At 42.1% G+C, this 72,089-nt stretch overlaps 2 protein-coding genes across 3 annotated transcripts; one reads left to right on the plus strand and one right to left on the minus strand.

Annotated features, from left to right (window-relative positions):
• The first annotated feature begins 2,056 nt into the window (after positions 1-2,056).
• On the plus strand, positions 2,057-24,880 carry gipc3 (GIPC PDZ domain containing family, member 3). Its single transcript, XM_046301051.1, has 6 exons — positions 2,057-2,496; positions 5,583-5,768; positions 6,746-6,926; positions 15,278-15,387; positions 19,955-20,036; positions 22,740-24,880. The coding sequence occupies exons 1-6, from the start codon at positions 2,206-2,208 to the stop codon at positions 22,889-22,891; spliced, it is 1,002 nt and encodes a 333-aa protein (XP_046157007.1). The 5' UTR covers positions 2,057-2,205; the 3' UTR covers positions 22,892-24,880.
• Positions 24,881-27,798: 2,918 nt separating this feature from the next.
• On the minus strand, positions 27,799-45,992 carry tbxa2r (thromboxane A2 receptor). Of its 2 annotated transcripts, none has more exons than XM_046292431.1 (3): positions 45,339-45,990; positions 37,803-38,679; positions 27,799-29,422 (listed from the first exon to the last, which is right to left on the minus strand). In XM_046292431.1, the coding sequence occupies exons 2-3, from the start codon at positions 38,586-38,588 to the stop codon at positions 29,102-29,104; spliced, it is 1,107 nt and encodes a 368-aa protein (XP_046148387.1). In that variant the 5' UTR covers positions 38,589-38,679; positions 45,339-45,990; the 3' UTR covers positions 27,799-29,101. The 2 variants fall into 2 exon arrangements, with proteins under 2 accessions (XP_046148387.1, XP_046148396.1); XM_046292440.1 differs by lacking the exon at positions 27,799-29,422 and adding an exon at positions 33,508-34,083 and having other exon boundaries at positions 45,339-45,992.
• Between the last annotated feature and the right edge of the window lie 26,097 nt (positions 45,993-72,089).

Here is a 72,089-nt window from a genome sequence, read left to right on the forward strand (position 1 = left end):
TAATAGCATTAACCTTGAGATAAGAGACACCTTGACTTTTAAAGACCCAGCGAAGCCACAGCAGCTGCAGAATCGCAGGTTCAGCATGACTGCAACAATGTACACACGCAGCCTGAGGGAAAAGAGACTGCAAGTAGTCGTTCACCAAGTTGATCTAAGCAGGAATATGCTTCAAGTTACGTACATCCCAGTATAAAGGTAACATTGTAATGTAAAAGAACAACTGGATGACATAAATAGGACATTGTTACAAGACAAGCAAAACACAGAAGTATAGTATACACTGTATATCATGGTTAAATAGTGCATTCTTCTTGACACACAATTGCTTTCCATATCAATGTTTTTGTCATCAGCGTGGGTCTCACAATTCAAGAGCATGCAGGTATGGTACAAGTACAGTATCATCAACAAGAGTGAGAGTCATTTGCTGGTATTTCCATATGCAAGAGGGAGATAAAATACCTTTGTGTCTTGGGAAAAGCCTAGACATGTCAGGCGCATATTCCTGCTCCTAAACCTACTTATATAAATGCTGGCCCATGTTGACTCTACAAGATGTTGAAAGCATTCCACCCGAATGCTGGCCCATGTTGACTCTACAAGATGTTGAAAGCATTCCACAGGGATGCTGGCCCATGTTGACTCTACAAGATGTTGAAAGCGTTCCACAGGGATGCTGGCCCATGTTGACTCTACAAGATGTTGAAAACGTTCCACAGGGATGCTGGCCCATGTTGACTCTACAAGATGTTGAAAGCGTTCCACAGGGATGCTGGCCCATGTTGACTCTACAAGATGTTGAAAGCGTTCCACAGGGATGCTGGCCCATGTTGACTCTACAAGATGTTGAAAGCGTTCCACAGGGATGCTGGCCCATGTTGACTCTACAAGATGTTGAAAGCGTTCCACAGGGATGCTGGCCCATGTTGACTCGATTGCTTCTCACAGTTGTATCAAGTTGTCTGGATGTCCTTTGGGTGGTGGACCATTCTTGATACACACAGGAAACTGTTGTGTGAGAAAAACAGCAGCGTGACAGTTCTTGACCAAATGTATTTATAAAGCCCTTCGTACATCAGCTGATATCTCAAAGTGCTGTACAGAAACCCAGCCTAAAACCCCAAACAGCAAGTAATGCAGGTGTAGAAGCATGGTGATTTTAAGTGGATTTAACAAGTGACATCAATAAGGGATCATAGCTTTCACCTGGATTCACCTAGACACTCTTAAGTCATGGAAAGAGCATGTGTTCTTAATGTTTTGTAAACTCAGTGTATTTCCAGTGTGCTGTAGTGGTAACATTCACCAATCACATGACCCCTGGCGAGGGGGGGGTTCGAGCTCCGCTTGGCCACTTCCTGTACACCTCTTCATATTTGCCTCTCTCCTACTTCACAACTATCCAGTGATGTTTTATTTCTAGTTTCCTAAACCTAGGGAATGTCTTGTGCTTTAGGTAGTCTACATCATTTTGCAGGATTGGTCTACGGTTAGGTAAATAAGATAATAAAACTGCAGACATACATATCAATGCTAGCTCTTACTATGATCTATCGTTACATCACAATATATTTGTTAACTTCTAAGAAGTTGTTGGCACACATTTCAGCATAGGGTCGAATTAAACAACCATTTATCAGGCTAAGTACTCTTCTTGTGTATCCGTGGGCTGGCTGTAGGGTTAAAAAGGCTGACAATTGAGGAAGATCCACCCTGACTTTACTAATTCTTCATTAATGAGGACTGGAGGGACTTTACTTTCAGTACAGAGTGTCTCCTTACGACTAACATCGGGACATTGTCTGTCTACCGACTCCAGGTGACACATGATATCATGGATATGGTCAGAGCTTTTAGCCCCTACCACAAACGTACCATCCTTTTGGGGTCATGTGTGAGTCCCTTTACCTGGTGCCCAGACAGACACTAATGGTGTTATATGAGGTCTTTATAAAGGCAGCTTAACTGGTGTGATATGTTTGTTGTTCTCCCTATCTGCTCTCGGTCTCCGGTGTCACACATACGATGCTCAGCATCTGGGTGTTGGGTTTCCACCTGGCCGAGCAGGCCTCCTTTGGCTGCCGTTACCTGACTACTCTCATCACTAATTCAGCAGCACCTAGGGTCCCAACTCTCTCTCTGGCCGGCTAGGGCAGCATACACCAGGACTCACGGAGGACCACCAACCCAGAGCTGGGGCCGATGCAGAACGGAGAAGAGATGAGCCCGCTAGCGCAGGACAGCAACAAGGCTGGAGGGCCGGCTTCAGAGGAAGAGGTGAAGAGTCAGACACATGGGGGTGTGGAGCCCTCCGCTCCGCCGCTGCCCCCCTCAGACCCACCTCTGTCTGGGCCGCCTGAGTACCCGAGGCCCAGGCTCGTCTTCCACACCCAGTTGGCACATGGCAGCCCTACAGGCCGCATCCATGGCTTCACCAATGTCAAGGAGTTGTATGCCAAGATCGCTGAGGTGTTTCATATCTCTCCCTCTGAGGTACGGTAGGCTTGGCTGTTCTTTGTTAATTTCTGCTGACTGGTTAGGCCATTACAGTACACGATCTGATCATTTGGATGTTCTGCTGTTAGGTCATGCTGACCGTTTTAATTATTATGTAATGTATAAATAGTCTCCTTGTTGGGTTAAGGTTGATTGACTATTTTTGTCTCAAATTAGACCTGTTTCCATGATGTACTACACAATCATTTGCTCAGGATTCATAGTTTGAAGGACTTTGATCATTTTGACTTTTGATTAACTGTCACAGATGAAATACAAATAGTCAGTTTTAAAATAATTGATTAAACATTTCCAGAACATTCCAGAGCCGAATTCTGAGTGACAGGTGCAAAGTTTGTAAAAAATAAAATAAAAAAGGAGTTACTGAGTTGTCTTTATGGTAACTAATGAATGCTTTTAACGTCTTTATGGTAACTAATGAATGCTTTTAACGTGGAACATCTCCAATGTGAGGATGACCTTCTAGTAATGTCGTAAAAACAGCTGGAAGGACATACAAAATGTCCTCGAGCGAAATCTACTGATCTGGTCTAATGAACAACCTTTTAGTGGGTCACGGCCATCCACACTGCAACCTGTTGCTGTCTCAATGCCATGACAGATGACAGAAAGATATGGATGATCGAAGGTAGGTCAAGATAATTATATAATGTAGTTTCAGGAACACATTTGATACTGTAAAACAGAAGGTTCCTTTTTTTACTGTGATACCGAAGGTTTATTAGTGGGAGTACACTGAAATGTTCATAAATGTCTTCATTTGTGCCCTTGTATTTTGCTCAGTGCTCTTGAATGTCAAACACATTCCAGCAAAAAGGACAAATAAAAGAAGTGAACAGTAGAAGAGCACAATCATATTCTGATTCTAATCATATTCTGATCATATTCTGATTCTAATCATATTCTGATCATATTCTGATTCTGATCATATTCTGATTCTAATCATATTCTGATTCTAATCATATTCTGATCATATTCTGATCATATTCTGATTCTAATCATATTCTGATCATATTCTGATCATATTCTGATTCTAATCATATTCTGATCATATTCTGATTCTAATCATATTCTGATCATATTCTGATTCTAATCATATTCTGATTCTGATCATATTCTGATCATATTCTGATTCTAATCATATTCTGATCATATTCTGATTCTAATTATATTCTGATTCTGATCATATTCTGATTCTAATCATATTCTGATCATATTCTGATTCCAATCATATTCTGATCATATTCCAATCATATACTGATGATATTCTAATCATATTCTGATCATATTCTGATTCTAATCATATTCTGATCATATTCTGATTCTAATCATATTCTGATCATATTCCAATCATATACTGATGATATTCTAATCATATTCTGATTCTATTCTAATCATATTACGATCATATTCTGATTCTATTGTAATCATATTGTGATTATATTCGGATCATTTACTGATGATATTTCTAGTCATATTCTATTCATATTCTGATTATATTCTAATCATATTCTTATTATATTTCTGATCATATTCCAATCATATTCTCGGCGTTTGGACAGGAAATCTATGTGCTCATAGGCATAAAAAAAATAAAGTGAGCAAGCTGGCAGCATTTCACATCACAACCTGCAATAAAGCTTTCCACACAGGATTATTTATGCCTGTCCTTGAACTAGTGTCAATGACACCGAGCAAGGCTGAGACAAGAGTTTATACCACAGGAGGTTGGCGGGGTCATAATTGGGGAGGACAAGCTCGTGGTAATGGCTGGAGCGGAATTAGTGGAACGGTATCAAATACATCAATCACATGGTCTGATGCCATTCCATTAGCTCCATTGCAGCCATTATTATGACCCGTCCTCCCCTCAGCAGCCTCCACTTTATAGGTAACACATTACCTACAGGTAACAAATGCAGAATTGAGAGGGAGTCAAAAAAAGCAGGAGTGGCAGATCCAGAAGTATCCAGGAAGTGAGTGCATGCTTATATTTCTGTCCCCAAAACAACCATTAAACTAACAAGATTGAAAACTATGATTAGTTGACCACTAGGTGAATCCAATGTGTTAGTGCTGGGCTGGAGAAAAGCCTGCATACACTGTGGCTCTCCAGGACCAGGATGGTCCTGTCCAGATAAGATCACAAAATGGCCACGTGAAGGGCAGTCTCTTTGGTGCATCTATGTTGGAACACTGCCCTCTGCTGTTGGGATTGAGTAGTATGACATGGGAGTCAGGAGAGGTTTGTGAGTCATGTTAAAGGTTGAATATAGTGTAGGGCACAATGTTACGGAAAAGTTTCAATATTACCAGAAGGGGATGAATGGGCCACCCCTCAGAGCAGGTTTCTTCCTTCTGGAAAGTTTTTGTGCCAAAGTTCTTCTACTTCTGCTTTTGCTTGCTATTTGGGGGTCGAGGCCAGGTCACTGTCAAAAACAACTTAGTGACAACCGCTGATGTAAAAAGGGGTTTATAAATACATGTGATTGATTGATTGTCCAGAAAAGGAAAATCTGTGTTCTGATTGGGCAAGTTCAGTTAATAACATTTCACTCTGTTTAAAACCTTTTCTCCCTACTGAACACGACCCTGTCATCTCCTTTGATCTTGACGAGCATTCTTAAATTCCATACAGATCTTTAGATGTTATTACATTTTGCGGAGCTACATCACTCTCCATTTAGAGGAATGTAGGCATATTTACTGAATTAAGATAAAAGCCACATCCATTATTTCACACCTGTTCAGGTTGTTGAATACTGCTGTGACTTAACAAGTTAAGGTGGATGAAAGATTAACATTTTAATGGTTCTTCTTTTGAATGGGATTTTGGCCTTTCTAGGGAGTTTTTCCGAGCCACCGTGCTTCTACACCTGCATTGCTTGCTGTTTGGGGTTTTAGGCTGGGTTTCTGTACAGCTCTTTGAGATATTAGCTCATGTAAGAAGGGCTTTATAAATACATTTGATTTGATTTGATGGGATGACAATCATTCATGTTCCAAACTACCCTCATGTATTTCCTGCTGACCATTGCTCCTCTCTCTTCTCTGTGGGCTAGATCCTTTTCTGCACTCTGAACTCCCACAAGGTGGATATGCAGAAGCTGTTAGGTGGTCAGATCGGCCTGGAGGACTTCATCTTCGCCCACATCAGGGGCGAGACCAAAGAGGTGGAGGTCACCAAGACGGAGGACGCCCTCGGGCTGACCATCACTGACAACGGAGCAGGGTACGCTTTCATTAAGGTAATAGCCAGACGTAAAGTAAGTAAGTAAACCTTATCCGAGTCAGAACGTTCCATAGACGTAAAAGCCAGAGGTTAAAGGTCAGAGTAAAAGGCCAGGTTTTAAGTGAAGAGAGAGGTCATGTTCCCCTGCTCAGACTTTGCATGTATCAACCAATGGTTGCGTGCCATGTCATCTTCTGTGCAGTCTGGCACCAGATTGCTATAACATGATGTGGTTAGCTGATATTTACCTATCCAGGTAGTTCTGACACGAGTCAGCAATGCCTGGGCAGAGAAACGCGCCCTGAAACATACTGTGAAACCGGATTAAAACATTTAAGGAGTGTGCCATATTTTAGGAGAAGGAAATACAATTGGATGTGGCTGTGCTTCCATGACACTCTGTTACCTTCCCCTATTACTATGTTACTATGGTAACATTTGTCACAAAGCAGACTCAAGGCTGATTTTGAGGTGAACTGTAGCCTACATGATAAAGGCCTATCTGTCCTACACAGTGTGTTTTTTGGAGAAAAAAACAATGCATTTTAACCACAAAATAACAGTCAAATATTTTTGCTTCCTACCTGACTGTAGCTTTGCTGTAGCATTTTCCCGACTTATGCCCAGGCAATAAAGCCCGAGCAGGTGTGGTATATGGCCAATATACCACAGCTATGGGTTGGTCTTATGCACGACGCAACGCAGAGTGCCTGTATACAGTCCTTAGCCGTGGTATATTGGCCATATACCACAAACCCCCCGAGGTGCCTTATTGAGTAATTAGAAGAGTAAAAATAAATATTTTGTCATACCCGTGGTATACGGTCTGATTTAACACGGCTTTCAGCCAATCAGCATTCAGGGTTTGAACCACTCAGGTTATAATGACGAAAATGTAGTAGTGTGGCCTAGATACTTAGCAAGATGTCAACAATTAATAGGATTAGGTAGATGGACTACATCCTACCCAAACCCGGTCTGTTTATTCTACAGAGGATAAAGGAAGAGAGCACCATTGACCAGCTCAAGACTGTATGCGTGGGCGATCACATTGAGGCCATCAATGACCAGAGCATTGTCGGGTGTCGGCACTATGAAGTAGCTAAGATGCTAAAGGAGCAACCAAGGGGAACACCCTTCACACTACGCTTGGTGGGGCCCAAGAAAGCCTTTGGTGAGTAACCAAATTCATTCATTCATAGGATGTTGTTGAGATAACAATTTCATCCGAGGCAATACTCATTTATTGACTATTTGAAGGATTTGTTTGGGGGGGAAGGGGTAGATCAGTTTTAATATTACGGATAGATTGCAGCTACCATTAATGTGCTTGTCTGCATCATTTCCAATACCCCATATATTGTTGGGGTAAATATATACTAGTCAAAAGTTGACACACCTACTCATTCATTGGTTTATTTTTTACTATTTTCTACATTGTAGAATAATAGAGACGACATCAAAACTATGAAATAACACATGGGATCATGTAGTAACCAAAATATTGTTAAACACATAATATATTTTATATTTGAGATTCTTTAAAGTAGCCACCTTGTTGACAGCTTTGCACACTCTTGGCATTCTCTCAACCAGCGTTACCTGGAATGCTTTTCAAACCGTCTTAAAGGAGTTCCTACACATTCTGAGCACTTGTTGGCTGCTTTTCCTTCACTCTGTGGTCCAACTCATCCCAAACCATCTCATTTGGGTTGAGGTCGGGTGATTGTGGAGGCCAGGTCATCTGATGTAGCACTCCATCTCTATCCTTCTTGGTCAAATAGCCCTTACACAGCCTGGAGGTGTATAGGGTCATTGTGCTGTTGAAAAACAAATGATAGTTCCACTAAGCTCAAACCAGATGTCAGGATGGGATGGCTTATCGTTGCAGAATGCTGTGGTTGCCATGCAGTTTAAGTGTGCCTTGAATTCTAAATAAATCACTGACAGTGTCACCAGCAAAGTACCCCCACACCTCCTCCTCCATGCTTCACGGTGGGGACCACACATGCAGAGATCATCCGTTCACCTACTCTGCTCCTCAAAGACACAGCGGTTGGAACCAAAAATCAGACTAAAGAACAGATTTCCACCAGTCTAATGTCCATTGCTCGTGTTTCATGGTCCAAGCAAGTCTCTTCTTCTTTTTGGTGTCCTTTAGTAGTGGTTTCTTTGCAGGAATTCGACCATGAATGCCTGAATCACAGTCTTCTCTGAACAGTTGATGTTGAGATGTGTCTGTAGCTGGTTGATAATATGCTAAATGGCATATTATTACTAGTAGTTCCGGTTTAATTTAGTTTTTAATGAACAGCTGCAGTACAGTTTATGCATTTTCTGAATATGGAGTGATAAGTACTGCAAAGACATCTTGACTCCACAGCATGTAGATAAAACGTTGTCTGACTCTGGAGCTGTAACCTCTAATTCAGGGCTCTCCAACTCTGTTCCTGGACAGCTGCCATCCTGTAGCGTTTCACTCCAACCCTGTTCCTGGACAGCTACCATCCCGTAGGGATTCTCTCCAACCCTGTTCCTGGACAGCTGCCATCCTGTAGGGTTTCTCTCCAACCCTGTTCCTGGACAGCTGCCATCCTGTAGGGATTCTCTCCAACCCTGTTCCTGGACAGCTACCATCCTGTAGCGTTTCACTCCAACCCTGTTCCTGGACAGCTACCATCCTGTAGCGATTCTCTCCAACCCTGTTCCTGGACAGCTACCATCCTGTAGGGTTCCACTCCAACCCTGTTCCTGGACAGCTACCATCCTGTAGTGATTCTCTCCAACCCTGTTCCTGGAGAGCTACTCTCCTGTAGCGTTTCTCTCCAACCCTGTTCCTGGAGAGCTACCATCCTGTAGGGTTTCTCTCCAACCCTGTTCCTGGAGAGCTACCATCCTGTAGCGTTTCTTTCCAACCCTGTTCCTGGACAGCTACCATCCTGTAGCGTTTCTCTCCAACCCTAATCTAGCACACCTGATTCTAATAATTAGCTGGTTGATAAACTGAATAAGGTTAGTTATAACTGGGGTTAGAGCGAAAACCCACAGAAGGGTAGTTTTCCAGGAACAGGGTTGGAGAGCCCTGCCAGCACCCTCCCCTGGTCAGAAAACAGATTTACAATCCCTCTGACAATCCCTCTGACATAGACCTGCTGTCAGGAGTTTATGAACACTGAACTAAAATGTACCCCTGGGAGCTTGAAAACACAACCTTCACTTTTGAACAAGATTTACTGGTAAATGAGTCAATGGGCAAATGGTTTCATACTAATTCACAGGGGAAATGCCTTGGGGTGGTCTGGAGCCAACTCTTGATTGCAGTAAATGACCATTCCTTATCAACATCTATCCAGAGAGGGAACAAAACCCTGAAGCCATGTTATGACTTCCTGTGAACAATCAGTAACACTCAATTACTCTGTCGGAGTAAACACACCACATATCAAAGAAAAAAATAGTTATGAAACATAATTACTGTGAGGTAAACTTGAACTTGTTGCAATGGGCAACTGTATTTATGTTTGTATGCCCATTGCTAAAATGCTGTGAGAAGTATGCCTAGTAATACTGTATTTAGTCCGGATATTAAAATGTTGGGATACATTTAGAGTGTTAGAGAGTGTACTGTGCATTCAGGAAGTATTCAGACCCCTTGACTTTAAAAAAAATAAAAATGACATTACAGCCTTATTTTTTAAAAATTGTACATTATATTTAACCTTTATTTAACTAGGCAAGTCAGTTAAGAACAAATTCTTATTTACAATGACGTCCTACCAAAAGGCCTCCAAAATACAATATCAATATAGGATGAAACACATCACAACAAGAGAGACAACACTACATAAAGAGAGACCTATGACAACATAGCAAGGCAGCAACACATGACAATAACATGGCAGCAGCACAACACGGTAGCAGCACAAAACATGGTACAAACATTATTGGGCACAGACAACAGCACAAAGGGCAAGAATGTAGAGACAACAATACATCACACGAAGCAGCCACAGCTGTCAGTAAGAGTGTCCATGATTGAGTCTTTGAATGAAGAGATGGAGATAAAACTGTACAGTTTGAGTGTCTTTTGCAGATCGTTCCAGTTGCTAGCTGCAGTGAACTGAAAAGAGGAGCGACCCAGGGATGTGTGTGCTTTGGGGACCTTTAACAGAATGTGACTGGCAGAACTGGTGTTGTATGTGGAGGATGAGGACTGCAGTAGATATCTCAGATAGGAGAGAGTGAGGCCTAAGAGGGTTTTATAAATAAGCATCAACCAGTGGGTCTTGCGACGGGTATACAGAGACCAGTTTACAGAGAAGTATAGAGTGCAGTGATGTGTCCTATAAGGAGCATTGGTGGCAAATCTGATGGCCAAATGGAAAAGACCATCTAGCCGCTGGAGAGAACTCTTACCTGCCCATCTATAAATGATGTCTCCGTAATCTAGCATGGGTAGGATGGTCATCTGAATCAGGGTTCGTTTGGCAGCTGGGGTGAAAGAGGAGCCATTACAATAGAGGAACCCAAGTCTAGATGTAAGGCTGCAGCTTTGATATGTGCTGAGAGAAGGACAGTCTAGCCATACTCCCAAATACTTGTATGAGGTGACTACCTCAAGCTCTAAACCCTCAGAGGTAGTAATCACACCGGTGGGGAGAGAGGCATTCTTCTTACCAAACCACATGACCTTTGTTTTGGAGGTGTCCAGAACAAGGTTAAGGGCTAAGGGCAAAGAAAGCTTGTTGGACACTAAGAAAGCTTAGTTGTAGAGCGTTTTACTCAAAATCCAGGGAAGGGCCCCCTGAGTATGAGACTGTGTCATCTACATATAAATGGATGAGAGAGTTTCTTACTGCCTGAGCTATGTTGTTGATGTAAATTGAGAAGAGTGTGGGGCCTAGGAGCAGATGGCTGAGCAGATGTTTTGACTTTATACTCTGCAATCTTTGAGAGAGGTAGTTAGCAAACCAGGCCAAAGGTCCCTCAGAAACACCAATACTCCTTAGCCGGCCCACAAGAATGGGATGGTCTACCGTATTCAAAAGCTTTGTCCAAGTCAATAAAAACAGCAGCACAACATTGCTTAGAATCAAGGGCAATGATGACATCATTTAGGACCTTTAAGTATTGCAGTGACACATACATAAACTGAGCTGAAACCAGCTTAGTATTCTCTCTGGAATGCATAGTCATCAAGAAAGCCAGTCAGTTGACAAGTTTTTCCAACAATTTTGATAAACAGGGCAAAATAGAAGTTGGCCTATGACAGTTATGATCAGCTTGATCTCTCCCTTTAAATAAAAGATGCACTGTGGCTGCATTCCAAGCAATGGGAACCTCCTCAGAGAGGATTAAAAAGCCCCTATCGTCGCCAAGCCAATGTAATGGATGTGAAACGCTAGCTTAGTTAGCGGTGGTGCGCGCTAAATAGTGGTTCAATCGGTGACGTTACTTGCTCTGAGACCTTGAAGTAGTAGTTCCCCTTGCCCTGCAAGGGCCGCGGCTTTTGTGGAGCGATGGGTAACGATGCTTCGTGGGTGACTGTTGTTGATGTGTGCAGAGGGTCCCTGGTTCGCGCCCGGGTATGGGCGAGGGGACGGTCTAAAGTTATACTGTTACACCAATCTCTGGTTAAGAAGTTTGGAGATAGGCTTGGCGTTGATAGGGGCAGCAACCTGAAAGAAGAAAGGTTCGACACCATCTGACCCAGATGTTTTTTGGTGGTCAAGTTTAATGAGCTCCTTTAGCACCTCGGACTCAGTGACCGCCTGCAGGGAGAAACTTTGTAGCGGGGCAGGGGAAGAAGAGGGAGGAGCATCGGGGATAGTCGCATTAGAAGGGTTGGGAGATGAAGAAATGTTGGACGGGCAATGAGGCATGGCTGAGTCAAAAAGGAATCCTCAAACTATGGTCCTAAAGGGTTTAACAAAGATAAACCAAAACATTTAATTTCTAGCTCGAACCTAAACATATCTTGATAGTGACACCCTAAAGACTCAGGTGCGCTAGTCCAGTGTCACTTGCCCTGACACTAAACCCGCCTGCCTGACCATTCAGCCTGCCCTGACCTCGAGCCTGCCTGCCACCCTGTACCTTTCGGACTCTGACCTGATTAATGAACTTCTGCCTGACCTCGACCTGCCTATTGCCTTTCCCTTGTATTTGAATAAATATCAGAGACTCTAACCATCTGCCTCCTGTGTCTGCATCTGGGTCTCGCCCTGTGTCGTTATAACCTAGTATCTAACAATATCATGTTCTGACAGATTGTAAACTCTCTGCATTCCCCTCTCTCCCCCAGTACCATGAGTAAGGATATTTCAAGTTTTCAAAACTAAGCAAACATGGATCCATGCACATCATAGGAGGCTGCCAGTTACATTTTTCCATTGTCTGTGGCAGTAAATGAGAGCTGTTAATAATTGAAGAGCCTTTGCTTACCATTATAACATCGGCTAAATGGATGGTTCACTATGATGGATTATGTTTCATGCTTTATTACACTGCTGAGTGCACTCAGAACACCTCAGAGGACACGTTCTCTTAATCTGGTCATTTGTTGATTGATATGGAAAACCGTGATGTGCGGTGAGGTCGGTAGGCCAGGGGTAAACTGTGACTGGAAAATATATAGAAATTCTTGTCAAAGATATGGTTATTCTTGTCAAATATATGGATAAACTCTCTTAGACTGATATAGCCCGTTAGCTAACTTGTGAACAGTATGCTACCAGGATAATTAAGTGTGGAATAGACTTTAAAGCTAACAATTTGTGGTCAGCTGACATGAGTCCGTGTCCACCTTTTCACTCCACCATGTTGTATATAGATCTGGACAAAAACAATTGTCTGCCTTGTTGTGCTGATCATAGTCACATTTAGTCACGGACTTATTTTGCTGACCGGAATCATAACAGACAGGATGTGTGCGCCTTGTTTTGATGACCAGAGTCATAACAGACAGGAAGGAGCAAAGCAGGAAACTCTGATTCATTTCATATTAACCCACAGCATTTCTCATAGAATCAGAGCAATCATTCACCGCCATCAACACATGGACATCCTCACAGGTTACGCTGATCAGGGCGTTGGCGTTGTCATGTCAACTGGATCTCAGCTGGGAGAGATTTGTGGGATATTTTTGTGCTCATGAGAACAGTTGAAGTCGGAAGTTTACATTCACTTAGGTTGGAGTGATTAAAACTAGTTTTTCAACCACTCCACAAATGTCTTGTTAACAAACTATAGTTTTGGTATGTCGGCTTGGACATCCACTTTGTGAATGACACAAGTCATTTTTCCAACAATTGTTTACAGACAGATTATTTCGCTTATAATTCACTGCATCACAATTCCAGAGGGTCAGAAGTTCACATGCACTAAGTTGACTGTGCCTTTAAACAGCTTGGAAAATTCCAGAAAAGTATGTAATTAAAAGCTAATTGACTTCATCTGAGTCAATAGGAGGTGTATTTCAAGGCTTGCCTTCAAGCTCATTGCCTCTTTGCTTGACATCATGGAAAAATCTAAAGAAATCAGCCTAGACCTCAGAAAAAAAATGGTAGACCAAACAATAGTACGCAAGTATAAACACCATGGGACCATACAGCCGTCATACCGCTCAGGAAGGCGTGTTCTGTCTCCTAGAGATGAACGCACTTTGGTGCGAAAAGTGCGAAACGATCCCAGAACAACAGCAAAGGACCTTGTGAAGATGCTGGAGGAAACAGGTACAAAAGTATCTATATCCACAGTAAAACGAGTACTATATCGACATAACCTGAAAGGCCGCTCAACAAGGAGGAAGCCACTGCTCCAAAACTGCCCCAACGAAAGCATGGGGACAAAGATTGTACTTTTCGGAGAAATGTCCTCTGGTCTGATGAAACAAAAATAGAACTGTTTGGCCATAATGACCATTGTTATGTTTGGACGAAAAACGCTTGCAAGCCGAAGAACACCATCCCAACAGTGAAGCATGGGGTGGCAGCATCATGTTGTGGGGCTGCTATGCTGCAGGAGGGGCTGGTGCACTTCACAAAATAGATGGCATCATGAGGAAGTAAAATTATGTGGAAATATTGAAGCAACATCAAGACATCAGTCAGGAAGTTAAAGCTTGGTTGTAAATGGGTCTTCCAAATGGACAATGACCCCAAGCATACTTCCACAGTTGTGGCAAAATGGCTTAAGGAAAACCAAGTCAAGGTATTGGAGTGGCCATCACAAAGCCCTGACCTCAATCCTGTAGAAAATTTGAGGGCAGAACTGAAAGAGCATGTGTGAGCAAGGAGGCCTACGAACCTGACTGAGTTACACCAGCTCTGTCAGGAGCAAAGGGCCAAAATCACCCAACTAATTGTGGGAAGCTTGCGGAAGGCTATCAGAAATGTTTGACCCAAGTTAAACAATTTCAAGTCAATGCAACCAAATACTAATTGAGTGTATGTAAACTTCTGACCCACTGGGAATGTGATGAAAGAAATCAAAGCTGAAATAAATCATTCACATTCTTATGGCCAAAACATCCTACCAATCCTCGACTTTGGCGATGTCATTTACAAAATAGCCTCCAATACCCTACTCAACAAATTGGATGCAGTCTATCACAGTGCAATCCGTTTTGTCACCAAAGCCCCATATACTACCCACCATTGCGACCTGTACGCTCTCGTTGGCTGGCCCTCGCTTCATACTCGTCGCCAAACCCACTGGCTCCATGTCATCTACAAGACCCTGCTAGGTAAAGTCCCCCCTTATCTCAGCTCGCTGGTCACCATAGCATCTCCCACCTGTAACACACGCTCCAGCAGGTATATCTCTCTGGTTACCCCCAAAACCAATTCTTTCTTTGGCCGCCTCTCCTTCCAGTTCTCTGCTGCCAGTGACTGGAACGAACTGCAAAAATCTCTGAAACTGGAAACACTTATCTCCCTCACTAGCTTTAAGCACCAACTGTCAGAGCATCTTACAGATTACTGCACCTGTACATAGCCCACCTATAATTTAGCCCAAACAACTACCTCTTTCCCAACTGTATTTAATTTATTTATTTATTTTGCTCCTTTGCACCCCATTATTTTTATGTCTACTTTGCACATTCTTCCATTGCAAAACTACCATTCCAGTGTTTTACTTGCTATATTGTATTTACTTTGCCACCATTGCCTTTTTTGCCTTTACCTCCCTTCTCACCTCATTTGCTCACATTGTATATAGACTTGTTTATACTGTATTATTGACTGTATGTTTGTTTTACTCCATGTGTAACTCTGTCGTTGTATCTGTCGAACTGCTTTGCTTTATCTTGGCCAGGTCGCAATTGTAAATGAGAACTTGTTCTCAACTTGCCTACCTGGTTAAATAAAGGTGAAAAAAATAAAAAAAATAAAAAAATAAAGTGGTGATCCTAACTGACCTAAGACAGGGAATTTTTTACTAGGATTAAATGTCAGGAATTGTGAAAAACTGAGTTTACTTCGACTAAAACTGTATGTGTGTGTGTGTGTGTGTGTGTGCCAGATATGATCGGCATGAGGACCAGGGCACCCAAGTCGAGCGAGGGTAAGATGGTGAATGGGAAGGAGACCCTGCGGCTGCGCTCCAAGGGGTCAGCTACAGTCCAGGAAGTGGTGAGTTTCAATTCACACGTTCCTCTGGCCAACGACCTTCTCTGTGTCCGACGGGCCACCCCAGAGCTTACACACGTACGCATGCAGACGTTCATGCAGACATTCACACACACACACGCACACACGCACACACGCACACACGCACACACACACACACACACACACACACACACACACACACACACACACACACACACACACACACACACACACACACACACACACACACACACACACACACACACACACACACACACACACACACACACACACACACACACTGTCAACTCCCACACCCTGGTGGTGATCTCACTATGTCGATGACCACCAGTGCTTCACAGGAATTCTGATTCTGAAATTCTGAATTCTGAAAAAAAAAAAGAGTTATTTATTTATTTAACTAGGCATGTCAGTTAAGAACAAATTCTTATTTACAATGACAGCCTACACTGGCCAAACCCAGGCGACGCTGGGCCAATTGTACACTGTCCTATGGCACTCCTAATCACAGCCGGTTCTCATCCCCTTCCATAGACTTACACAGTAGTTATGACAACTTCCAGAGGACGTCCTCCAACCTATCAAAGCATGAAGTGACATGTTGTCCACCCGGTCAAAGGATCAGAGAATGAATCTAGTACTGAAAGCACAAGCTACAGCTAGCTAGCACTGCAGTGCATAACATGATTAATCTAGTACTGTAAGCACAAGCTACAGCAAGCAAACACTGCAGTGCATAACATGATTAATCAAGTACTGAAAGCACAAGCTACAGCAAGCAAACACTGCAGTGCATAACATGATTAATCTAGTACTGAAAGCACAAGCTACAGCAAGCAAACACTGCAGTGCATAACATGATTAATCTAGTACTGAAAGCACAAGCTACAGCAAGCAAACACTGCAGTGCATAACATGATTAATCTAGTACTGAAAGCACAAGCTACAGCAAGCAAACACTGCAGTGCATAACATGATTAATCTAGTACTGAAAGCACAAGCTACAGCAAGCAAACACTGCAGTGCATAACATGATTAATCTAGTACTGAAAACACAAGCTACAGCAAGCAAACACTGCAGTGCATAACATGATTAATCTAGTACTGAAAGCACAAGCTACAGCAAGCAAACACTGCAGTGCATAACATGATTAATCTAGTACTGAAAACACAAGCTACAGCAAGCAAACACTGCAGTGCATAACATGATTAATCTAGTACTGAAAGCACAAGCTACAGCAAGCAAACACTGCAGTGCATAACATGATTAATCTAGTACTGAAAACACAAGCTACAGCAAGCAAACACTGCAGTGCATAACATGATTAATCTAGTACTGAAAGCACAAGCTACAGCAAGCAAACACTGCAGTGCATAACATGATTAATCTAGTACTGAAAGCACAAGCTACAGCAAGCAAACACTGCAGTGCATAACATGATTAATCTAGTACTGAAAGCACAAGCTACAGCAAGCAAACACTGCAGTGCATAACGTGATTAATCTAGTACTGAAAGCACAAGCTACAGCAAGCAAACACTGCAGTGCATAACATGATTAATCTAGTACTGAAAACACAAGCTACAGCAAGCAAACACTGCAGTGCATAACATGATTAATCTAGTACTGAAAGCACAAGCTACAGCAAGCAAACACTGCAGTGCATAACATGATTAATCTAGTACTGAAAACACAAGCTACAGCAAGCAAACACTGCAGTGCATAACATGATTAATCTAGTACTGAAAGCACAAGCTACAGCAAGCAAACACTGCAGTGCATAACATGATTAATCTAGTACTGAAAACACAAGCTACAGCAAGCAAACACTGCAGTGCATAACATGATTAATCTAGTACTGAAAGCACAAGCTACAGCAAGCAAACACTGCAGTGCATACAATGTGGTGAGTAGTTGACTCAAAGAGAAAGACAATAGTTTAACAATGTTGAACAAATGAATTTATTCCAAATTTAAGGTGAAGCAAGAGAGAGATTGAATTTGTTTCCACCGGGGCCCACCAGTGTAACTGCTAAACTGCTTGCTGCTGACTGTCTACTGTACTGCACAATTGTAATGGGTTTATTAACACGTCAGTTCTAGTAGCTATGTTAACTATGACTATGACAGCTAATGTGTTGTGCACTGAAATCCACAAGCGAAGGGAGAAGGAGAGAACGTATATAGATGCGAGAAGGATTTATATCCAGTGCTGTGAAAATGTATTTGCCCCCTTCCTGATTTCTTATTTTTTTGCACATTTGTCACACTAAAATGTTTCAGATCATCAAACAAATTGTAATATTACAAAAAGATAACAGAAGTAAACACAAAATTCCTTTTTAAGTGATCAATTTATTTATTAAGGGAAAAAAGCTATCCGAACCTTCATGGCCCTATGTTTCCAGGAAATTGCCCCCCCCCCTGTTAATTCATGAATTTACTGTGGTTAATCACATTTGGAAAGCTGAGTTCAATTTCACTAGCCACACCCAGGCCTGATTACTGCTAGACCTGTTGAATCATATTATTATTATATATTATTGAATCAAGAAATCACTTAAATAGAACCTGTCTGACAAAGTGACGTAGGCCAAAAGATCTCAAAAAGTAAGACATCATTCCGCGATCCAAAGAAATTCAGGAGCAGATGAGAAACAAAGTAATTGACATCTATCAGTCTGGAAAGGGTTACAAAGCCATTTCTAAAGCTTTGGGACTCCAGCGAACCATGGTGAGAGCCATTATCCACAAATGGAGAGAATTTGGAACAGTGGTGAAACTTCCCAGGAGAGACCGGCCTACCAAACCTACCCCAAGAGCGCAGTGACGACTCATCCAAGAGGTCACAAAAGAACCCACAACAACATCTAAAGAACTGCAGGCCTTTACTTGTCTCAGTTATGACCAGTGTTCATGACTCAACCATAAGAGACTGGGCAAAAATGGAATCCATGGCAGAGTTCCAAGGCGAAAACCCCTGCTGACCAAATAGAACATAAAGGCTCATCTCAGTTTTGGCAACAAAAAAAAACATCTTGATGATCCCCCAAGACTTTTGGGAAAATATTCTGTGGACTGACGAGACAAAAGTTGATATTTTTGGAAGGTGTGCGTCCCGCTACATCTGGCGTAAAAGTAACACAGCATTTCAGAAAAATAACATCATACCAACAGTCAAACATGGTGCTGGTAGTGTGATGTTCTGGGGCTGCTTTGCTGCTTCAGGACCTGGAAGACTTGCTGTTGATTGATGGAACCAGGAATTCTGCTCTCTACCAAATAATCCTGAAGTTTGTGACCTCAAGCTGAGGCGTACTTGGGTTCTGCAGCAGGACAATGATCCAAAACACACCAGCAAGTCCACCTTAGAATGGCAAAAAAAAAAAAATGTGGGTTTTGGACTGGCCTGGTCAAAGTCCGGAATTCGATTGAGATGCTGTGGCATGACCTTAAAAAGGTGGTTCATGCTCGAAAATGTGGCTGAATTAAAACAATTCTGCAAACAAGTGTGGGACAAAATTCCTCCACAACGATGTGAAAGACTCATTGGCAGTTATCGCAAACGCTTAATTGCAGTTGTTGCTGCTGAGGGTGGCACAACCAGTTATTAGGTTTAGGGGGCAATTACTTTTTCATATAGGGCCATGAAGGTTCGGATAGCTTTTTTCCCTTAATAAATCAAATCATCACTTAACTGCATTTTGTGTTTACTTGGGTTATTTTTGTGTAATATTAAAATGTGTTTGATGACCTGAAACATTTAAGTGTGACAAATGTGAAAAATAAATAAATAAATCAGGAAGGGTGCAAATACTTTTTCACAGCACTGTATATACAACAAGCTGTTTGTATGTGGCTGGTATGAAAGTGAACTGTTTTTGCATGTGATCAGGGGTGTATTCATTGTGACGATTCTGTTAAAAAATGTTTCTTAAACGGAAGCAAAATTAACAAACCGGGGTTAAACATACCTGAATTTGTCCGATAGAAACTTGTTTGCATCTGTTGGACTAATGATTGCAACCTTGATTAGCTAGATGCAAGCAAGCATGTGCAACGCTGTATTGACTGTGTCACCATCTGTCACCTTGATCACTCAAAATTCTCTCGACCTGTGTGCACCTACGTTGTAAACTTTCATTCATAGGCTAGGTTGTAGCATCATTATGGGTTACAGGAAACATTTGAGTATCATGTTGTAGCCTAAAATCTATCGATGTTACATTGAACTGGGTGAATGGAATATGAATGAGAGTCATCCAATATGCTGTAATAGAAAAAAGTAAATGTTCAAATGATAAAAAATTGAAAAATCATCCTCCCTCATCTTAAACGGCACCAACTGCCACTGTTCTGTAGTATACTTATGACAGTACATACATACCGAACACGTATTTACTGGTGGGCGACATACCTTTGACTTTTTTACAGGCAGAGGCCTGGCATGCGATTGTAGTGACTGTCTAGTGTCGGTATGCCAGTAATAATCTTGTAACTGTAGCATGATGTACTGCAGTACCCTTAAAATGCAGTTACCTAAACACAGTTGCCTTCTCCCCACCAGCCGAATGAGTTTGAGGAGAGAGCCACCAAGAAAGTGGATGATCTACTGGAGAGCTACATGGGTATTCGAGACCTCGACTTAGGTAAGATGGCTGCTCATCTGAGACCTCAACTTAGGTAAGATGCCTGCTCATCTGAGACCTCGACTTAGGTAAGATGGCTGCTCATCTGAGACCTCGACTTAGGTAAGATGGCTGCTCATCTGAGACCTCCAGTTAGGTAAGATGGCTACTCATCTGAGACCTCCCGTTAGGTAAGATGGCTGCTCATCTGAGACCTCGACTTAGGTAAGATGGCTGCTCATCTGAGACCTCCAGTTAGGTAAGATGGCTGCTCATCTGAGACCTCCAGTTAGGTAAGATGGCTGCTCATCTGAGACCTCCAGTTAGGTAAGATGGCTGCTCATCTGAGACCTCCAGTTAGGTAAGATGGCTGCTCATCTGAGACCTCCAGTTAGGTAAGATGGCTGCTCATCTGAGACCTCCAGTTAGGTAAGATGGCTGCTCATCTGAGACCTCCACTTAGGTAAGATGGCTGCTCATCTGAGACCTCCAGTTAGGTAAGATGGCTGCTCATCTGAGACCTCCAGTTAGGTAAGATGGCTGCTCATCTGAGACCTCCAGTTAGGTAAGATGGCTGCTCATCTGAGACCTCGACTTAGGTAAGATGGCTGCTCATCTGAGACCTCCAGTTAGGTAAGATGGCTGCTCATCTGAGACCTCGACTTAGGTAAGATGGCTGCTCATCTGAGACCTCCAGTTAGGTAAGATGGCTGCTCATCTGAGACCTCCAGTTAGGTAAGATGGCTGCTCATCTGAGACCTCCAGTTAGGTAAGATGGCTGCTCATCTGAGACCTCGACTTAGGTAAGATGGCTGCTCATCTGAGACCTCCAGTTAGGTAAGATGGCTGCTCATCTGAGACCTCGACTTAGGTAAGATGGCTGCTCATCTGAGACCTCCAGTTAGGTAAGATGGCTGCTCATCTGAGACCTCCAGTTAGGTAAGATGGCTGCTCATCTGAGACCTCCAGTTAGGTAAGATGGCTGCTCATCTGAGACCTCCAGTTAGGTAAGATGGCTGCTCATCTGAGACCTCCAGTTAGGTAAGATGGCGGCTCATCTGAGACCTCGACTTAGGTAAGATGGCTACTCACCTTTTTAAGAAAACAGAATTAGCTATAACCTTATAAGCCATTAAACCTCTGTATTCGGGTTAGGGTTGGTCAAAATGGCCAAAGCAAAGGTCTAGGGTCAGAATTGGGTTTTCGATTCTATTTGTGAACTATGCATATGTAGGATCTTAATTTGATCACTCTTTATTTTCGCTAAGAATTTTCCTGCAACGCAGGACATGCAGATGGGCTTTGTGATTTACATAAATTCACTGAAAACTCACACTAGCACACGATTAAATGAACAATATTGCACTTTTCATGTAGCCTACTTTAAATGTTCAAATCCTGTTTTTGATGTGACAATAGAAATAAAATTAAGATCCTACATCTGTACGATAAAGTCTACAATTGCAATGGGAAAAACTCACCACAGTTGAAAGGAGACAGTTTTAGTCACATCCAGCACAGATGCTGGAGAAAAATTTGAGCCGCTAAGCAACTAAAGGGACGATCTCCACTCACTATTTACTACTCCCACAAGATATTGTCATAAATACTGTAACAGCAGCAATAATAATAATACATTGAATTTATAACGCACTTTTCAATGAAAAACTATCTCAAAGTGCTTTAAAATAAATACAAACAAGAGTAGACAGAGGACACAACTAGACAGGGACACTGGCACAAAGAACACAGCTGACTCTACAACTAGACAGGGACACTGGCACAAGGAACAGCTGACTCAACAAATTAGACAGGGACACTGGCACAAAGAACACAGCTGACTCTACAACCAGACAGGGACACTGACATGAAGAACACAGCTGACTCTACAACTAGACAGGGACACTGACATGAAGAACACAGCTGACTCTACAACTAGACTGGGACACTGACATGAAGAACACAGCTGACTCTACAACCAGACATTGAAGAGCAGGTTATGTCAATCTTAGGTTGCAGATTGCTGATGAAAAGGTTGCTGATAAAAAAATCCTTCATACCAAAGACATCTGTTGGAGAGTCAGACACTATACAGAGTAACCCAACATCTTAAAGGTTGCATACCAGAGACATGAGTTAGCTGTTTTCCATGAGCGCCAAGTAAAAAATACCTATTACCTTTAGATCCTAATCTATATAGATGTTGCAGTGCTTTTTGGTGTTTTGAAACGTTTCCCTTGGAGCCTTTCTTCTTCTTGGCAGTAAGATATATCAGAGGGAATTGGAGGACTCTTAAGTCTGGAAAGAGAAGAGCTCGCCTCTAATAATAAACCAGTAAACATTTGCCAGGCTTTTATGAAACACTCAGTTGAATAATTTGTCATTAAATATAAACATATTTTTTTCTATTTGACTTCCAGTACAGTGGTACGGATGATAGTGGCTAGCGAGCGACGTAGACAGAACACTATTGGCAACTGACATAATAACATGACGTGCCGTGAAACATCAACAAATCCAAGGAAAAGCACCGTGTAAGATCAATCAACATAGTTAGGCCTATATATCGAACCTTGATTTCAGGCTTTCTCATGTTTGTTCAGAAATAGACTCATTTAAATAGATGAGTGAATAAGACTTGAAAGTGAAGCAACACAATAACTGTGTGAAACCAAAAAGAGATTCATGACTATTTTGCGTTTATGTGGGAACACTCTCTTGCAGCGACCACCATCGTGGAGGCCGGAAAAGACAAGATGAACCCAGATGATTTTGCTGAGGCTATGGATTCAGTGCTGGGGGACTTTGCCTTCCCAGATGTCTTCTTGTTTGATGTGTGGGGTGCCATTGGAGATGTGAAGGATGACAGAATGTAGAGGTGTCAGTCAGTTTTCATATCTTTCAAACATTTCTATTTTACAATTGTCATCTCAATGGCCGTATTAGATGGTTAACGCAGGCCTTACTCAGCCATTCTTCCCCAAACTATTTTCTATGTATTTATATTACTTTGGTAACAAGTTCCTCTCGAATACGTTAAGTTTAGAATGACATTTCATAAGTGGGTTACGTAATCTTTGCAGTGGGCATTGTGTTGATTGTGTTCTTAGATACTGCTCAGGGCTCACCATACTAGAGGGAAATATCCCTGTTTTTTTATTTTTTTATTTAAATTTTACCTTTATTTAACTAGGCAAGTCAGTTAAGAACACATTCTTATTTTCAATGACGGCCTGGGAACAGTGGGTTAACTGCCTGTTCAGGGGCAGAACAACAGATTTGTACCTTGTCAGCTCGGGGGTTTGAAATCGCAACCTTCCGGTTACTAGTCCAACGCTCTAACCACTACCCTGCCGCCCCTGTTATGTCATTAATGTGTAAAAAACCCAATCACTGTTGTCCATGGGCACATGCATGTGAACATACTGTATATTTATACAGACAATGTAAGAAGTTATCGGCCATCCATCTCTGAAACCAGGAAGTGAGTTAAGAGCTTGTTTGTTCCAGATGCAGAGAGACCAGGATAAGACCAGAGATCAAAGGGTTGACCCTTGGGCGGCACCATTAGTGCGGCGTATCGTCTTCCACCAGCATGGTTGAGAAACCACCATGGTGGCCATTTTGAATCAAAGAACTCCCCATACATTAGTTATGCAATAGTGAGCTGATTGATTTAGTCTTCTTAACAAAGGAGGCTGGAGTGTTAAATTGGGTATTTGGCCAAGACATCAAGGTGTGTCCTTATACAATATGTATTTGCATGGTCATTTCAAATACCCAGAGTGATGAAAGAGTTCAGTATAATGCCTCATTTTGAGAACAGCACCCTCATTACACAGTATCCCCACCAGTGTTGTCATTCATTTCATCCAAATGGATGAGTGCCCTGTACAGTGGCTGTTCCACTGGATGTCATAAGGTGAATGCACCAATTTGTAAGTCGCTCTGGATAAGAGCGTCTGCTAAATGACTTAAATGTAAATGTAAATGTACAGACTCACCCAGCAACAGGTAACTTAGAAGTCAGTAGAGTGATCTTCTTGACATCTGAGAAAGAACAGAGGTCAAGTGTACCTTTTTTTCAGAAATGACCCTTAGAAATATCTCCAAAATTGATACTGATATGCTAGAATTCCCTAAAGTTGTTCTATGACCATACCAAGCATTAAACTGTCCTCTTATAGGAAACACAACCCGTAAGTTTCCTACGGTGAAGGAACTTGAGTAAACATATTTCGAATACAAAGGCTACTCTGACTCTAACCAGGAAATGAGTTGAGTAGACTTTAGAATACAAGCATTTCGCTACATTCGCAATAACATCTGCTAACCATGTGTATGTGACCAAAAAAATGTGATTTATGATTTGATTTGAAATGGGAAAAACAACATGATTTCAAGATGAATGGTGAAGAAAAGTTGGAAAAAGATGTTTAAGACTTCCTGTTTAACTGCAGAGTATTGTTTGCCTGAAAAAGGAAAGTCTTCATGCTCTTTATTCGTTACCATGTGCTCACATGTTTTGTTCTCAAAGGCTTTTCATTTCAAGTATTCATAATGCAGGAATTTATTCATCAAATACAGACTTTTATATTATGATTCAGCGTTGTTTTAGAAACAGAATGTAAATAAGAGTTATTTGAATTGTCAAATATGTGTGAAAAGTTCAGAAATAAATACGTTTTGAATCATAAATGGATAAAAACAAATGACATGTAATCTTGACTTGACCAGAATATCAGCATAATGTTGTGTGGTAGACTTTATGTCTGATGTGTATTGATATATCACTCTATTGAGACCTGAAAATATAAGGCATATTTCATGTGTGTTACAATTAGTAATAAAAATGGTATAACTCATTCTCAAGTTCAAATGTTCTTGTGTGCTTCCTAGAGCAACTACAGTATCAATAACAGTTTATACTATGTTTTTTTGAAAGATAATTATTCTTAGGAAGTACTTTTTCCCAAAAACACCAACTTAAAAGTCAAATTTAGTCAAACTTCCAAGTGAAAAAAGAATAGATCAGTGCGGTGTTTGAATCAAAGGGTAATACAAACAAACCATAAACAAAGCGGACTCTTAGTTGAACCTTTCAGCTTTTATTTCCCCTGGGAGAAAATACAGACCAACTTCCACCGACTGTATACATGTTACATCTGCATTGTACATGCTCAGACACTTGTGTCATCATAGCATACATCAAACCCCACACAGCCAGACATTACATCGTTTCATAGGTTTTCCTTCAAAAAATAGAAGACACATTATACACATACATAGTGAACTAACATGCAACATGACATGCATTCTTCCTCACCATCATTTCACAGTCTTTAACACATTAAACAGTCTTCAACACTTTTCCTAGCTTTGGGTTGACTTTGAAACTTGATCACTTGAATTTGTAACACTGTTTAAAAAAGAAGAGTATACCGGTGTACATGCGTATGATTAACATATTGATGAATTCATGTCCATATCATCAGGGACCATCTCTCCTCATCTTTCATAGGAAGTGTATATGTAAAACGACATAGTAACACCTTTTCTTTGGCCCATCCATGCGTCACTGGTATAAAAGTTAACCATAGTTGAACATGAGGACAGAACAGAGGGTCACAGGATTCAAAAAGCAGACAGGGAGATAGGGCAGTCGGCCAACCAACGAAGGGCACTGTGCCACATAACTCAACAGAGCCGATGACAGTTGTCCTTTTGGTGATGAATACTGTGGTTGATTAATGTCAGGTGAAGCCGCTGCGTAGCAACAGGAGAAAGTTAGTACACACACACACATAAGCATTCAATTAACCACAGTGATACACCCACACGTTCACATGAACACATAAAAACTGAGTCACATAGTCACGTACACACCATGACCTGGTGGCCTTTGGCATGGAATCTGATAAGGAAGTGCATCCTTAAATACAAACTCTGGTGTAGGAAGGGACTTCATTTGTCCATTTCTATGTGTGACTGATGAGCACGGCGATACGTCACACAGTCTAAATCTAAACCAGATGCTGCTGTCAGGCTCTAATTACATTTCCTTGGTCTCTACTAAACAATGCTGAATACCACCACACAATATCACCCCACTGGCAACATCATGTGCTCAGGGCACAGGAACCAGCTCTCAGCTCCAATGCCATCCCACTGGGCACACCGTGCCATTTCAACTTGGACATTTTTGGTAATATTTGGTTGAGACAATGAGATTTCAACCTTTACGGACCCACTCTAAAAGACAGCCAGAAGTGTGTTTCATTCCCAATGTGTTTTTACTATGCTTTGAACCATCTAAAAGCACAACCAAATTCCATTGGAAAAACTCTGATTTCTGGTTTATCTGTCATCTAAATGTGTTTTCACAGCACTTTGAACCATTTAAAAGCACAACAAAGTTCAAATGAGGATACAATGTCAGACATTTAGTATTTATACAACTACTGAAATGTTTTATCAATGTGCTTTATCTAATAGCACAACCAAATGACCTGGATTGTAGTTGAGATTACATTAAAAGAGCATGGTGCAAGTGATCAATGCTGTTTGAGATTCTGCACAGATTAATATAGCAATTGGGCAGATTTCCACAGACTTGCGATATTTGAATGCTATGTCGAACATGCGCACTTTTTATGATTACGGATGTGTCTTAATCCAACGCATCCACCTCCTCATCCGTGTTGGAAAGTGGCCGAGCTACAGCTGTGTTTGTCAGAAAAGCGGTCTTCTCTCGAAAATGTCTGTAAGCGTCCGAACAGTTGGGCCTAGAAACTAAAGTGCAGCTGTAATCACTGCCAAATGTGCTTCTACAAAGTATTTTACAATGGGTGGGTCTAATCCTGAATGCTGATTGGTTAAAATCGCATTTCAGTCGGTGTCTATTCCACAATTGCCACCGGCTAAATCTATGACGTGAAAATGGCTGTTTACTTTGTTCCATCTGACTGTGCATTCCACTGTCTCATCAGCCCAGCCAGGCACTTTATACACTTGATCTCCACTATAAAAAGCATCTAGATATTATCTAATGTCTTTTAGACTAAAATTTAGTTTTCAACAGCGGAGAGTTGTATAAACATGGATGTCTGTCTCTCTGACATTTGCAACATTGTTTCAATATTCAAATTCGATCTCCAGCTGCCCCATAGTAATGAACATGTCATGGGTCTGGACGAGACAGAAAAGTAGGCAGCGTTTCCCAGTCAGTCTAAATCATAATTCAGATGGCATCATTTTTATGGATACAAAAGAAAATTCAATTGAAAAAAGGTCAAATGAAACACAGCTCATTTGCAGTCTTTCCAGCTTCAGTTTGAAGTGATTGTGTTACTGTAGCTGTGTTGTTGGCTAGCTCCTCTGAACAACAGTGTCCTGACGAGTGACCACATTTTCTATGCCAGGTGAAATCTCGCCTCACCAGCTTATTGTTATGGATGTATCCAAATAAATGTCACTAGAAAACAGCTTAAACAAACGCAAATAAAGCTACTTTGTTGTTATTCTGGCTGCACTTTTTGACGTAACTGTAAGTTAGACGTAGTTGGCTAGCTAGCGAGCCAGGGATAAGAACGTTGTCAGCCAGTATGGGTATAGAACAAATGACTGGGTCGCGTCCATAGATACAGAACAAAAAGACTGAATGACTGGGACGGGTCCATAGATACAGAACAAAAAGACTGAATGACTGGGACGGGTCCATAGATACAGAACAAAAAGACTGAATGACTGGGACGGGTCCATAGATACAGAACAAAAAGACTGAATGACTGGGACGGGTCCATAGATACAGAACAAAAAGACTGAATGACTGGGACGGGTCCATAGATACAGAACAAAAAGACTGAATGACTGGGACGGGTCCATAGATACAGAACAAAAAGACTGAACTACTGGGTCGCAACCCAAGATTTGTTTCAGGACTATATCTTCCAAACAGAATATCTATGGTGATATTTACCTGCGTAGACAGTCAAACCCAATTCAACACTCAGTTTGTCTACAAATTAATTGTTGGATTCACGTCTCCATCTCAAACAAAAATCTAACTTAAAGAATAGGACTAAATTAAATCAAATCAAACTTTAAATGCACATTAAATAAACTTTGATTTAAATTTAGTCCATATTCTTTAACTTACATTTTTGGTTGAGATGGAAACATGAATACAACATATTAATAATTACCTTGAAGAGTAAATTTGAAATGAACCAAAGCTTGAAACCCTAAGCCTATATGTATTGTCTATTTAAGCAATACAGCCCGAGGTCTATTCTTACACACCACGCAACGTGTGCCCGGACACAGCTCTAAGCCGTGGTATATTGGCCATATACCACAAACCCCTGAGGGTTATTGCGATTATAAACTGGTTGCCAATGTAATTTTTTTTACCATGGTTGAATTGAAACAATAGCTGTTGATGACTTTGCAAATACTATATAGGCCTAAATAGTATAATTGATGATACATGACTTATAAAGTATGGTTACATTTCATTTGCTCTGTTAAACCTACCCTTTGGAAGTACTTTGATAGCACCAGTGAATATATTTAGTTATTAAGAGATCTCTCAATAATCATTCTCACAATAGCACATTGGTAGTAGTCAGTGACATAGTACATAACAACTAAGTAGGGCTGAGCTTGGTGGAAACCCTGGATGGGAAACTACATTTATAGTTGTAGATAGATCATTTCTCCAGTAGGAGGTGCTGCTCAGCCTGTTGTTTTTTCTTCTTCTTCTGATAGTGGATATAACGTTGAGTTTCTGCCATTGTTTTAAAGATACAAATGCAGAATATTTCATACAAGGTTTGTCTATGTTGAAAATTGGTTACAATGACAACATAACCTTGTGGTTTAAAAAAACATTTGACATTTTTTCAATTCCAATGTACAGATTCCACGTCACAATACGTTTATTCAACCTGTTTGTGCCCAGTGGAATGCCACAGCTGTATCCATGTTCAGTCTCTTTTTAGAACTGTTTAAACAGCACCTAAAAAACATATAAATAAAAATGTCACTGACAAGGAGGAGTACCAAGGCACAACAACAGGAAACAGTCAAGGCGATGAAGGTGGAGCCTTCACGTTAAATGACTGGGTTTCAACTGACACACGCCTTTCGACACCCCCCAGGACATCACCGCCCAGGGAAGAACGGGTGAACCGGCGGATGGTGCCGACGAAGGAGGCCGGGTACAGGGTCCTTATGGAGCCCCGGGACCAGTCCCAGTTGGGGTAGAGGCGCTTAAGGACGGCGCGCCGAAACAGGATGTACACCCAGGGGTCCAGGATCTGGTTCCAGGTGGCGAAACGGATGAAGAGCAGCAGGTTGCGGACCTGAAGTGGGCTCTCTGACAACACAGTCTGCGCAATAAACACCTGTGGAATGTAGGGGGAGGGAGGGAGATGGAGAGACAAAGACAATTAGAAGAATAGGGAGGGAGATGGAGGGAATAACAGTTAGAGAGAGAGTGGGGAAGTGAGAGGGAGAATGATTTGTCATCAGTAGTTTGAACACGAGGGCAGCAGTTTGGGCCTTCTCACACACATTCACACACACACACACACACACACACACACACACACACACACACACACACACACACACACACACACACACACACACACACACACACACACACACACACACACACACACACACACACACACACACACACACACACACACACACACACACACACAAATAAGCTCTACTCCTCAGGAATGACATATGCGCTTGTGTTTAGCAAATAATTAGCATTTTCCAGATGCATCTAAAAAATGCTAACAGTCCCTTTTAGTGTCTCATGATCGCAGCTGGCAGTGAGTTGCTGTGGTCAAACACACACACACGCATGCATCATTAACAACGGAACACACACGCATGCATCATTAACAACGGAACACACACGCATGCATCATTAACAACGGAACACACACGCATGCATCATTAACAACGGAACACACACGCATGCATCATTAACAACGGAACACACACGCATGCATCATTAACAACGGAACACACACGCATGCATCATTAACAACGGAACACACACGCATGCATCATTAACAACGGAACACACACGCATGCATCATTAACAACGGAACACCCCGGCAGTCCTACAATCTAAGCTAGATGCCCTCAATCTCACTCAAATCATCAAGGAACCCACCAGGTACAACCCTAACTCTGTAAACAAGGGCACCCTCATAGATGTCATCCTGACCAACTGGCCCTCCAAATACACCTCCGATGTCTTCAACCAGGATCTCAGCGACCACTGCCACATTGCCTGTATCCGCCACGGAGCCGCAGTCAAACGACCACCCCTCATCACTGTCAAACGCTCCCTAAAACACTTCTGTGAGCAGGCCTTTCTAATCGACCTGGCCCGGGTATCCTGGAAGGACATTGACCTCATCCCGTCAGTTGAGGATGCCTGGTCATTCTTTAAAAGTAACTTCCTCACCATTTTAGATAAGCACGCTCCGTTCAAAAAATGCAGAACCAAGAACAGATATAGCCCTTGGTTCACTGCAGACCTGACTGCCCTCGACCAGCACAAAAACATCCTGTGGCGGACTGCAATAGCATCGAATAGCCCCCGTGATATGCAACTGTTCAGGGAAGTCAGGAACCAATACACACAGTCAGTCAGGAATGCTAAGGCCAGCTTCTTCAGGCAGAAGTTTGCATCCTGTAGCTCCAACTCCAAAAAGTTCTGGGACATTGTGAAGTCCATGGAGAACAAGAGCACCTCCTCCCAGCTGCCCACTCCACTGAGGCTAGGTAACACGGTCTCCACCGTTAAATCCATGATTATCGAAAACTTCAATAAGCACTTCTCAACGGCTGGCCATGCCTTCCGCCTGGCTACTCCAACCTCGGCCAACAGCTCTGCCCCCCCCGCAGCTCCTCGCCCAAGCCTCTCCAGGTTCTCCTTTACCCAAATCCAGATAGCAGATGTTCTGAAAGAGCTGCAAAACCTGGATCCATACAAATCAGCTGGGCTTGACAATCTGGACCCTCTATTTCTGAAACTATCTGCCGCCATTGTCGCAACCCCTATTACCAGCCTGTTCAACCTCTCTTTCATATCGTCTGAGATCCCCAAGGATTGGAAAGCTGCCGCAGTCATCCCCCTCTTCAAAGGGGGAGACACCCTGGACCCAAACTGTTATAAACCTATATCCATCCTGCCCTGCCTATCTAAGGTCTTCGAAAGCCAAGTCAACAAACAGGTCACTGACCATCTCGAATCCCGCCGTACCTTCTCCGCTGTGCAATCTGGTTTCCGAGCCGGTCACGGGTGCACCTCAGCTACACTCAAGGTACTAAACGATATCATAACTGCCATCGATAAAAGACAGTACTGTGCAGCCGTCTTCATCGACCTCGCCAAGGCTTTCGACTCTGTCAATCACCATATTCTTATCGGCAGACTCAATAGCCTCGGTTTTTCGGATGACTGCCTTGCCTGGTTCACCAATTACTTTGCAGACAGAGTTCAGTGTGTCAAATCGGAGGGCATGCTATCCGGTCCTCTGGCAGTCTCTATGGGGGTGCCACAGGGTTCAATTATCGGGCCGACTCTTTTCTCTGTATATATCAATGATGTTGCTCTTGCTGCGGGCGATTCCCTGATCCACCTCTACGCAGACGACACCATTCTATATACTTTTGGCCCGTCATTGGACACTGTGCTATCTAACCTCCAAACGAGCTTCAATGCCATACAGCACTCCTTCCGTGGCCTCCAACTGCTTTTAAACGCGAGTAAAACCAAATGCATGCTTTTCAACCGATCGCTGCCTGCACCCGCATGCCCGACTAGCATCACCACCCTGGATGGTTCCGACCTTGAATATGTGGACATCTATAAGTACCTAGGTGTCTGGCTAGACTGCAAACTCTCCTTCCAGACTCACATCAAACATCTCCAATCGAAAATCAAATCAAGAGTCGGCTTTCTATTCCGCAACAAAGCCTCCTTCACTCACGCCGCCAAACTTACCCTAGTAAAACTGACTATCCTACCGATCCTCGACTTCGGCAATGTCATCTACAAAATGGCTTCCAACACTCTACTCAGCAAACTGGATGCAGTCTATCACAGTGCCATCCGTTTTGTCACTAAAGCACCTTATACCACCCACCACTGCGACTTGTATGCTCTAGTCGGCTGGCCCTCACTACATATTCGTCGTCAGACCCACTGGCTCCAGGTCATCTACAAGTCCATGCTAGGTAAAGCTCCGCCTTATCTCAGTTCACTGGTCACGATGGCAACACCCATCCGTAGCACGCGCTCCAGCAGGTGTATCTCACTGATCATCCCTAAAGCCAACACCTCATTTGGCCGCCTTTCGTTCCAGTACTCTGCTGCCTGTGACTGGAACGAACTGCAAAAATCGCTGAAGTTGGAGACTTTTATCTCCCTCACCAACTTCAAACATCTGCTATCCGAGCAGCTAACCGATCGCTGCAGCTGTACATAGTCTATTGGTAAATAGCCCACCCATTTTCACCTACCTCATCCCCATACTGTTTTTATACTGTTTTTTATTTATTTACTTTTCTGCTCTTTTGCACACCAATATCTCTACCTGTACATGACCATCTGATCATTTATCACTCCAGTGTTAATCTGCAAAATTTTATTATTCGCCTACCTCCTCATGCCTTTTGCACACATTGTATATAGACTGCCCATTTTTTGTTCTACTGTGTTATTGACTTGTTAATTGTTTACTCCATGTGTAACTCTGTGTTGTCTGTTCACACTGCTATGCTTTATTTTGGCCAGGTCGCAGTTGCAAATGAGAACTTGTTCTCAACTAGCCTACCTGGTTAAATAAAGGTGAAAAAAATAAAATAAAAAAAATAAAACACACGCATGCATCATTAACAACGGAACACACACGCATGCATCATTAACAACGGAACACACACGCATGCATCATTAACAATGGAACACACACGCATGCTTCATTAACAACGGAACACACACGCATGCATCATTAACGACGGAACACACACGCATGCATCATTAACTACGGAACACACACGCATGCATCATTAACAACGGAACACACACGCATGCATCATTAACGACGGAACACACACGCATGCATCATTAACGACGGAACACACACGCATGCATCATTAACAACGGAACACACACGCATGCATCATTAACAACGGAACACACACGCATGCATCATTAACGACGGAACACACATGCATGCATCATTAACGACGGAACACACACGCATGCATCATTAACAACGGAACACACACGCATGCATCATTAACAACGGAACACACACGCATGCATCATTAACAACGGAACACACACGCATGCATCATTAACAACGGAACACACACGCATGCATCATTAACAACGGAACACACACGCATGCATCATTAACAACGGAATACACACGAATAGAGTACGCAGATACACAACGACCACAGGTCCAAAGCATTGCTTATGATTTGGATTGGAATGATCATTGTTTTTTAAAACAATTTTTAGATATCACCATCGTTGGTCCATGGGGAGGGGGGGGTGCACTGGCAAAAGCAGAGATTGCAAGTGAATGGCTCATTGCCTGCCTGATATGGAGTAGAACAGAAACGAATATCTCTCAAATAGTCTTTGGACTGAGCATGATCCAGTTGGGGGTTATGAATAATGTAGTTCAGAAGCTGTTAAGGAGAAGTGAAGCGGCTAAGATGGTGGTCCAAAGCAGATGAGTCCATAGTTGTGGCACGAATGATGCATTCATTTGGATGGTCTGGCTATGGATGAGGGTCCGGACAGTCCGGAGGAGCCACAGCACAAAGCAATATGTTGTGAGTAAAGATAGGGGGCGGTATAAACATTAGCTGTTTTTACTCGCCTTAGTCTGGACTCCTGACATAGGATGTATACCCAGGGGTCACATAGCTGATTGAAGGTGGCCATCCGCAGGCTGAGTAACATGAAGTCAGGCTCTACGGGTTTGGCGTACACAGCACATTTCAGACTATATATCTGTACAGGACAGTCAGGAGGTTAGACTGGATGAAGGGCTCCAGAAGTGCTGAAGAACATATGATAGCGGGGCGACAGGTAGCCTAGAGCGTTGGACTAGTAACCGAAAGGTTGCAATATCGAATCCCCGAGCTGACAAGGTAAAAAAAATCTGTTGTTCTACCCCTGAACAAGGCAGTTAACCAACTGGTCCTAGTCCGTCATTGAAAATAAGAATTTGTTCTTAGCTGACTTGCCTAGTTAAATAACGGTATGAAATAAAGTGTTACAGAACACACAAAGAGCAGTGGAATAGTAGCACATCATACACCCACATTGTGAGGCTGTGATGTGAGTTGATGTGGTTTTTGGCCTCCCAACTACCTAAGCCACAATGTTGATTACAAAGAGCCTTGAATGGCTATGGTCCAGAAGTATTACAGCACTTTGAGGTCAGATAATTTAGCCAGCATTGCTTAGGAGAAATGAGGCATTTAGAGACTGGTAGCTTAGACCAGACTAAGCCCCATATTTTGAGAGTGAGAAATAACGAAATGTGTATACAGTGCATTTGGAAAGTATTCAGACCCCTTGACTTTATCCACATTTTGTTACATTACAGCCCTGTTCTAAAGTATATTACATCACCCCCCCATCAAACTACACACAATACCCCATAATGACAAAGCAAAAACAGGTTTACATGTTTTTTTTTCAAATGTATGAAAAAAATATGACATTGACATAAGTAAACAGACCCTTTACTCAGTACTTTGTTGAAGCACCTTAGGCATCGATTGCAGCCTCGAATCTTCTTGGGTATGACGCTACAAGCTTGGCACACCTGTATTTGGGGAGTTTCTCCTCTCCAGATCCTCTCAAGCTGTATCAGGTTGGATGGGGAGCATGGCTGCACAGCTATTTTCAGGTCTCTCCAGAGATGTTCGATCGGGTTCAAGTCAGTGCTCTGGCTGGGCCACTCAAGGATATTGAAACTTGTCCCGAAGCCACTCCTGCATTGTCTTGGCTGTGTGCTTAGGGTCGTTGTCCTGTTGGAAGGTGAACCTTCGCCCCAGTCTGAGGTCCTGAGTGCTCTGAAGCAGGTTTTCATCAAATATCAGCATCATGCTGTTTTTCAGTAGCTGGGACTGGGAGACTAGTCAGGATCGAGGGAAAGATTAACAATTCTGACTAGTCTCCCAGTTCCAGACGTGGAAAAACATTCCTACAGCATGCCACAACCATAGGGATGGTGCCAGGTTTCCTCCAGACGTGAAGCTTGGCATTCAGGGCAAAGAGTTCAAACTTAGTTTCATCAGATCAGAGAATCTTGTTTCTCACGGTCTGAGAGTCTTTTGGTGTCTTTGACAAACTCCAAGTCGGCTGTCATGTGCCTTTTACTGAGGAGTGGATTGCATCTGGCCCCTCTAACATAAAGACCTGATTGGTGGAATGCTGAAGAGAACTGTATACTTTATCCATTTGATTTTTTTTAACCTTTATTTATCTAGGTAAGTCAGTTTAAGAACACATTCTTATTTTCAATAACGGGGTAGGAACGGTGGGTTAACTGCCTTGTTCAGGGGGCAGAACGACAGATTTTTACCTTGTCAGCCCTGGAATTCAATCTTGCAACTTTTCGGTTACTAGTCCAACGCTCTAACCACTAGGCTACCTTCTGTCCCAAGTAGCCTAATAAGGTATTTCTGTTTTTTTATTTTGAATACAATTTGCAATCATTTCTTAAAACCTTTTTTTCACTTCATCATTATTGGGTATTGTGTGTAGATTTGAGGGGGGGAAATGATTTAATCAATTTGAGAATAAAGACGTAACAACATGGAGAAAGGAGGGGCTCTGAATACTTTCCTGTACATTACATGTCAGAGACTGTTAGTTTATGTTTATGTACTATAACAGTTCTGTATTTGTTAGTACTTTTATCAACAGTCACTGTGCGATTGAAAACTTCGTATCAGTTTTGAATTGAATCGATTGAACACAGACACAGCAGGACAGAGGCAGATCTAGGAAAAAGACTCTGGCCCGGATATCCCCCTTTGTCTGCAGCCGGAGATTGCCCTCTCTTACAGGCCTTATCACCAGCCAGCATACAGCCCCATTCCCTAATACAGGGCCAGTTCCACTTCCTGAACTTGACATTAGCTGTAAACAATGCACATTGCTTACAAAGACACCCCACAGTTTATGCTGTTCAGCCAGTTATTCAGCCTTATTTTACCAGGTAAGTTGACTGAGAACATATTATTGCAACAACCTAGGTAAGAGTTACAGGGGGAGAAGAGGGGATAAAACCACCAATTGGAAGCTGGGGGATGATTAGGTGGCCATGATGGTCAGGTTGGTGATGTAGCCAAGACACTGGGGTTAACACCCCTACTCTTACGATAAGTGCCACGGGATCTTTAGTGACCACAGAGAGTCAGGACAACCGTTTAACATCCCATCCCGAAAGACGGCACCTTACACAGGACAATGTCCCCTTCGCTGCCCTGGGGCATTGGACTCTCCATAGACCAGACCCCTTCTGGACTTCCAACAGCACTTCCAGCAGCTGTTCTTCAATCCAGGGACCAACCTTGCTTAGCTTTAGAGGCAAGTCAGCAGTGGTACCAGAAAGTTAGCCAAAAAGAGTTCAGTTAGTGGAGGATCGAGAGAGCAACCTCAATTATCAGAGATTTTTGTGTGCACATATTGATACACATGTATTGGGGCCTGTATCAAGTGTGAGTTGATCATTATCTCTTGACTTAATTTGCCATACAAATGCAGTACGTATACAGTATGCAGCAGTGATGGTCTATTGCATTACATATGTTGGTTAAGTCAGATAAGAACAAATTCTTATTTACAATGACGGCCTACCAAAATGCAAAAGGATGGAATTAAAAATAAACATAAATTAAATAAAAATATAGGATAAAATACACATCACGAAAAGAGAGACAACACTACATAAAGAGAGAACTAAGACAACAACATAGCAAGGCAGCAACACATGCCAACACAGCATGGTAGCAACACAACATGGCAGCAACACAACATGGAGGCAGCACAACATGGTAGCAGCACAAAACAGGGTACACATATTATTGGGCACAGACAACAACACAAAGGGCAAAAGGTAGAGACAACAATACATCACGCGAAGCAGCCACAACTGTCAGTAAGAGTGTCCATGATTGAGTGTTTGAATGAAGAGATGGAGATAAAACTGTACAGTTTGAGTGTTTTTTTGCAGATTGTTCCAGTCGTTAGCTTTGAATGAAGAGATTGGGTGCTCGAGCCCTGAATGCTGATTGGCTGATAGCCGTGGTATATCAGACCGTGTACCACGGGTATAAAAAACATGTATTTTTAATGCTCGAATTACTTTGGTAACCAGTTTATAAGAGCAATAAGGCACCTCGGGGGTTGGTGATATGTGGTAAATATACCACGGCTAAGGGCTGTGTCCAGGTACTCCACATTGAATCGTGCATAAGAACAGCCCTTAGCCGTCGTATATTGGCCATATACCACACCCCCGTGGGCCTTGTTGCTTAAATATGTTACAAAGAACAAATGTTGGAATTTCTTACATATCAATACTGAGTGATGACTATAATGATGTGTTTCAGTGGATATTGTGTCCTCCCGGCATGTACTGTACGTGCTTGGTATAGTGTGTATGTATGTGCGTGTGTGCGTGCATGTTTTAATAGGCTGCCACTACTCACCAGCAGGGGGCACCAGCAGATGGTAGCGATCATCATGATCCAGATGAGCTGCACCATCATCTCCACCTCGTAGTCGCGGCGACGCTGCATGCCGTCCTGGCCGCAGCACACCTTGACCAGGGTCACCACGCTCACCGTGTTGAGCAGGAAGGACACGGCTATGGACAGCAGCCCGACCAGAGAGAAGAGTAGACAGAAGACCATGTCGCTAGCCTTAGAGCTAATGTTGAAGAAGCACCAGGAGCCTGGTATCTGCATGTGGTAGCTCCCCACACCCACCAGGGGCAGTAGTGAGATGCATCCCGCTACCGCCCACACCATCAGCACTATGCACACGGCCCGCGACTTGGTCATGCTGGTCGAGCGGGCGAACGGCCGGTTGATGCCCACGAAGCGCTCCACAGCCATGGTGGCGCCCAGCAGCAGTGGGCACAGGCCGTAGAAGACCATGGACATGCCCATGTAGTTGCAGAAGTGGCAGTGCGGGTCCAGGCGGCGCCAGTTGAACTGGGTGAAGTGGAAGGTGATCACGATAATGCCGGTGACCAGGAGGCCCATGAAGTCGGTGACCACCAGGCCGCAGAGGAAGACGAGGAAGGAGGAACGTGAGCGGCTGTGCGTGCGCTGGAAGGACTTGAGGAGGACCACAAAGGCGATGAGGTTGAAGGTGAGGCCCAGAGGGCTGAACACAGTGGAGAAGTAGATGGAAGCAATGGTGTGGGGGAAGTTGAAGGGGGGATTGTTGATGGAGAAGCACTGTGGAGTCGTCTCGTTGGAGAGGTTCATGGTGGCGGCTGCAGGAAGTTTGGCTATTCCCTACACTTCAGAAGGGGAGGAACTAGTTCATTTAAGATTTCCGTTGCCTTTATTCTTCCTCCTGACAAATGGGACAGAACTCTGCATTAGTAACAGAAGCGTTTCAACAAGACTTTTAACAACTTTTTTGGTTTAGCTCACAGGACAGTATAATAAACTTCCATTCAGCAGAGATTATATGATATGTTGAGGGAAGAATGTTTATTAGTTGACAGAACTGGAACGCTAACACTCGACTGACATCAAAAACTACACACAGCTTTTAAAAATGTTTACAGAAACCGACTGAAAACTTTTGTTTGCCATTGTGTCATTGTCTACATAGCCTCTTGGGACCAGTCTGATTGCTATGTTTACCATTCTATTGAACACAGTGATAAGGCTGGTTCCACCAGACTCATCCTAACATGTTGACAATGTTTAAACAGACTCAATCAAGCCTCTCTGGAGGACTAAAGACTCAATGGTGGATAGAGACTTTGACCCCATGAATTCCAAAGTGTGGGAGACAGTAAAAACACACAACTGTAGTTGCCCATCTCTTGGCAGGAAATGCAGTTACATCAACATTACGTCAACGTTAATATAATGATGTCTTTAACAGAGGTCAGAGGTCAGCTTACTAGTCATTCACTTCTGCCATCAAACTAAATGGAGATCACATAGTCTCTAATTTTTACCGGTAGGCTATCATGGGGACATCCTACCATGTTATCACCGAGGAACTTGTGCTGCATTGTAGGCATTGTAGGCATTGTAGGTATGAACCCAAATACAGAAAAACATATGCTCTCATTTCAATAAAATAAAATAATCAAAGAAGTTCACCAAGCTTAGTAGATAGTTGGGTTTGCTAGATATAGTTGCTAAGATGTAGTTGCTAAGATGTAGTTGCTAAAGTTGTAGTTGCTAAGATGTAGTTGCTAAGATGTAGTTGCTAAGATTGGAAATTATTCAGACCCCTTCACTTTTTCCTCATTTTCTTATGTTACAGCCTTATTCTAAAATTTATTTAAAAACATTTCCCTCATCAATCTACACACAAAACCCATAATGACAAAGTGAAAACAGGTTTTTAGATATGTTTGCTAATTTATAAAAATGAAAAACTGAGAGAACTGAGACAGGATTGTGTCGAGGTACAGATCTGGGGAAGAGTACCAAAACAATTCTGCAGCATAGAAGGTCCGCAAGAACATAATGGCCTCCCTCAATCTTAAATGGAAGAGGTTTGGAACCACCAAGACTCTTCTTAGAGCTGACCGCTCGGCCAAACTGAGCAATCGGGGGAGAAGGGCCTTGGTCAGGGAGGTGACCAAGAACCCGATGGTCACTCTGACTGAGCTCCAGAGTTCCTCTGTGGAGATGGGAGAACCTTCCAGAAGGACAACCATCTCTGCAGCACTCCACCAATCAGGCCTTTATTGTAAAGTGGCCAGATGGAAGCCACTCCTCAGTAAAAGGCACATGACAGCCCGCTTGGAGTTTGTCAAAAGGCACCTAAAGGACTCTCAGACCATGAGAAACAAGATTCTCTGGTCTGATGAAACCAAGATTGAACTCTTTGGCCTGAATGCCAAGTGTCACGTCTGGAAGAAGCCTGGCACCATCCCTACGGTGAAACATGGTGGTGGCAGCATCATGCTGTGGGGATGTTTTTCAGTGGCAGGGACTGAAAGACTAGCCAGGATTGAGGCGAAGATGAACAAAGCAATGTACAGAGAGATCCTTAATGAATACCTGCTCCAGAGCGCTCAGGACCACAGACTTGGCGAAGGTTCACCTTTAACAGGACAACGACCCTAAGCACACAGCCAAGACAACGCAGGAGTGGCTTCGGGACAAGTTTCTGAATGTCTTTGAGTGGCCCAGCCATAGTCCGGACTTGAACCTGATTCAACATCTCTGGAGAGATCTGAAAATAGTTGTGCAGCAATGCTCCCCATCCTACCTGACAGAGCTTGAGAGGATCTGCAGAGAAGAATGGGAGAAACTCCCCAAATACAGGTATGACATGTTTGTAGCGTCATACCCAAGAAGACTCAAGGCTGTAATCGCTGCCAAAGGTGCTTCAACAAAGTACTGAATAAAGGGTCTGAATACTAAAAGCCTGTTTTTGCTTTGTTATTATGGGGTATTGTGTGTAGATTGATGAGGAAAAAGTATATTTAATCAATGTTTGAATAAGGCTGTAACGTAACAAAATGTGGAAAATGTTTCGGGGTCTGAATACGAATGCACTTTAGTTACTGATTTTGTGTTTAGTGTTTGAGACCCTTCCATCCCCAGCTATAGCTAGACAGTCAGTCTTTCTGGGACCAGGCTGGGAATAGTTATCAGGTCAAATTTAACCTGTGTTCCTTGGAGGAATGGCATTATGTTGTTGCAATCAGGCACTAGTATTCCCTGTCTCCCTGCGTGTTTTGACTACAGAATCACGAGAAATTACACTGAAGCAATCAGCCAATATCCTAATTTCTATACTTATTCAATTTTGTTTTCCAACTAATGAGAGTGGATTACCACTGGATAAATGCATTGAAATCAGAGAGGACAAGAGAAATTAAACTTCTACAAATAACAAACAAGCTGGTGTTGATCCTTGAGCCTTTTTGCTTAAATACACCTGCAATCTCAAACTATCCATATTACAATTGAAATAGCCTACGTGCTCCAGTGTGGTTCATTTGGTAGGACCATGGTGGTAGCAACAGGGATCACATTTACAAAAAAAATTATGCATTTACTGTACTATAAGTAATTTTGGATCAAAGCTTCTGAAAAAGAACATATTATATCAAATGGATATCTTTATGTTGCTGAACACGATACCTAAACATGGAACCAATGCTGGGAACTGAAGGCAAAGGCCAGAAGTACCGTAGCTTATACAGTGGGGACAACAAGTATTTGACACACTGCCGGTTTTCCTACTTACAAAGCATGTAGAGGTCTGTAATTTTTATCATAAGTACACTTTAACCGTGAGAGACGGAATCTAAAACAAAAATATAGAAAATCACATTGTATGATTTTTAAGTAATAAATTAGCATTTTATTGATTGACATAAGTATTTGATACATCAGAAAAGCTGAACTTAATATTTGGTACATACAACCTTTGTTTGCAGTTACAGAGATCATACGTTTCATGTAGTTCTTGACCAGGTTTGCACACACTGCAGCAGGGATTTTGGCCCACTCCTCCATACAGACCTTCTACAGATCCTTCAGGTTTCGGGGCTGTCGCTGGGCAATACGGACTTTCAGCTCCCTCCAAAGATTTTCTATTGGGTTCAGGTCTGGAGACTAGTTAGGCCACTGCAGGACCTTGAGATGCTTCTCACGGAGCCACTCCTTAGTTGCCCTGGCTGTGTGTTTCGGGTCGCTGTCATGCTGGAAGACCCAGCCACGACCCATCTTCAATGCTCAAACTGAGGGAAGGAGGTTGTTGGCCAAGATCTCGCGATACATGGCCCCATCCATCCTCCCCTCAATACGGTGCAGTCGTCCTGTCCCCTTTGCAGAAAAGCATCCTGTCCCCTTTGCAGAAAACCACCTACATGCTTCACGGGTGGGATGGTGTTCTTGGGGTTGTACTCACCCTTCTTCTTCCTCCAAACACGGCGAGTGGAGTTTAGACCAAAAAGCTCTATTTTTTGTCTCATCAGACCACATGACCTTCTCCCATTCCTCCTCTGGATCATCCAGATGGTCATTAGCAAACTTCAGACGGTCCTGGGCATGCGCTGGCTTGAGCAGGGGGACCTTGCGTGCGCTGCAGGATTTTAATCCATGACGGCGTAGTTTGTTACTAATGGTTTTCTTTGAGACTGTGGTCCCAGCTCATTGACCAGGTCCTGCTGTGTAGTTCTGGGCTTATCCCTCACCTTCCTCATGATCATTGATGCCCCACGAGGTGGGATCTTGCATGGAGCCCCAGACCGAGGGTGATTGACCGTCATCTTGAACTTCTTCCATTTTCTAATAATTGTGCCAACAGCTGTTGCCTTCTCACCAAGCTGCTTGCCTATTGTACTGTAGCCCATCCCAGCCTTGTGCAGGTCTACAATTTTATCCCTGATGTCCTTACACAGCTCTCTGGTCTTGGCCATTGTGGAGAGGTTGGAGTCTGTTTGATTGAGTGTGTGGACAAGTGTTTTTTTATACAGGTAACAAGTTCAAACACGTGCAGTTAATACAGGTTTATGAGTGGAGAACAGGAGGGCTTAAAAATAAAAACTAACAGGTCTGTGAGAGCCGGAATTCTTACTGGTTGGTATGTGATGAAATACTTATGTCATGCAATAAAATGCAAATTAATTACTTAAAAATCATAAAATGTGATTTTCTGGATTTTTGTTTTAGATTCCGTCTCTCACAGTTGAAGTGTACCTATGATAAACATTACAGACCTCTACATGCTTTGTAAGTAGGAAAACCTGCAAAATCTGCAGTGTATCAAATACTTGTTCTCTCCACTGTATGTGAATTCATTCGGAGCATTTCGTGATCATGTCCCGAGTGTGGTGGAGACTGTTGGTTGAAATTCTTCCAGAGAATCTGATTGTCCCATCAAGTCGACCTCATTGGACACTAGCAAATCACCGCAGAACGCAGGGCGTTCCCAACGCATATTTTTGGTGCCCATGACAGAAAGAGCATGCAGTGCTGAATTAGATGAATGACAGGCGGTATCATTTGATTTCTCCGAAAACACTGTGGGAAACAGCACAACTCATTAGATTAGGGGAGACCGGGGCTGTGTGTCACTTTTCACATTTTTTTTAGACTTTTGTCAACAATTATTGTAAAGAACAAGGTCTTGGGTTGAAATGGGTTCCCATTTATTATTACAACACTGTCAATTAACAGTAATTAACAAATGACTCTAGCTTACAGTCTTAGAAATAGCTGGGCTATTGATTTTGATTGAACAATATTCAACAGCTTGTACTTTGTAAATACAACATTTTGTATATAACCATCCCCATCTGAGCATAAAGGCTAGTTCATTTCCATATTGCTTGACCTCGCAACTGTTGGCTCACTATTTTTTTTTTAATATGAAAAATAGCAGAGTTTTTGCACAGGTATAGCCGGTACAGTGCCAACTAACGCTACCTATAATATCTTACAACTCTACAATATCATACAATGCTACAATATCACTGTTACGTTCACCAACACCAATTGATGTGCGCTATGTGCTAACGAGCTAAAAGTCCTAAAGTCCAACCTCAAAACACTGTAACATCATACAACTCTACAATATCAAAAAACAATCAACAGTTTTACAGAATGGGCAGCCAGATAACTGAATCATTTTCAAGAGCAACAGGTGTGCTGTGTTCACGTGTTCACATACTGTATGCAAATTTAGATTTTTGTTTAATTTAGGTGATTTAGAACTTTCAAAATGTTTCAGTGAGACCAGATGACTAATGTATAGTTTTTGAAATCTGGCTGTGGTCAATGAATTTACTGTAGCCTAACCAGTTTTAAATAGCCTATAGGGCCTAGATGTATCGTTTGCACAGAGCCTGTTCTACCTTATGCTAAGCTTAGGATTGCTTGATAGTTTCAAACACTGAGAAATTCATTTAAAAAACAATTCCACCATGAGGCCGTAAAAACAGCAATAAGCAAATAAAACATATCAAAAGTCGAGTCAAATAAAAATGACACGATAAATGGTTTAAGAAACTGCTTAGAATACAGTGTAATGTAGGCATGCAAAACACAAAGTATTTTCTACACTCAAATAAGCTGTAGGAGAGCGACTCCTGGTAGGGAAGCATGGGGTAAGTTGAGACAAGGGGTAAGTTCAGCCTTCCTTGTTTCTAGGAAACCATACACAAAATATATTTTTGGACAAATATTTAGGAAGAGGTCATAATTTCATGGAGTCTGTAGGAAGAAATCACATGGAATAAGTGGTAAGTAAAATTTAAATAATACAAAATTCAAGTCAAATTATTTTGTTTTACAGGTTACATGATGCTTGTATCTAAACCAAAGTAGATAATTTAAAGATTGTTTTATACATCAGCTCCAATATGAGGTCATAAACCTAGCATGAAAGTGCATTCCTGTAGCTGTGTAGGATAATATAGTCAAAATGTTTGCTTTGGAGAAAGTTGAGCCAATGATTGAGCCAATGGCAAGTTGAGCAAATTGATAAGGGATTATTGGTGGGATATGAGGTAACAACAGGGCCCGGAGTATGTTAAAAGTGTTTAAATAAGTGTTGTTAAAATATGCTTAAAATGATTAAAATACAAAAAAAAGTGATTGTGATTGTGTTTAACTGTGTTTGGGAAATAAAGATTGACATGGTTTTAAAAAGGTAGAGGTAATATTTAATTCAGTACAGACATTTGTAGGTGGCTTAATTTACCCTGTACCGCGGCTCAATTGACCCCATACAAAAACAATGTTTTCAGAACTGTAATGTTTACATGAATTCTGATTATTTCCAGGGATACACAACATTGTGAAATATATGTAGATATCTTTGTTTGAATGAATTCTATTTGTGCCTTGAGGGAGTAATACTGAATGTGAAACCAGTGCTCAACTTACCCCTACCTATCCTCCTTGGATATGTTAGAGGCATAGAAACCTTGTAAAGAGTGAATATCTGGACATTATATAAATATAAAAGCCTAGAAGGACCTATCTATTTTTAGAGAAGATAATAAGAAACATGTAGCCTACCTTTTTACAGCAGTCACTCAGTCACTCAAACATCAGGGCGAAGTAGACTGCGTCTTCAGCCTGCTACTGTGCGCGCGCCTCGGTCGTGGTCCGTTTAGTAGACTCTAGTCCACCGTGTCCACACGAGACTATCTTAATGACGTTGTAACAGCTGTAGGCTTACGGTAATGGTCCTCACGAGTGACATCGGTATATGAAAATATACACAATTGATATAAGCCAATGCAAAAATAGTCTGAACTCCCTCTCTGCCGCAGTTAAAACGTTACTTTTTTTCGTCCCTGGAAGTAAACGGGATTGACAGTGGGGAGCATCCAAATGCAAATGTAGCTAATCAGCAGCATAATAGGCAGCGAGAGAATGCAACATCGATGATTCAATCATTGAAACTTATTGTAGATAGAAAAAAGTGTGAATATAATGATCATAATATGTTTACAGCTTTGAAATGTGTCTTTCATAAAAAAACGTGATTAGGGGCAATCTGCAGTTGCTACATGGATTTTTAAAAAACGTATACATTTATAATACGTACCCATTGCTTCTTGAAATGTTTAAGCTTGTTTTACTCCAATGTTTGTAAACAAAGTAAATGTAAACAAAGACTGTATAGCCTCAAAACATAGTTTAAACTATTATGTTGTTATGATGGATGGCCAATCCTTGCATCCAAAGCTCTGCCTATGAATTTGAGAGTGGTTACATTTCTCCAGACCCATCCCTCAGCTAGTTATTGAAACAGGGGTGGAAAGGACACTTTGTTATTGTTTCAACTGCTGATTACTGTAAATTAGATTTGGAAGTGTGACTAACAATGACCCACACTAGTTGATATATATTCTTTACTATTCTGTAAACATAGTTGCTTAATTGAATAGAACTCCAGTATTCAAATCAGAAGACCACCTCATCTGAACCAAAAATATGAACTTGTTAATTTCAATGTTTGTAAACAAAGTCTAACCAAACAACGTATAGCCTTAAATCATGGGTAAAACTATATTTTTGATATGGATGATGCTCAGTCAATGCATTCATAGTTCTGTCTTTGAATTTGAGAGTGGTTGCATTTCTCCAGCTTTTTTCCAGTAAAAGTGACAGGGATTTTTTTATTTTATTGTTTCAATTGCTGATTGCCCCTTTAAGTATTAACACTTTTGACATGTATATTTTCTAAATAATTTCCTATTAGACAAGCTCCATTAGAGGCCCCGCAAGTCCAATCAACTTTATACACGGGTTAATGATGACTATGTACATTACAATATCCTAAATGTGAAATATTTATGAGGGTGTAAACAGACAATTATGGTTATTAATGATCTCAGCAGTAGCCTACTTCACCGGTCAATGAGGGAGGCCCATTAGTCTGAAGGAAACACAGAGCCTGTAGAACAAAACCATATAGACAATCTTATGTCAATAATATGAGACATTTTAACGCTGGCAGTTATATCAATGCTCAGTAGCATTTAGCTACAACAGTGTACAGCTTCTCCAGTCCGGGAACAAGAGGATGTACACAAGGCAACATTTAATCTGTACACCATCTATGAGTAGCGACTGAGTGAATTTAAACACTCTCTCGTGATAAGAGGAGGGCGACGCCTTCGAACGAGACGGGGATGGCCTGAGGTACCAGACACTGACAGATGATTAATGGGCAGATGAACTATTGACTTTCCAGTTGAAGTGTTACAGCTGAAAGCTATTTCAAAGGCCATTATGTATCCACTGTATCCTCAGTCTTCATTTGAAGATCACATTGAACTGCCATTTTGAAAGGACACCATCCTCTTGGGTCAAACTTCTTCCCAATATGGGCTACCACTCTTAGAAAAAAAAGGGTTTGAAAGTGGTTCTTCGGCTGACCCATAGGATAACCTTTTATGGGTTCAGGTAAAACTATTTTGTGTTCCATGTAGAACCCTCTGTGAAAAGGATCCTACAGTTTGGCTTTCCTAAATCTCATCCAGATAATGTCCTCTTAAACAGCCATTATGCAATTTAGGCGCTACACCTGATATCTTCAAAGGGAGATACTCCTGTTGTCAGGCTCTATCGTCTTATCCTGTAAAGATGAACAGATGAACCTCATCAATGTTTTCTGCCTGTCTGCTTCTAACAGGCCCCGACTACAAGCAGTTGAACGTTGTGATGTTACATGCATCCTAATGACCTGCTGCATACTTTAGATAAGAGAAATAAGCATTACAGCAAGAAAACTAGACATTTTGTACAACTATAATGTCTGCGGATGTTACAATATATTAGATGTTTTATTTAAAACAGGGAGATCCCATTGAGACTCAGGCTTATTTTACAAGGGAGCCGCTGCATGTACACAATCATACAGATTCTCAACATTTATATTGGTGTCACATGTTGGTCTCACCAGGGTTAAATCTCCCTGGTACAGAGTGAGCACAGCACCCATCTTTTATCATATAAAGGATTTCCTGTTCCCACAATAGGAATGTACAATGTACAAAATGTTCTAGTGCATTACAGTGTAATTTGTAATTTGTCATAGATTACTCAGTGTTTCCAATGGTTCTAGATGAATCTTTCTTTTAGTGCATGACGACAGGCATAACATTATTATTTTTTTTTTAACCTTTATTTAACTAGACAAGTCAGTTAATAAGAACAAATTCTTATTTTCAATGATGGCCTAGGGAACAGTGGGTTCTGTTGAGGGGCAGACCGACAGATTTTTACCTTGTCAGCTCGGTGATTCGATCTTGTAACCTTTCAATAACATTTCTGTGAATCAATCCGAAAGTGGGATTGTAGAGAATTCTCAGTGGTGCTGCTCCTCTGTTATCACACTCCACCCCATCCCCTGCCCTGAAGATGCCAGAGAGACTGGCTCCCCAAATTCCCAGTGACCTCTGTGACCTGGCCATTAGGCCTTGCACGGCAGATTGACCAGGGAGGCATTTTCCGAGCTAAACTGGCCAAAATGCACATCCAACAACACAGAACACCTCAAATAATACTACCCAAAAACAATCACAATTTCTCTTACCCAGTGGCATATGGCCTTTTTTAGGTGAGAGCTGATTCCGCCCTGTGATATGCAGTGCCCACTTTGTCAAAGTTAGGGGCTCAAAGGATTTAGCTTGTCCATGCCCACTTTGTTATCTGACATTCAGAGCTTAAATAGCCAAAATGATCAGTCACAGAAATCAGGACTAATAAAGCCAATGGAACTGCCTGGTTTAAAAACGGTAGGCCTGTTACACGGATGGGCATTCATAACATTTCTCGCACTGCATTGTTGGTTAAGGGCTTGTAACTAAGCATTTCACGCTGAGGTTTACACCTGTTGTATTCGGCGGATGTGACAAATACAATTGGATTGCGGCCGACAGTGTTGGCTACACTATTCTAATATGGAGGGGTTAGGATGTGGGGCAGTTTGTTTGGCCTCCCCTATGGGTGGCAGAGCAGCCAGGACCGGGCCTGTGGCCACTGATAGGTTGCTAGGGCCAGGTGGTTGCACGGGGGCCGGACAACTGACAGTCCTCTTCCAGTGGGTAAAGCAATACGCCCGAGGAGGTGTGGTGTATATGGCAGCAGGGCATTTTGGACATATACCACAAACCCTCCGAGGTGCATTATTGCTATTATAGACTGGTTACCAACCATAATTACAACAGTTGTTACATACGCCTCTAGAAAGAGGGAACGCAACACCCTGCTACGTCGCACCTCCCCGTGGTGTGAAAGAGGTATGGGACTGTAGGTGTGGGTAAGGATGACAAAGGCAGAGAATTGACCGCATACTGGGAATGTATTTATTCCTTCACACGGTAAATTTGGGGAAAAGGGGCAAGACGGAACCAAAGCAAAGAAAGTAAATGTCAAAGCTACTACTTATCTAACTTAGCACCACCTGGTGCTCCAACCTAAATGCAGGGGGTGGTCCGCCCAGGACTTACCCAGTGTGCATAGACAGTAAATACTACAGGTTATGAGGCCCGCGCCTCTTGCCTAAGCACTCCCTAGGTGTCTTCCCCCCTGGGAACAAATGAAACAGAATTACACAAACGTAAGTGAACAATCATCAAAACCACCTATTGACACACACGTACCTCAGAAGCAGCGGCTGCACCACACTTAACAAAACCTGTCTCTGAGCAACAACCAAGACAGGACATCAAATCAGCTCTCTCTCTGAGCAACAACCAAGACAGGACATCAAATCAGCTCTCTCTCTCAGCAACAACCAAGACAGGACATCAAATCAGCTCTCTCTCTGAGCAACAACCAAGACAGGACATCAAATCAGCTCTCTCTCTCAGCAACAACCAAGACAGGACATCAAATCAGCTCTCTCTCTGAGCAACAACCAAGACAGGACATCAAATCAGCTCTCTCTCTGAGCAACAACCAAGACAGGACATCAAATCAGCTCTCTCTCTCAGCAACAACCAAGACAGGACATCAAATCAGCTCTCTCTCTCAGCAACAACCAAGACAGGACATCAAATCAGCTCTCTCTCTGAGCAACAACCAAGACAGGACATCAAATCAGCTCTCTCTCTCAGCAACAACCAAGACAGGACATCAAATCAGCTCTCTCTCTGAGCAACAACCAAGACAGGACATCAAATCAGCTCTCTCTCTGAGCAACAACCAAGACAGGACATCAAATCAGCTCTCTCTCTGAGCAACAACCAAGACAGGACATCAAATCAGCTCTCTCTCTCAGCAACAACCAAGACAGGACATCAAATCAGCTCTCTCTCTCAGCAACAACCAAGACAGGACATCAAATCAGCTCTCTCTCTCAGCAACAACCAAGACAGGACATCAAATCAGCTCTCTCTCTCAGCAACAACCAACATAGGACACACCAAATATCCCTCGCTAAGCAACAACTAACATAGAACATTACAATCAGCTCTCTCTATCTCAGCAACAACTAACATAGAACATAACAATCAGCTCTCTCTTTTTCAGCAACAACCAACATAGGACATACCAATTAGCTTTCTCTGACAAAGGAAAACTCGCTTTTCTAACTGGAGAAGGCGTCTGTAATGAGATACAGTTGTATCCTCTGACGAGAGGGCGGGGTCAGCTCCAATTAGCAATGGGACCGACCAATCACTGCTTGGGGGAATTTCAGGAAGCCATCCTGAAACACACACATACAAACAAAACCACAACACAGAAACTGGGGAATGTAACAACAGTAAACATGTATTTTTGCATTATACCCATGGTATATTGTCTGATGTACCATAGGTTTCAGCTAATCAGCATCTAGGACACAAGCTAACTGGTTTATAATTAAGCTAAATATACCACAGCTAAGGGTTGTTTTTAGCAGAGTATCTGGATACAGACCTTAGCCGTGGTATATTGGCTATATACCACCAACCCCCGAGGTGCCTTATTGCTATTATAAGCTGGTTACCAATGTAATTAGAGCAGTAAAATAAATGTTTTGTCATACCAGTGAAATACCATACCCGTGGTATATTTGATACACCACGGCTGTCAGCCAATCCGCATTCAGGGCTCAAACAACCAAGTTTATAATGTCTGATATATTATAGGTTTCAGCCAATCAGCATCCAGGACACAAGCTAACTGGTTTAAAATATTATTTATACCACAGCATTATTGAATACTCTGGCTTGAAGGGCATTCTAAAGTCTGCATTATGTCCCTATAATGCACAGCAGTATTCGACTGCTATGAAATTTATACTTAAATGTTCTATGCTTGTGCTGTTGTTGAAAGCTAAAGTCGAATGGAAAGCATTATTGGTGTAGTTGAATTAGACTTTTATAATAGCCAGCTACTGTAGGAGGACTGATGGTTTGTTAAGACACAGATGGAACAATTGAGACAGATATTTCACCGGATGTATAAATGTGAAGCATCCGCTTGGTGTTTCCCCTCACTACCAAATATGGTAGTGAGAGGAAGCCCACTGGCCAGCAGTGGGAGAAGATGGAATGAGATGGATTTTGGCCAATATTTTGCAAATTCCCAAAACTAAACTCAGTTATGAACAGGGTGGACTATATTCCACATGTTTTAATCTATTTGTGTTTTGCTTTCTGTCTCATGTTGTACAGATCGTCAGCAGGAAAAAGATTGAATTCTGTTGAATTGTCAAGTGGGCTAAACTCTCATTAAAAACGCATTGTACACTCTCGTTCAGATCTGCCAAACACACCTCTGCCTCTGACAGATTCTCCCTGTGCTGATAACAGGTGGCACTGTCAGTGATTTATTTAGAATTCAAGGCACACTTAACCAGCATGGCTACCAGCATGCTGCAGCTATACCCCATGCCATCTGGTTTGCGCTTAGTGGGACTATCATTTTTCATTTTTCAACAGGACAATGTTCCAACACACCTGTATGATGTGTAAGGGCTACTTGGCCAATAAGGTGCTGCGTCAGATGACCTGGCCTCCACAATCACCGACCTCAACCCAATTGAGATGGATTGGGATGAATAGGAGTGAAGGAAAAGCAGCCAACATGTGCTCAGCATATGTGGGAACTTCTTCAAGACTGTTCGAAAAGCATTCCAGGTGAAGCTGGCTGAGAGAATTCCAAGAGTGAGCAAAGCTGTCATCAAGACAAAGGGTGGCTACTATGAATGATCTAAAATCTAAAATATTTTTTGATTTGTTTAACACTTTTTTGGTTACTACATGATTCCATATGTGTTATTTAATAGTTTTGATGTCTTCACTATTATACTACAATGCAATTTCCATGTTGAAATGTTGTTGTGTGCCTAATGGTTTGGATTCTGGATAGATACCCTTATTAGGTTTCCTGGTACTGACCATACAGTTCTCGAGAAACTATCTGGAAAACACGAAGGCATGTGGATTATGATACATGATGAACTGATAGGAGAACTTTCTAATGATCCCTTAGACTCACATAAAACATTGGGATATTAGCTTAGTCACATCAAACTCATGCCAAAGTCGTGTCCCAATTGGACAGAAACAGCTTCAGCCAGGGTCGGACTGGCCATACTGCAATTCAGGCAATGCCAGGCAATGTCAGGTGGGCAGGTCCCTTTTCCCTTTTTTTTGAGTAGAAAAATTGGACAGTGTTATCAAATCAAATCAAATGTATTTATAAAGCACTTCTTACATCAGCTGATGTCACAAAGTGCCGTACAGAAACCCAGCCTAAAACCACAAACAGCAAGCAATGCAGGTGTAGAAGCACAGTGGCTAGGAAAAACTCACTAGAAAGGTCAGAACCGAGGAAGAAACCTAGAGAGAAACCAGGCTATGAGGAGTAGCCAGTCCTCTTCTGGCTGTGCCGGGTGGAGATTATAACAGAACATGGAGTAAATGTTAGTTGACTTTTCATAGCTGATCATTCAGTATCTCTCCTGCTCCTGCTGTCTCTAGATAGCAGGTCTGGGACAGGTAGCACGTCCGGTGAACAGGTCAGGGTTCCATAGCCGCAGGCAGAACAGCTGAAACTGGAGCAGCAACACGACCAGGTGGACTGGGGACAGCAAGGAGTCATCAGGCCAGGTAGTGCTGAGGCATGGTCCTAGGGCTCAGGTCCTCCGAGAGAAAGAAAGAGAGAAAGAGAGAATTAGAGAGAGCACACTTACATTCACACAGGACACCGGATAAGACAGGAGAAATACTCCAGATATAACAGACTGACCCTAGCCCCCAGACACATAAACTATTGCAGAATAAATACTGGAGGCTGAGATAGGAGGGGTCGGGAGACACTGTGTCCCCATCCGATGATACCCCTAGACTAGGCCAAACAGGCAGAATATAACCCCACCCACTTTGCCAAAGCACAGCCCCCACACTACTAGAGGGATATCTCCAACCACCAACTTACCACCCTGAGACAAGGCCGAGTATAGCCCATGAAGATCTCCCCCATGGCACAACCCAAGGGGGAGCGCCAATCCGGACAAGAAGATCCCGTAAGTGACTCAACCCACTCAAGTGACGCACCCCTCCTAGGGATGGCATGGAAGAGCACCAGTAAGCCAGTGACTCAGACCCTGTAATAGGGTTAGAGGAAGAGAATCCCAGGGGAGAGAGGGGAACCGGCCAGGCAGAGACAACATGGGCGGTTCGTTGTTCCAGTGCCTTTCCGTTCACGTTCACACTCCTGGGCCAGACTACACTCAATCATATGACCCACTGAAGAGATGAGTCTTCAGTAAAGACTTAAAGGTTGAGACCGAGTTTACGTCTCTGACATGGGTAGGCAGACCATTCCATAAAAATGGAACTCTATAGGAGAAAGCCCTGCCTCCAGCTGTTTGCTTAGAAATTCTAGGGACAATAAGGAGGCCTGCGTCTTGTGACCGTAGCGTAGTGTGTGTAGGTATGTACGGCAGGACCAAATCGTAAAGATAGATAGGAGCAAGCCCATGTAATGCTTTGTAGGTTAGCAGTAAAACCTTGAAATCAGCCCTTGCCTTAACAGGAAGCCAGTGTAGGGAGGCTAGCACTGGAGTAATATAATCACATCTTTTATAAATAACCGGGATGATTTCTGGTCCCATTCCATCCCTGGCTGCAGCAGCAAAACCATGATGAAAAGCAAGGAGTTCAAACAACTAAGAGGACAAATCTCTCCTCTTTCCCATTCTATTGGGGCGGCAGCATAGCCTAGTGTTTAGAGCTTTGGACTAGTAACGGACAGGTTGCAAGCTCAAATCCCCTAACTGACAAGGTACAAATCTGTCGTTCTGCCCCTGAACAAGGCAGGTAACCCACTGTTCCTAGGCCCTCATTGAAATTAAGAATTAGTTCTTAACTGACTTGCCTAGTTAAATAAAGATAAAATATAAAGTGCCTTCAGAAAGTGTTCATACCCCCTGACTTATTCTACATCTGGTTGTGTTACAGCCTGATTGATTAAATATACCTTTTCATTTCACCCATCTATACACAATACCCCATAATGACAAAGCAATAACATATTTTTTGACATTTCTGTAAAGTGTATTAAATTACAGTTTTTCTCAATTGCTAAAACACTAAAACCCATTGGCTGAACAAAGTTCTCATTTGCCTGGACCCATTTAGCTAATTATGCAGTCTGTTGTCAATACCTTGAACCATTTCACATGATAAAACACTATTTGCAGATCTCACTTAGACTTTTCAGCAAAACTCTAAACACATTCTCCTTCTCAAAACACATTCTGCACTCTAATGCACATGTCATCCATACTGGTAAACACAAGTGGCAACAATCAAATACAAATAGAGAAGACATGTCATTGATTGAACACAACCACTCAAAATTGATTTAACCTGTTTCAAATGATGCGACACAACCAATATAAGCCAGTTCAGAGAGCAAACAGGTTGTTGAAGGTGGGAAGGAGAAAGTCTGAGAATGGATACTGTAGTACAGTGCATTGTAGGCTGTATACTGTACAATGGACAAATTGTATGGCCCTGAACATTGTGCTTTCCATTTATTAACAGTACTGACTGCTCAATAGATTTCGACTGGTTGCAGGTTCATATCAACAAAGAACAAGAATTACAGTATCACAGAGACAAAGGACAAGTTTGTGAGATGCAGGGTACAGTACTGTAAAAATAGGGGTACAAGGAGGAGGAAGAACAAAAAACAAAATTGCAAAGAGCAAAGCAGAATAGTAATTTCTGATCAAATTTGAGCTACTATGATAGAACATGTTTTCGTTCATCAAAAGACAATGACGGAAAAATATGAATATCTTTTTAGATTAAAAATGTATTTCTCCTGAGAATTGTATGTTTTGAACAATGTTTTCTATTTTTCGGTGTATTGTTTACTGACTGCTTGAGAGTGTATATCATTTTGATCACTTTGTTTATGATTTGAGAGCAGTGTTTGATTTTGAACACAAGTAAAACTGTTTTGAGGCGAATGTTTCATTTTGCAAGAGGAGTCAGAAGTTATGTAAATAGTGCTTGAAGATGAGGTTTTGTGTTTAATGTTTTCAGGAAATGGAGCAAGATTTCAGAAATTCTGTTTTAGCAATTGAGAAAAACTGTAAATACAGAAATATCGAATTTACACAAGTATTTTCCCTCCTGAGTCAATACATGTTAAAATCACATTTGGTAGTAATTGCAGCTGTGAGTCAGGGGTGTGAATACTTGTGTAAACATTTTTTTTTCTGAAGGCACAGTATATGATGATTAGATGATTTGTCCTTTTAGTTGCTTTGAAAATCTATGTCAAGACCTGAAAATGTCAGTCTAGCAATGATCACCAACCAACTTGACAGAGCTTGAAGAATTAAAAAAATTATAATGTGTAATTATTTTACAACCCAGGGGTGCAAAAGCTCTCCTAATGACTCCTTGTGACAAGGCTGGGACCCTGCAAGCTGACACCGGTTGTCAGTCGAACAGTGTTTCCTATGACACATTGGTGCGGTTGACATCTGGGTTAAGAGAGCAGTGTGATAAGAAGAAGGCAGCCAGGCAGGTCACTTTTCTGAGGACGCATGACTCCACCTTTGCCTCTTCTGAGCCCAGAGATGAGTTACAGAGATGAGTTACAGAGATGAGTTACAGAGATGAGTTACAGAGATGAGCCAAGTGACCTTATTTGTTAAAGAAATACCCTTGTGGCCATAGCATCCTACTGGACTTCCCCCCGAACCACATGAAATGATGGCATGTTTGAAGGGAAAAGAAACGCAGTGCGATATATTTCTAACCAGCTCCATAGACACTGCTATTTACAATGTACTAAAGACATCAACATCTCCCTGTAGCATTTCCTAATCACACACTGCCTTTCACCACTGTACACTCACACTTTTCACAGACGTACACATGGATTTAGTACTGATGATATGTGGTAGTGGTGGATGGGGGGCCTGAGGGCACACAGTGTGTTGTGAAATCTGTGAAGGTATTGTAATTGTTTTTAAATTGAATAAACTGCCTTAATTTAGCCGGACCCCAGGAAGAGTAGCTGCTGCCTTGGCAGGAAGTAATGGGAATCGATAATGAATACAAATACTCTCCAGCATGGACATGACAGTTACACTATTGAGTGGCACCAGGAACTTCAGCCCGTCCGTCACTCAAGCAGGGCTGGCGGCCAGTACGAACAAACAGGCAGGTTCTGCTTGATTTCCCTAGTAATCTGCCAATTTGCCAGTTAATTACATTAAGGGCCGGCTGCCAAAGCCCACAAGCTGATATGCTAACCCTTTCACCCTTTTCACTGGGTGCCGGCTGGATTCCTTATTTATTTATATATATTTTTAAACCGAGTCCCATTGAGTCCACATGTCTCTTTCACAAGGCAGCCCTGCACATCCTTTACATAAAACAATACAAATACTTTGGAAAAATAATCACATTCGTCAGCAAAAAGAGGTCCCCAATCGACATGTTGAACTGCCCGAGAGGTTCCACAACATCCTGTTGTAGGGAACTCTAGATTGTTCCATACATGGACATCCTGTTATAGGGAACTCTGTAGATTGTTCCATACATGGACATCCTGTTGTAGGGAACTCTCTAGATTGTTCCATACATGGACATCCTGTTGTAGGGAACTCTGTAGATTGTTCCATACATGGACATCCTGTTGTAGGGAACTCTCTAGATTGTTCCATACATGGACATCCTGTTGTATGGAACTCTGTAGATTGTTCCATACATGGACATCCTTCTGTAGCTCAGTTGGTAGAGCATGGCGCTTGTAACGCCAGGGTAGTGGGTTCGATCCCCGGGACCACCCATACGTAGAATGTATGCACACATGACTGTAAGTTGCTTTGGATAAAAGTGTCTGCTAAATGGCATATATTATTATTATTATTACATCCTGTTGTAGGGAACTCTGTAGATTGTTCCATACATGGACATCCTGTTGTAGGGAACTCTGTAGATTGTTCCATACATGGGGTGCAAAGAAACAAAAAGCAGGTTTTTACCTAACTCTGAGAGGACTGAAGAGATTTTCAGAGTTGGCCATCCCTGAGACCTGGTATGGTAAGTCGTATGGCTAAAGGTTAGTAATGAAGTTGCGTGACAGGAAGAGTGACCAAACTTAAATAACCCAGCAGCATGATCAACCCAGCAGCATGTTGTTGTTGTTGTTAGCCATGAGGAGCTGTAGAATTGCAGAGCAGAAACAAACTCCCCTTGAACCTTACACATTAAGATCATACCAGCGGCAAGTCTCTCATCATTACAGACAAAACAAACTTGTTGATGTTATAAGACCGAGCCCCTTCAAGGTTGGGCGGACATACATTCCTCATCTCAATATGCACGTAAACAACCAGGAAACAATTGAAAAGGAGAGACTAATTACTCTTTGACTTCTTGAGACAGGAATGTGAAATATTCCTCTCTTTAAAAAAACGCATGAAAGAGGAGATACAGAAACGTCTGCAGGCTGATTTAATTTCAACCACATACAGGAGGCATGTTCAAACAGAACTGAAATAGCTAATTAAGAGGTATCATCAGAAGTCAGAATCTCTTTATTAGCAAGTGTCCGATTTAGACTTATGAAAAGTACGCCTTTCCTATGCATGCCTTTCCCAACGCAGTTCTCAGTAGTTGGTATTCAGACTTCCCTTATGCAGGTGCGTAAAGGGTTTGCATGCGTGGTTCCCTTGCTCACGCTGAATACATTTAATTAAACCGCTTCCACCTGCTGACCAACAGATTTTTTCCTGAGAATTTTCCTTCAATAGAGTTTCAGTACATACAGAACTAGTCAAAAGTTTGGACACACCTACTCATTCCAGGGTCTTTCTTTATGTTTACTGTTTTCTACATTGTAGAGTTATCAGGAATCAAGGTAAGACCCAAGTGCAGACTGTGTGAAGTAAATATGTTTATTGTAACAACAGGTGCAGGCAAACGACAGGTCAAGGCGGGCAGAGGTCGGTAATCCAGAGTAGAGACCAAGGCACAGGACGGCAGGCAGGGTCAGGGACACGCAGGGTGGTCAGGTGAGCGGGTACAAGGACCAGGAGGATGAGAAAAAGAGAGACTGGAGAAAAACAGGAGCAGAGACAAAATGCTGGTTGACTTGAATAAACAAGACGAACTGGCACAGACAGACCGAAAACACAGGTATAAAAACCCAGGGTATAAGTGGGGAAGATGGGCAACATCTGGAGGGGGTGGAGACAAGCACAAGGACAGGTGAAACTGATCAGGGCGTGACAAGAGTAATAGTGAAGACATCAAAACCATGAAATAACACATTTGGAATCATGTAGTAACCAAAACAGTGTTAAATAAATCACTTGAGATTCTTCAAAGTAGCCACCCTTTGCCTTGATGACAGCTTTGCACACTCTTGGCATTCTCTCAACCAGCTTCATGAGGTAGTCACATGGAATTCAATTAAATTAACAGGTGTGCCTTTGTAACGGATGTGAAACGGCTAGCTTAGTTAGCGGTGTGCGCTAAATAGCGTTTCAATCGGTTACGTCACTTGCTCTGAGACCTTGAAGTAGTGTTTCCCCTTGCTCTGCAAGGGCCGCGGCTCTTGTGGAGCGATGGGTAACGATGCTTCGAGGGTGACTGTTGTTTTTTTGTGCAGAAGGTCCCTGGTTTGCCCCCGGGTATGGGCGAGGGGACGGTTTAAAATTATACTGTTACACCTTGTTAAAAGTTAATTTGAGGAATTGATTTCCTTCTTAACGAGTTTGAGCCAATCAGTTGTGTTGTGACAAGGTAGGGGTAGTATACAGAAGATAGCCCTATTTGGGGCGACAGATAGCCTAGTGGTTAGAGCGTTGGGCCAGTAACCAAAAGGATGCTGGATTGAATCCCCAAGCTGACAAGGTAAACACCCACTGTTCCCCGGTAGGCCGTCATTGTAAATAAGAATTTGTTCTCAACAAACTTGCCTAGTTCAATTTAAATGTACACATTTTTGGGGTAAAAGAACAAGTCCATATTATGACAAGAACAGCTCAAATAAAGCATTACTTCAAGACATGAAGGTCAGTCAATACAGAACATTTTGAACTTTGAAAGTTTCTTCAAGTGCAGTCGCAAAAACCATCAAGAGCAATGATGAAACTGTCTCATGAGGACCGCCACAGGAAAGGAAGACCCAGAGTTACCTCTGCTGCAGAGGATAAGTTCATTAGAGTTACAAGCCTCAGAAATTGCAGCCCAATTATAAGCTTTACAGACACATCTCAAGTAACAGACACATCTCAACGTCAACTTTTCAGAGGAGACTGCTAGAATCTGGCCTTCGTGTGTGGGAACTCCTTCTGCCTTGGCAGCAGCTAATGGGGATCCATAGTAAATACAAATACAAACGTGTGTAAAGTAGAATGCCTTCAGCCTCTGCACAGAACTGTGCATCATAAGGAACAGGAATGACAACTTGCTGGAACAGAGTCCTGATGAGCACCTTACTTTCTCTCAATCCTGTGCAAAACATACTAATTTGTACCAGCATGTAGTAGCCATGTGGCCCATGTGGTTGTTGTTCTGTTGTGCCCTCCACCACCTTCACGTCACTGGCTTTCCCATTGAAGACATCATCCAGAGAATCACAGCCCTTCCCCATGACAGGACACTTGATCTCCAATAGCTCCTTGGAGTTCAGCACTCCATCAGGGCATGCTGATGGCCATGGTTCTTCAGCACTGACAACAGTGCCTCTGTGGTTCACAGAGTATCCACAGTTTTCCAGCCCCTGGGAGGCCATCTGCTCATTATCATTCCCGTAGCGTGAGTCTGCATTCCCTTGGAACCTGCCACAACTGTGATAGAATGTTTATTACAAAAAATACATTCTGAGAAAATCCCATTATTAACAATTGTGTGACTGTGTGATCAACTTAATCAAAACACATGTAAGTTTCATCATAAACGTACCTTGCTATTGTTCCCAATGAGATGAGACCACTTATACTTACCATACTTTAGGCATTACCCCCAACCACAAGGATATTTTACAAACCTTATTCACCCAGAAAAACGAGAACACTAACAAAATACTGATGATGCTGACATGTTTAAATACATTTGATACCCTACTCACCTGGACTCCATAAACCTATTTTGCTTCAACATCATGAGATTTTACAGGATACTTACAGATTCCCCACATTAATAAAGTAGTTATTTTGATCCACAAATACATGTTATTAACATAACGAAACAAATCATGACATTCTCAAGTCAGCTTTCATCCAACAAAACGTTTGGTATAACTGCTATGTTAAGCCTGACTATTTTAACATCCTGTGTCTAGATAAGGCAATATTGCACACTTACAACGAAAAAAAAGGAACAAAGGTTTTAAACATAAATTACAAGACCAAGTAATGCAGAAATTGATCATAGATATCATCTGAGAACCTGTATCATAACGTTAGCCTATGGGTTATAGTAAGTGTCGACACAACACATGTAGGTTGCTTGTATGCTGTCATCGCTTATGTTAAAGAATGTTACACATAGAAATACAAGTGACTTTGCTTATTAGCCGACCTTCCACAAAATTGAGGCTGCATGACTGCATGATTGTCCAAGGCCAGCGATGCAAGCGTATCCAGCCGTCTCTACTGATCCGTAAAAAAAAAAAAAACAGTAAAAGCCCATTGAGACCAAGAGTCTCTTTTTCAAATGGGACCTAGTCAAGAAGGCAGCAACAATCAATACATTACAGAATTAAAACATACAACACAATACAATACAACAACATGATCCAGCCTAAAAAAAACATATTTTAAATTCATTCAGTGGCACTAACATATCGAGATGATGCATTGCAGTACTTAATGCAGCTGGTGGCCACACCAGATACTGACTATTACTTTTGATTTTGACCCCCCCCCCTTTGTTCAGGGACACATTATTCCATTTCTGTTAGTCACAGGTCTGTGGAACTTGTTCAGTTTATGTCTCAGTTGTTGAATCTTATGCTCATACAAATATTTACACATTAAATTTGCAGAAAATAAACGCAGTTGACAGTGAGAGGACGCTCAGTTTAGATTATTCCATGCCTCTGGTGCACAAGAATAGAAGGCAGTCTTGCCTAATACTGTGAATGTCCTGGGGACTTTAAGTTGCAACCACCTAGCAGACCGGGTATGGTAACTGCTGGTGGTGAAGGAGACCAGACTACAGAGGTAAAGAGGGAGTTTACCCAAAAGGGCTTTGTAGATGAACACATACAAATGTATCTTTCTGCGCATATAAAGTTAGGTACAATCTACCATTTGGTACAATGTGCAATGGTGGGTGAGTGACTTGGCATTTGTAATAAAGCGCAAGGATAAATGATAAACAGATTCCAGTCTCTGTAAAACGTAGGAGGTTGCATGCATATACAACAAGCCACCATAATCAATTACAGAGAGAAAAGTTGCCTGAACAAGCTTATTTGGAGCCAGAAGTGGCAAGCAAGCCTTATTACAAAAATAAAAACCCAATTTCAATTTATGCTTCCTCACAAGATTATCCATAATTTTAAAGGACAACTTGTCATCCAACCATATACCTAGGTATTTGTAGGATGACACTTTTTCAATGGATAAGCCAACGGATGAGTCAATGCTAACTTTCTCTGGCAGCGTTCGAGCTCTGGTAAAGGTCAGGAATTTAGCTTTTTTTGTCACGCCCTGACCGTAGATTGCTTTGTATGATTCTATTTTTAGTTTGGTCAGGGTGTGATGTGGGTGGGTATTCTATGTTGTAGGTCTAGGTTTTCTTTTTCTATGTGTTTGGCCTGGTATGGTTCTCACTCAGAGGCAGCTGACTATCGTTGTCTCTGATTGAGAGCCATACTTAGGTATCCTGTTTTCCCATTTTGAGTTGTGGGTGATTCTTTTCTGGTTAGTGTTTGTTGCACCTGTCAGAACAGTTCGTTTATCATTTTGTTGGATTTGTTCGTGTATTCATTCTCGATTAACAGTATTATGGATACGTACCACGCTGCACTTTGGTCCTCTTCTACCGACGACATTTGTTACATTTTTGTACATTCAAGACCAGTTTGAGACCATAAAGGGAGGCCTGCAGTGACTGAAAAGTGGTCTGGAGCTCTTCTGCATATAACTTTGCTGGTAACTTTGCTGGTTGCATCCCATTTCCCAAATAATTCATACAAATTGAGAACAACACAGGAGCTAAAATGGAACCCTGAGGCACACCTCCATTAATCTCAAGAAAGCTAGACTTGTCAATATATACATATTGTGTTCTGTCAGAAAGATAGTTCCTAAACCAATTTACTGCCCCTTCACTGAGCAGAATGTTACTGAGTTTAGCTAGCAACAATGAATGGTCAACTGAATCAAATGCCTTTGATAAATCCACAAAGAGGGCAGCACAATGTTGCTTTTTATCAAGTGCATTTATGATGTCATTTGCCACTGCCATAGCTGCAATTGTGGTGATGTGCACCGATCTAAAGCCAGACTGAACCCCGCTTAGTACATTTTATTCAATTAAGACGTTTTTTAACTGTGAGTTCACTAGGGATTCATAGACTTTGGCCAGGATAGGGAGTTTAGAGATGCGACCATAGTTATTAGTATCTGAGGGATCTCCTCCCTTTAGCAGCGGGATGACATAAGCTGATTTCCAAATGCTGCGTATGGAATTGGTCAAGAGCCTGACTTGAAATTGTGAGCCGCAGTAATAATTCAGTAATACCAGCTGCTACCTTTAAGAGAAAACTACTATTTGAAAACTATGTTTATTAAGTTTTACAGACACAAGACCAAGACAACACAAAGCAATATAAATAATATACTCAACTAGAAAAAATACAAATAATACATAAAAAAAAAGAATTAGCTTTAAAGATACCAAACTTTAGACAAGTTAAACACACCAGGCAGAAGGCTACAAAGGTTAAAGGGCAATCTATAGTACAGGGACAGAGCAAACACCTCACCATTGTTCCTGTAAACAGACAAGGGATAGGGGTGGAGATATGCAACCACTCACAGACAGTCATGGCCACAGACCGACCATCCACTGGACCAAAAATAAAAAGTTTACAATGCTTTCAAATAACAAAAAAATAATAATAATCATTTTATGTAGGTGTGAACAAAATTTAAAAATAAAAATAAAAAACTGGGAAAAACAAGCTCACATTTTAGTCTCTGACCGGGCAAGATGAACAAGGCATCCGTTGGTCACAATCAATAAGCACATCAACCTTAATGCCACCCCAGAAAAAACACAAAGAAATGCTCTTCCAACCCTTAAGTCACAATGGGGTCAAATACAGACTTATTTTGGTTTCAATATGAATGCCATCAGAGGATGGACTGTTTAAAGTAAGACCGGAATGGAGCCCAAGCTTCATTAAACAGTAACCCTAACCCCACGTGTATTGAATGTCAGTTTTTCTAGTTTCAGAGAGCACAACACATCCCTCACCCAATGTTTATAAGATGGGGGAGCTGCCATCTTCCAGTTCTGTAGTATTAGCCGTCTAGCTAAAAGAGTTGTATAAGCAACAGTGTCCGACTGGATTCTTGACAGGGGGGTACCCATGGGCAGTACTCCAAAAAGGGCTAAAGGGGAGACGGATTTATAACAGTGTCATATATATCAGAGAAACATTTAAATATTAATTCCCAGAAACCTGACAGTTTATGACAGCCCCAAAATATATGCAACAGTGTGGCTGGTTCCACTTTACATCTGACACAGGTAGGATCAGAATCAGAGAATATTCTTACAAGTTTGGAGATAGCGGAAAATGTGGGATTGGGGGAGGTTGAATTTTTCATGTAGCTGAGCAAAAGAGGCAAATGTATCATCAAAGAATAATTGTGCTAGTGAGGAGAGGCCTAGTGAGTGCCAGATGGCAAAAGTCCCATCATTTAAAGATGGAGGAAATAAAATGTTCTGATTGATTGGGCCTGATAGAGAAAAGCCTCGAAGGCTAAAGGCTAAACAGAACTGATTCCAAATTTTAAGAGACTGCTTTACAATTGGGTTGACACACCTTTTGCCTGGGGACACTGGGAGAGACGAGAACAACACAGAGGAAAGTGCATCAGGTTTACATGATTCAGACTCCATCTGGACCCAGAGTGGTCCAGGGCCAGTAGGATCAGTCTGCAGCCAGTACAGTGGGGCTCTGAAACTGAAGCTCAATAGTATGTCTGAAAATTTGGTAGAGCTAAACCCGACAAATGCCTTAGGCTTCTGTAAATGTTTTCTACCAATCCGTGTTACCTTGCCATCCCAAATAAAATACATGAAAGGTTTGATCCAGTGAATAAAAAAAAGATTTTGGAATAAAAATGGGTAAACATTGAAATAAATCTAAAATTTGGGCAACACATTCATTTTAATGACATTAATCTTTCCAATAAGAGAAAGAGGTAGCGAATTCCAAAAAGTCAAGGGTTGTTTCAGACTCTCTGCTAGAGCAACAAAGTTTTCCTGAAACAAATTTGAATATTTCCTTGTCACTTTAACTCCCAAGTAGGTGAATTGATCCCGGACAATCCTAAACTGAGATTTTGATTGATCCAAACTTTTTAAGAACAGATAAGGCACATGGCAATGAGGTATCAGGGTTAGAGATAAACAAAAGGAGGTCGTCAGCATATAGCGAGACGCCTAATATTGAAAAACAAATGCCTATTTCTCACAAAGCCAGTCTGGTCAGAGTGTGTTACTTGGTGCAGCGAGCCTTCCATACGGATGGCTAAAAGCTTGGCTAGGATTTTGTAATCACAGTTTAAATGTGAGATTGGACGATAGGATCCACATTCCAGGGGGTCTTTGTTTTTCTTTAATAGTAATGAAATTGAAGCCTGATAAAGACTAGGCAATAGCTTTGAGGTATTAAGGCACTGCAAATAATTGAGACAAGAATGGGCAAAGCAGACCAGAAAACGTCCTGTAAAATTCGGTTGGAAAACCGTCCGGACCCGGTAATTTACCACTTTTTCACCCGGTAATTTACCATAAAACATTCTTTATGTTTTACTGTGGTGGCACCGGACGGGTCCTTATTTGTGGGATTAAACGTGAGGCCTCTGATTTTCGGACCTGATGTGCAAGGAGTTTACTGGCCTTGTCGCCTTGTTCATACACTCTATATCAAGCTCGCAAGAGTAACCGTTCAGCTTGCCTGGTGGAAAGCTCATCAAATTCAGATTGGAGAAGTTGGCGCTCTTTATGCAGATCAGAGGAAGGATCCGTAGCATACTTCTCCTCCCATGTGGCTATGAATTCGCTCAGGTCCCGAAGTCGCTGAGAGCGAACTCTGTTTTGGTTGGCTGTATAAGAAATCATTTGGCCACGTAGGTATGCTTTGAGAGACTCCCATATGGTAGAGCAGGACTTACCTGGTGTTGAATTAGTTTCTAGGAATAAGGTGATTTCAGAATAAATTAAATTGACAAACTCCTTATCTGAGAGTAAAATGGGGTTAAGACGCCATTGATAACACATAGGAGGTCGCTGGGGAAACTCTAGTTCAATAACTAATGGTGAATGGTCAGAGATAACAATACTCTCATAAGTACACCGCCGAAGGTTAGGCAGAAGTTTTTTTGTCCAAAAAGAAGTAATCAATCCGGGAATACGTTTGATAAACATGAGAATAAAAGGAATACTGTCTATCTGTATTGTGTAGGAAAAGCCAAGCCTCAAACATAGCATATTTCTGAAGAAAAGATTGAATAAGTAGGGCACATTTAGATGGGCCTGTAGTTCTTTGTGAGGACTTGTCAAGAACTGTGGACATTTTACAGTTGAAATCCCTCCCTAAAATCAACAAATGAGAATCTAAATTGGGTATAGCAGATAAAAAGGAAGAAATTAAACTTCTGTCATCCCAATTGGGAGCATAAACACTAGCCAAAACAAGAGGGGTAGAAAACAGTTTACCGGTTACTATGACGTATCGTCCCTTAGGATCAGCAATAACCTCAGAAGCTACAAAGGGAGTAGATTTATCAACCAAAATGGCAGCACCTCTTTATTTACTTTGAAAGTTAGAGTTGACCAACCCAGTCCCTACGCATCCTAAAATGCTCACCAGTCCTCAAGTGAGTCTTTTGTAGAAATGCAACATTTGCATTCAAACCCTTAATGTGTGTCAACACCCTCTTACGCTTCACAGGGTTGTTAACCCCTTTGATGTTCCATGAAATGTATTTGATCGCATTATTTCGGCCACCTTGGGGACTCCCGTTGTACAACCCTGTCAATAGAGTGTAAAAGCAATGAGTGCCCAAAAACCCCAGAATAACTTGTCTCAGAGTAATAATGTATGGTGCAAGATGTTTGGAAAAAGTACAGAACTAAAAGGACAGAATGAGAACATTAGAACTAAACAATTCAACCTTCCTCCACCCCACGCCCTCCCCCCATCCCAGACAGTACCTCCCCAAACGAGGTACAAGCCTAAATAGAACATGTTCTCTGAGCACAGTATGTCTGTGAGAGTGCGGTCTTAAACCCAAACCCACAGTCCCGCTCTTTAAAGTCGCGTTTTGTGTTAGTGGATCAAACAGCAAAAAAAGAGAGAAAAATAAAAAATAAAAGTGAATTCCTTGAGTAAACAAGATTACAAAAGCACCACTTGTAGATGTAAATAATTATATTCCCAGTCTTATAATAGGCATTGATGTAACGACCCTCGTCCTCCTCTTCTGAGGAGGAGAAGCGAGAAGGATCGGAGGACCAAAACGCAGCGTGGTAAGTGTCCATAATGTTAAAAACATAAACTGAACATTTTGAAATACAAAACAGTCCCGTGTGGTGACAAACACTGACACGGAAGACAAACGCCCACAACCCAACAGTGAAACCCAGGCTACCTAAGTATGATTCTCAATCAGGGACAACAATTGACAGCTGCCTCTGATTGAGAACCATACCAGGCCGAACTCAAAAACAAACATAGAAAAACAAACATAGACTGCCCACCCAACTCACGCCCTGACCATACTAAAACAAAGAATAAAATAACAGAACTATGGTCAGAACGTGACAATTGAGAGAGAAATTAAATTAAATGAATAAAGGCTCTCAGCCCAAAACCTAATTTGAAGTAAGGAAATCGTAGTAAGACAATCAAAACATTTTTTTGTCTATTTTGACGCTGAGACAACTTACAACCAAGAACAAAAAACTACGTGTGCGCAACGCTGAACGTTTGCTGGGCATAAATAACGCTCAAAACTTTAAAAATTGAAGTGAAGACCCCCAAAAACGTGTAGCCTCGGAACATTTACTGTTTACTGGGCTGGTGAAAACGGACGCAGTAAACAAATAACCAAAAATATTTTGAGTCACTGAGACACTATGAAAACAAACTGAATAGGTGGACGAGACAGCCTAGAAACACAGGAGTTGAGTAAAACCTCAATACAATGAAATTAAAATGACTGAATGCTTGTAAGGCAAGCACACTAGATGATCAAAACATTAGATCACATCAAATAAGCCTGAATGGCTTCGCCAACTCCCCAACTCCACAAACTAGTATGTTATAACTAAACATAATTGTACCACAGGTGGGATACTTACTATCAACAGGTCACAAGCAACAGTTGCTGATCTATGAGCAAGTTCAAGAAGTAAAACATTTTTTTACCCCTTTTTTCTCCATAATTTCATGGTATCCAATTGTTGTAGTAGCTACTATCTTGTCTCATCGCTACAACTCCCGTACGGGCTCGGGAGAGACAAAGGTTGAAAGTCATGCATCCTCCGATACACAACCCAACCAGCCGTACTGCTTCTTAACACAGCACGCATCCAACCCGGAAGCCAGCCGCACCAATGTGTCGGAGGGTACACCGTGCACCTGGCAACCTTGGTTAGCGCGTACTGCACCTGGCCCGCCACAGGAGTCGCTGGTGCGCAATGAGACAAGGACATCCCTACTGACCAAGCCCTCCCTAACCCAGACGACGCTAGGCCAATTGTGCGTCGCCCCACGGACCTCCCGGTTGTGGCCGGTTACGACAGAGCCTGGGCGCGAACCCAGGGACTCTGATGGCACAGCTGGCGCTGCAGTACAGTGCCCATAACCACTGCGCCACCCAGGAGGGTGACAAAAATATCTAAAGACACTGAAACAGCAAACTTTGTGAAAATTAATATTTGTGTAAATCTCAAACCTTTTGGCCACGAATGTAAATATGCCAACCAGAAGCCATGGATTACAGGCAACATCCGCATCGAGTTAAAGGCTAGATCTGCCGTTTTCAAGGAGCGGGACACTAATCCGGATGCTTATAAGAAATACCATTATGCCCTCAGACGAACCGTCACACAACCAAAGCGTCAATACGGAATTAAGATTGAATCCTACAACACCGGCTCTGACACTCGTCGGATGTGGCAGGGCTTGAAAACTATTACGGACTACAAAGGGAAGCCCAGATGCGAGCTGCCCAGTGACGCGAGCCTACCAGACGAGCTAAATACCCTTTATCCTCGCTTCAAGGCAAGCAACACTGAAGCATGCACGAGAGCACCAGCTGTTCTGGATGACTGTGTGATAACGCTCACGGTAGCCGATGTGAGCAAGACCTTTAAACAGGTGAACATTCACAAAGTCGCGGGGCCAGACGGATTACCAGGACGTGTACTCAAAGCATGTGCTGACCAACTGGCAATTTTTTCTTAACTCTTCTTGAACTGCACTGTTGGTTAAGGGTTTGTAACTAAGAATTACATGGTAAGGTCTACACTTGTTGTATTCGGAGCATTTGACAAATAAAGTTTGATTTGATTTGATTCTTAGCGCTCTGAAGGAGGCCCAGTCAACAGGAGCATTTGTATGTCTAGCTTGAGCCCAAGAGACATTTCTCTTTCAAATGAACACAAATTTATAACTTTTTTTCCCCCAGCATTGTCAACATTGGGAATCAGACTTACTCTGTCAATATGACTTCTCCCCATCTTAGCTACTACTGCATGACCATGACAGTTCACAATCTATGGTTACTCTAAGCAGTTTAGTCATCAATTTCCACATCAATACCAGATTTAGTTGAGATTTAGGGTTTATTGAATGTTTTTTTCCAAATGCAATGCTTTTAGTTGTAGAAATATTTATGGCTAACCTATTCCTTGCCACCCACTCTGAAACTAACTGCAGCTCTTTGAGTGTTGCAGTCATTTCAGTCGCTGTAGTATCTGGCGTGTGTAGTGTTGAGTCATCCGCATACATAGACACTCTGGCTTTACTCAAAGTCAGTGGCATGTCGTTAGAAAAAAATTGAAAATAACAAGGGGCCTAAACAGCTACCCTGGGGAATTCCTGATTCTAACTGGATTATATTTGAGAGGCTTCCATTAAAGAACACCCTCTGTGTTATGTTAGACAAGTAACTAAATGATGGAGTGAGAGGAAGGAAGCATGTACAGAATAACATTTTTACAAAACATGCATCCTTTTTGCTAAAGTGAAACTTCAAAAAATGTGGCAAAGAAAATAATGTCCTGAATACAAAGCATTATGTTTGGGGCAAATCCAACACAACACATCACCAAGTATCACTTTCATATTTTCAAGTATGGTGGTGGCTGCATCATGTTATAAATATGCTTATCATTGGCAAGGACTAGGGAGTTTTTTAGGATAGTTACAGTTTTGACTTAAAATTAAATCGGCTTGAAAATATATGGCAAGACTTGAAAATGGCTGTCTAGCAATGATCAACAACCAACTTTACCGAGCTTGAATAATTAAAAACATAAAACAATTCAAATATTGTACAATCCAGTTGCGCAAAGCTCTTAGACTTACCCAGAAATACTCACAACTGTAATCACTGACAAAGGTGATTCTGACATGCATTGACTCAGGGGTGTGAATACTTATCCAAATTAAATATATATTTAATTTTCAATAAATATGAAAAAATGTCTAAAAACATGTAGATGGGAGGCTTTTACCCAACAACATGTGGAATAACAAAAGGGATATGAAAACTTTGTGAAGGCATTCCAGTTAAGTCTGACTGTGTCACGTCCTGACCTTAGTTCCTTTTGTATGTCTCTATTTTAGGTTGGTCAGGGCATTCTATGTTCTCTTCTTGTGTTTATATTTCTATGTGTTTGGCCTGGTATGGTTCCCAATCAGAGGCCGCTGTCAATCGTTGTCACTGATTGAGAACCATACTTAGGTAACCTGTTTTCCCACTTTTGTTTGTGGGTGGTTATTTTCCGTTTCAGTGTTTGCACTGTTTCGGTTTACATTTATTCTCATTCTTTTGTATTTTGTATTTTGTGTTCAGTGTATTCTTCCACCAACCAAAATCGTTACAGACTGCCAAACAGAGCCAAATCGAGCCAAATAGTGCCACACAGAGCCAAATAGTGCCACACAGAGCCAAATAGTGCCACACAGAGCCAAATAGTGCCACACAGAGCCAAATAGTGCCACACAGAGCCAAATAGTGCCAAATCGAGCCAAATAGTGCCACACAGAGCCAAATAGTGCCACACAGAGCCAAATAGTGCCACACAGAGCCAAATAGTGCCACACAGAGCCAAATAGTGCCACACAGAGCCAAATAGTGCCACACAGAGCCAAACAGAGCCAAATCGAGCCAAATAGTGCCACACAGAGCCAAATAGTGCCACACAGAGCCAAATAGTGCCACACAGAGCCAAATAGTGCCACACAGAGCCAAATAGTGCCACACAAAGCCAAATAGTGCCACACAGAGACAAATAGTGCCACACAGAGCCAAATAGTGCCACACAGAGCCAAACAGAGCCAAATCGAGCCAAATAGTGCCACACAGAGCCAAATAGTGCCACACAGAGCCAAATAGTGCCACACAGAGCCAAATAGTGCCACACAGAGCCAAATAGTGCCACACAAAGCCAAATAGTGCCACACAGAGACAAATAGTGCCACACAGAGCCAAATAGTGCCACACAGAGGCAAACCGAGCCTAACCGAGCCAAATTGCCTATGCCACTCGTTCATTGCTCATCCATATATTTAAATGTATATATTCTTATTCCATTCCTTTACTTAGATTTGTGTGTATTAGGTAGTTGTTGTGGAATTGTTAGATTTCATGTTAGATATTTAGGTATGAGTGGTTAGAGCGTTGGACCAGTAACCGAAAGGTTGCTAGGTCGAATCCCTGTCCTAACAATGTGAAAATCTGCTGGTCTGCTCCTGGACATGGTAGTTAACCCACTGTTCCGAGGCCGTCATTGTAAATAAGAATTTGTTCTAAACAGACTTGCCTAGTTACATTTTTTTAAATATTACCGCACTGTCGGAAGTAGAAGCACAAGCATTTCTCTACATTCGCAATAACACCTGCTAAAAATGTGTATGTGACCAATAACATCTGCTAACCATGTGTATGTGACCAATAACATCTGCTAACCATGTGTATGGGACCAATAACATCTGCTAACCATGTGTATGTGACCAATAAAATGTGATTTGATTTGAACAGTGTCACGCCCTGGTCTTAGTATTTTGTGTTTTCTTTATTATTTTGGTCAGGCCAGGGTGTGACATGGGTTAATTATGTGGTGTGTTTTGTCTTGGGGTTTTGTAGCTATTGGGATTGTGGTATAGTCGGGTTGTCTAGAAAAGTCTAAGGTTGCCTGAAGTGGTTCTCAATCAGAGGCAGGTGTTTATCGTTGTCTCTGATTGGGAACCATATTTAGTCAGCCATATTCTTTGAGTGTTTCGTGGGTGATTGTTCCTGTCTCTGTGTTTGTTTGCGCCAGATAGGCTGTTTAGGTTTTCACGGTACGGTTGTTG

This window comes from Oncorhynchus gorbuscha, linkage group LG02, assembly GCF_021184085.1.
Source record: "Oncorhynchus gorbuscha isolate QuinsamMale2020 ecotype Even-year linkage group LG02, OgorEven_v1.0, whole genome shotgun sequence".
In the NCBI taxonomy this organism is placed as follows: Eukaryota; Metazoa; Chordata; class Actinopteri; order Salmoniformes; family Salmonidae; genus Oncorhynchus; species Oncorhynchus gorbuscha.

Excerpts from the sequence above, each read along its gene's own strand:
- tbxa2r (XM_046292431.1), bottom strand. The coding sequence starts at position 38,588 with ATGAACCTCTCCAACGAGACGACTCCACAGTGCTTCTCCATCAACAAT. Across the intron at positions 29,423-37,802 it reads TCTGCTGGTGCCCCCTGCTG|GTGTTTATTGCGCAGACTGT; the intron begins GTGAGTAGTGGC and ends TACATTCCACAG.
- gipc3 (XM_046301051.1), top strand. The coding sequence starts at position 2,206 with ATGCAGAACGGAGAAGAGATGAGCCCGCTAGCGCAGGACAGCAACAAG. Across the intron at positions 2,497-5,582 it reads TTCATATCTCTCCCTCTGAG|ATCCTTTTCTGCACTCTGAA; the intron begins GTACGGTAGGCT and ends TCTGTGGGCTAG. Across the intron at positions 6,927-15,277 it reads GGGGCCCAAGAAAGCCTTTG|ATATGATCGGCATGAGGACC; the intron begins GTGAGTAACCAA and ends TGTGTGTGCCAG.